This window comes from Pristiophorus japonicus, chromosome 11 (genome assembly GCF_044704955.1).
Source record: "Pristiophorus japonicus isolate sPriJap1 chromosome 11, sPriJap1.hap1, whole genome shotgun sequence".
Lineage (NCBI taxonomy): Eukaryota > Metazoa > Chordata > Chondrichthyes > Pristiophoridae > Pristiophorus > Pristiophorus japonicus.
The window spans coordinates 118,762,629-118,834,717 of record NC_091987.1 but is presented as its reverse complement, the minus strand read 5'-3'; positions in this window follow the sequence as shown (position 1 = coordinate 118,834,717).

The following is a 72,089-nucleotide window of genomic DNA, read 5'->3' as shown; positions in this document are numbered from 1 at the left end:
TTGTTTATCTCCCTCTCTATCCCATCTGAAAACCCTGTAACCAGGAATGTTGAGCTGCCATTCTTGCCCTTCTCTCAACCATGTCTCAGTACTAACTCTAATGTCACATTCCTAAGTGTCTATCTGTGCCCTCAGCTTATCTGCCTTATTCCCGAGATTCCTTGCATTGAAGAAATACCATTTAGCACATTTGTTGTCTATTTTCTAGCTTTGTTTCCTCTGCCTTCCAAACTCACTTACTAATTCTCTGCCTTCTATTTCAGCTTTTCATCTCTCTCTTCTGAATCTACTCTCAGGTTCCCATCCTCCTTGCCAAGCTAGTTTAAACCCTCCCTAACAGCACTAGCAACCACGACCCCATGGGGATATTGGTCCCTGCTCTGTTGAATTACAACCCATCCGGCTTGTACAGGTCTCACCTCCCCCAGAAGCGGTCCCAATGCCTCAGAAATCTAAAGCCCTCCCTCCTGCACCACCTCTCCAGCCACGCATTAATCTGCTCTGTCCTCCTATTTCACTGGCACGTTGCACTGAGAGTAATCCGGAGATTACTACCTTCGAGGTCCTGCTTTTTAAATCTCTCTCCTAGCACCCTAAACTCTGCCTGCAGGACCTCATCCCTCTTCCTACCTAGGTCATTGGTCCCGATATAGAACACGACCTCTGGCTGTTCACCCTCTCCCTCAGAATGTCCTGCAGCTGTTTAGTAACATCAATAGTGCCCCAAAATGGGTGTAGTGCAGAGGAAGAATACTTCACAACACTGTACATGGCTTTTCTGATGATTGCACCTGAAGAGGGAACAGCAATCACAGACCCGTGACACGTAAACTTACTGCAATAACACTGGGTGCCGTTCAGAGGCAAATTGCTCCCAGAAAGAAACCTGGCACAGTTCTCACCACTTAAAACATCGATGTTGAAAACGGGCAGTCGCTTATATCATCCATTTGCACTAATGTAAATTTCAGAGTTGCCAGTTAAAGCATTTTAAGTTCTCCGATTATTTTGGGCAGACTGACCAAAGCAAAGTGAGAGCCCTTTTATCTGCCTGGTGAATGTGTCTACAGACTATCAGCTTAAACTAAATGAATTAATCAATTGTTTGCTGTTTGTAATAAAATTAGTAATGTCAAGATATCCAGTCATCTGAGCTCACCTCTTCCCATTCAGGAATCAGCAGACCTGCTGCATTTTTTCATCATTTTTCCTTTTGTTGATGTTTCAGCTATCTTTAGCAGGTGCTGTAGTGTGAATTATAACTGCCCTCTCTGAGGAGCTGTGACATATACCCTCATTTGAATGGATTTTTAAAAGTAGCAATATGGTTGCTGTAGAGTTCTCAACTCTAGAACATATTCACACGAGGCATATACTACCGACAAGGTCACTCATGACCTGCACCTTTATTCCCCGGACCAAGGAGTGCTGAGCCTGCATGGAACCTCCCTTTAAGTACCTGGCTGACCATGTAAGGAGTGCCTCCCACAAGTTCACCCCCTGTGGTCAAAGTGTGTATTTCACAGTTGTATACAGTGTACAGTGTTGTTACATATTGGTTACAGTTATGTGAAGGTTACAAACATGACATCACCTCTCCCCTAATGTCTTTGGGTCAAAGATTGAGTCTTTCAGGCGGTCGACGCTCTCTCGTGGAGCGCCAAAGTTGTGACTCTGGTGGTTAAGCCGTGGCATGTGTCTCTGTCGCCTGAGTTGGTTCCAGCCTGTCCGGGCTGGCCGCAGGGACTGTGCATGCTGTTCAATGTCCTTGTTGCTCGTTCACTGGCAGTGGTGTGGTTGACATCCCATGGTCTATTTCAGGTTCCTCAGTGTCCATGCTGAACCTTTTCTTTACCTGGTCCAGATGTTTGCGGCATATCTGCTCATTGTTTAGTCTGACCACTATGACCCTATTTCCCTCTTTACCAATTATGGTACCCTCAAGCCACTTGGGTCCTCGTGCATGGTTAAGCACAAATACCAGGACATCCATTTCTATACACCTCCCCCTTGAGTTTCAATCATGGCACTCAGTTTGGGACTGCCGCTTGCCCTCAACAATGTCTGCCAGGTTTGGGTAAATGAGGAACAGCCGCGATTTGAGCATGCGTTTCATGAGGAGTTCCGCTGGCGGGACTCCCGTGAGCGAGTGCGGGCGAGACCTATAGGCCAGCAGGAGGTGCGATAGGCGGTACTGAAGAGAGGGTCCCTGGATACAGAGCATGCCTTGTTTTATGACTTGGACTGCACGTTCCGCCTGGCCATTGGAAGCTGGCTTGAACGGTGCCGTCCGGATGTGTTTAATGCCATTACCCGACATAATCTCCTGGAATTCATGGCTGGAGAAACACGGGCTATTGTCGCTGACCAGAATGTCCGGCAAGCCGTGGGTCGCGAAAACCGTGCGCAGACTCTCCACGGTGATGGATGTCGTGCACGAGTTTAATATGATGCATTCGATCCATTTCGAGTATGCATCGACTACGATCAAGAACATTTTCCCATGAACGGCCCTGCCTAGTCCACGTGGTGGGCCAGGGCCACGGGCTGAGCGGGGCCTCCCTGGGGGCATTGCCCAGCTGGGCACACGTCGTGCACCTGCGAACCCAGTGTTCCAGGTCTGAGTCAATCCCCGGCCACCATACATGTGACCAGGCAATGGCCTTCATTAGCACAATGCCAGGGTGCTCGCTGTGGAGTTCCCTGATGAACGCTTCCCTTCCTTTCTGGGCATGACCACCCGGCTGCCCCATAAAGGCAGTCGGCTTGGATGGAGAGCTCATCCATCCTTCTCTGAAACGGTCTGACCTCCTCAGGGCACGCCCCGTGTGCGGGCGCCCAATCCCCAGTCAAGACACATTTCTTTATCATGGATAGGAGGGGGTCCCTGTTGGTCCAGAGTTTGATCTGGCGGGGTGTGATGGGGGAGCTTGCGGTGTCAAAAACCTCAACGGCCATGACCATCTCAGCGCTTTGCTCCGCTGCCCCCTCGGTGGTGGCCAGCAGAAGCCTGCTGAGTGCGTCAGCGCAATTTTCAGTGCCTGGCCGGTGCCGTATAATGTAGTCATACGCAGCCAGCGTGAGAGCCCATCGCTGTATGCGAGCTGACGCGTTGGCATTGACAGCCTTGCTGTTGGACAACAGGGATGTTAACGGCTTTGTGATCTGTTTCTAACTCGAACGGTCTGCCGAAAAGATACTGGTGCATCTTTTTCAAACCGTAATCGCAAGCGAGTGCTTTCTTTTCGACCATGCCGTACCCACGCTCTGCCTGGGAGAGCGACCTGGAGGCATAAGCCACCGGTTATAGCCGGCCATCGTCAATTCCCTGCTGCAACACACACCCAACTCCGTATGATGACGCATCGCATGTTAAAACTAGTTTTTTTACAGGGGTCATACAAAGTCAACAGTTTGTTAGAACAAAGCAGGTTCCGCGCCCTGTTGAAAGCCCGTTTCTGACAGTCCCCCCAGAATCAGTCACAACCCTTACGCAGGAGCACATGTAACGGCTCCAACAATGTGCTTAAGTTAGGCAGGAAGTTCCCGAAATAGTTCAAATGTCCCAGGAACGATCGCAACTCCGATGTGTTGCCGGGCCGGGGCGCACGACGGATCGCCTCCGTTTTGGATTCGGTAGGCTGGATCCTGTCTGCGGCAACCCTCCTGCCCAAAAACTCGACCTCTGGGGCCAAAAACACACACTTGGCCTTTTTCAGCCGCAGGCCTACCTGGTCCAGTCGGCGTAGCACCTCCTCCAGGTTGTGGAGGTGTTCCTCGGTGTCTCGACCCGTTATTAGGATGTCATCTTGGAATACGATTGTGCCGGAAATGGATTTGAGCAAGCTTTCCATGTTCCTCTGGAAGATTGCGGCCGCTGAACGAATGCCAAACGGACACATGTTGTAGATGAATAGTCCCTTGTGTGTCGTGATGGTGGTCAGAAGCTTGGATTCTTCAGCCAGTTCCTTAGTCATGTAGGCCAAAGTGAGGTTCAACTTAGTGAACAGCTTGCCACCTGCCAACGTGGCAAAAAGGTCCTCCGCTCTTGGGAGCGGGTATTGGTTTTGCAGCGATACTCGGTTGATGGTGGCTTTGTAGTCGCCGCAGATCCTGACCGAGCCATCCGCTTTAAGGACAGGAACGATGGGACTTGCCCAGTCACTGAATTCAACGGGCGAAATTATGCCCTCTCTGAGCAGCCTGTCCCATTCACTCTCAATTTTCTCAAGCATCACATAAGGCACCGCTCTGGCTTTGTGGTGCACTGGTTTGGCATCCGGGGTGATGTGTATCACTACTTTGGTGCCCTTGAATGTTCCAACACCGGGTTGAAACAGTGACCCGAATTTTTGTAGGACCTGCGAGCATGAACTTCGCTCCACAGACGAAATGGCATGCACATCTCCCCGTTTCCAGTTCATCTCGGCTAGCCAGCTCCTTCCCAAAAGCGCGGGACCATTTCCCGGAACAATCCAGAGTGGCAGGCGGTTCTGTGATCCATTGTGTGTTACCACCAGGTTTGCACTGCCCAACACTGGGATGATTTCTTTGGTGTACGTGCGTAGCTGCATGTCAATGCATTTCAATTTGGGCCTGCTAGCTCTGTGTGGCCATAGTCTCTCAAATTGTTGGACGCTCATAAGGGACTGGCTGGCTCCCGTATCCAGCTCCATGTGTACCGGGATGCCACTCAATAAAACTTTCATCATCATGGGTGGTGTTTTAGTGTATGAGCTGCGGACGTCAGCCACATGAACCCTCTGAACCTCAGCATCCATGGCTTGGCCCCAGGCATCATCCTGCATTGCAGACCCCTCATCCGATCCCTCTATTTCATAGATTAGCCGCGCTGCAGCCTTTTTGCACATTCTAGCCAAATGTCCTCTGGCATTACAATTCCTGCAGGTGAACTGCTGGAACTTGCAGCTTTTAGCAGTATGTCTACCCCCGCATCTCCAGCATTGGCTGAGATTGTTGTTCACAAAGGGGCTGTTACCAGGCATTCCTCTCTGATTGTCCCCTTGGTTGTTTCTAAGCACTCTGGTGGTGGGTGTCAATTGTCCCATCACGGGACACATTGTTCCTCTTGATGGCGTGAACGGCCGATCCTCCTGCCATTGTCTCTGTTGCTGTCCCACCCTAGAGCCTGTTGCTGCCTGGGCAGTGTCGAATTTCCCTTGCCTGCCTGCCTGGGCGGTGTCAAATTGCCCTTGCCTGCCTGCGGAGTTCTGTATCATTTTTACAATATTAATTCCCTGGTTCATCGCAATGTTAAAACCAGGGCTGCTTGCGTAAATTATCTTGGTCTCCTCTTCCCCCGCCAAGAAGGTCTGAGCTATCACAGCTGCCCTTTCCAAAGTCAAGTCTTTGTCCTCAATAAGCTTCCTGAAAATACCGGCATGACTAATGCCCTCAATAAAAAAATCCCTTAACATCTCCCCCCTGCAGGCGTCTGTGAACTTACAGAAGCTGGCCAAGTACCTCAGGTCTGCAACAAAGTCCGAGATGTTTTGCCCTTCCCGATGCCAGTATGTGTGGAATCGGTGCCGGGCCATGTGTACGCTGCACGCTGGTTTCAGATGTTCGCTGATCAGCTGGCTGAGCTCTTCGAATGACTTGCCGGCCGGCTTGAGAGGTGCAAGCAGGTCTTTCATCAGCGCGTACGTTTTTGTCTCGCAGCTTGTCAGTAGATGCGCCCTCTGCTTGTCAGCCGCTTCCAATCCCAGCCAGTCCTTTGTGACAAAGGTCTGCTGGAGTCACTCCACAAAATCGTCCCAGTCCTCACCCACACAGTAACGTTCCTCTGTGCTACCGGTGGCCATCCTTGTGGTTCAGTGATTCTGTTTCTCGTCGCCAGCTGTAGAGTTCTCAACTCTAGAACATATTCACATGAGGCATATACTGCAGACAAGGTCACTCATGACCTGCACCTTTATTCCCAGGACCAAGGAGTGCTGAGCCTGCATGGAACCTCCCTTTAAGTACCTGGCTGACCAGGTAAGGAGTGTCTCCCACAAGTTCACCCCCTGTGGTCAAGGTGTGTATTTCACTGTTGTATACAGTGTTGTTACATATTGGTTACAGTTATGTGAAGGTTACAAACATGACAGTTGCAGTCCATTATTTTCAATGATATTTGAAGTCCTTTTGGACTGAACAGACAGGCAATCCTGTTCATGTCTTTCATTTTCTCAACTTCTTCATATAGCCAGTGCCTGCTAATAATGATGTGAGGTTTGTCATTTTTAACCGGATTGTGCTTGTCAGCACCGCCATTCTACTGTCCTCTCTCTGGCAACAGGGATTGAAATTATTTTACATTTTTAACACCACCCCATTATGCATGTTATACTGGCCACCGCATATAGCGAGTAAATCATGTTTGCACGCTATACACAGCTTGGACTGTTGTACAGATCTCCAGAACTGACAGTTAGGCACAATGGGGTTTATGTTGACCTTTGGGCGAATGATGGGTGGAATATGCTGGGCAGCCCCCCATACCGGCGGTGAAGTGCCCCCCAACCTGCCATCCCCCTGCCATGATTTTAAGGCCGGGCTGGAACTTCCGCTAGGGGTCGCGATCGTAGAATGTGGGGGTCCCGGGGTGGCAGAGGCCCAGATTAGTTTGAAACTTACCTTTGGCTTGGTCTCTTCCCTTCCGGTACCTGTGGAACTGGTCGATGCCTGCACTGCTTAAACAAATGGATTACATCAAATTCGGCATGTCAAGGGAACACTAGGATGAGCACACCTGTGGCTTTGCCAGGATAGCGGGCTTCCCCAGGGTTCAAGGAGCCATTGATTGTACGCATGTGGCATTGAGGGCCCTGCCCCACAATGGAGAGATCTTTCGGAATCGCAAGGGATTTCACTCCCTCAACGCACAGCTGGTCTGCGATCACAGGCAGATGATCCTCACTGTCGATGACCGATATCCAGGCAGCTGTCACGATGCCTTCATCCAGCGGGAGACCACTGTGGCTCGACTTTTCAAGCCACAGCATGAATGCCGTGGCTGGTTCTTGGGCGACAAAGGATATGGTGTGGCCCCCTGACTGATGACACCCCCCCGCAATCCCAGCACCTCTGCTGAGCAGCGCTACAACAGCAGCCATACCACAACCCGGGCCATTATCGAGCAATCTATTGGGATTCTGAAGCAATGTTTCCGCTGCCTTGACCACTTTGGAAGGGTATTTCGGTACTCACCTGTTGGAGTCCCCATGTTCACCATTGCCTGCTGCATGCTGCACCACCTGGTCATTATGAGGAGCCAGCCAGTACCACCGGGGATGGATGATCCACCTCAGGAGGAGGGTGACGATGAGGAGGCAGACAAGGAACCTCAACCAGTGGCACTGCTGCGGCTGGAAGGGCTGCTCGTCAGAGACTCCTTGCTCATCGATTCCAATAAATGAGTCTTGACATGCCGAATAGCCAGCCTATACACCTGGGCATCAACTCAACACATCGCTACCCATCCTGCTACCATCCGTCTTTAATAATCACCGCATCATCATGTGAACAATCTAAACTTGGTTTATTGCAAACGCAAGTCATGTGTGCTGATTAACAAGTACAAGACAACAACTTCACCCCCAACACATCAACATAACCACAAAACCCCTTCAAACATTCTCATAGACATCCAAGTGCAACTATTGACATCAGTTCATTTTGAAACAAGGTAGGCATCTCTGGTAAGTACCAAACAATTGTTGCATCATTCATCCAAGTGCAACAATTTACATGAGGTCACATTGCAACAAGCTATCCATCTCTCTTGACCATCAAGCAAGCGTTTGGTGGGTCTTCCAATTGCAACTAGTTTTAAAAGCGCATATCTTCACAAGGTGAGCATATGTGGCCACCTTCCCACAGATCTTTACTTTGTCTTAAAGAGGGCTTTACCACACCTTCCCTTCTCCCCCCCTCCCACGCCTACTGCTCCTCCTCAATGAGGTCTCAGGGCCTTCAGCAAGGCTGGTAGTCAGTTGCTGACTTGAAGCTGCAGCCATGCATGGTGGCTTAGCAGGACCTCCCCGACTAGATCGGGCCCCGGAAGACCCGGTTGCGGACTGCATTGCCTCAGCATGGGTGGAAGCACTCTGTTATAGATGGGGCACAGAGAGCAGCAGCTGTGAAGGCGGAATGGTGTCGTCCTGAGAAGCAACATCATTTACCAATTGGCTGTGCAGGCTGATACTCTCCCGGGGCAGAGTATCATCATCAGCACAAATCTGGGTGAGGTCAGATTCCTGCCCTGGTTCAGCAAGGTTTGGTCCCCGTTGAACTGACGGGACCCCAGACTGGATGGCAGTGGTCAGTGTGTCCATTGAATTTATTTGCCTTTGCATCAAGAGTGTCTGCAACTACAGTACACCAGAGAGCTGACTCAGGACACCTCGCACTCATGATATTTGAGTATGCAGGCCTACAATAGCATCGACCTGGTGCTCAATGGCCACTGCAACGTCAGCCATAGCCCGTGCCACCATGTCTGGGCCCCATGGTCACTGTTTGCATCCAGTTTTGGTTGGTATCTACCAAGGATGGGCTCGGTGGGCTGCTGAGAGGCATGAGCAACAGTTGAGGCAGACTCCTCCATCCTAACAGCTAGTGCATCGAGACTCTAGGGCACCCTTTCTATTGCACCCAGCAGATCGCTGTGCAACTGCAGGGATTGTCTTGTGACAACCTCTAGGTCGGGCTCATCGTCAGCGTGCTGCTGAGCATCATTCAGACGTGCACTCACCCTCCGGGGAGCTGGCCCCCTGGGCTTCCCCTCCCCCACGGGAATTGCTGGAGGTCACTGGGTCCTGGAGCATCACCCGCCACCACCTCCCCCACCACCCCTTGGTCCGCAGCGCTGCTGGCCCCGCTCTGAGATGGCGCAGCCTCTTGCGTGAGGTCGAAGGAGGTGTTGTCCTCCTGCTCCTCCTCATCCTCTGGGTCCTCGCCACCATCTGCACCCATGGAAAGTGCTCAAGAAGGCCCCGGTGGATCTGGCTGATCATCTGAAAGCACAAACACAGAACAGCGGTTACCTGCAGGGGAGAGGGCCAGAAGCGGGAAAGACATTTGTGAATGCCAGTCTCATGGAAATAGCTGCACGTTGATGGTGTGAGGGCCAAGTATCCTGCAGGTCACTGCAAAGGAACTCAACATACCGTCACTGTCCAGAGTGGGGTCACCCACCGCCATTGCATCCACTCGGATGCCCATCAGGACAGCTATCCGTTTCTCCAAAGGAGTGAGCACTTGGAGGTCTGGCTCCCCTCCACCAGGCCGCATTTGCTCCCGCTGGTTGTGTGCAGGCTTCAACTGTAACATTAAAGAGAAAGTCAGAGTTAGAGACCTTCTATCAGTGTGTCCCAAGTGCCTTACATACTTTAGTACATTTTACTCCATGACAGTCTTCATAGCTTGATGTAAGTACCATTCGCTGCATGGACTTGCTGTGGCAATGGTGGGATTAGGGGACATGGATTTAACAGTAATGAGGAGGCTACCGTCTTTGAGATGCATATGAAGACTGAGTAGTCAACAACATGAGGGGTGGGTCTGCAGAACCAAATAGTAAGGTTAACATTGCATGCAGGCCCTTGCAGTGGGTGAGGCTGAAAATAGGAACCTTGACTATGGCCTCACCCACTTAGAAGGTGGATTCCGAAACACTACATTGAGCAGAGAGCGCACATTGAAGTCAGAGCATAGCAGGTTGATGTTTGAAATTAAAGATACTCACCCTCACTACCCACGTCAGGTTGTTCTACTTTTTCCGGCATTGAATAGCTGTCCTTGGCACTGTGTCACTCGCAGACACTCGTTCTTCTATTTCCCTCCATAGCCTTCAGCATGTTTAGGGTTGGGGTCTCCTCCCAGCCTCTGTCCTCAGCATCTGCCGATGCCTCTACAGGACATCAAGGAGAGCATCCAGTGCGGCGTCCGTGAACCGTTGGGCACGCTGATGAGCTGCTGCTGGGTGTGCCATCCTCACTCTGAGTGAGTGCATAGGAAGCGAATATACCCACGAGGTGTTGAAGCGCCCAACCAATGCCACCATACAATCCAGGTGGTGCCACTATGTCTGTGGCGCAGCTCCAAATGCTGCCTAACCCCCGGATGTTGAGCCCATGCTTAACGGCCCACTTAGATCCTCCAGGTAAGTGTACAATGCCATGATTTCACGCTGCTATCAATTCTTTAGGCATCAACACTGAATTTTGTGTTGAGGACCGCGCCTGAAGTGAAGCGCTAAAAATTTATCTCATATGGAGACAACACCTCAATAATGGCGGTACCAAATTTCGACACTGCATTGTTTTAAGATGAACTGGGTGTAGTGCGGAATTGATTGAAGCAACTTAATCGACATTTTTCTTGATAAATTTACAAATGGCAGAACTAACAGTTGAACAATCTGAAATTATCTAAGGTACATACAGATATTAAAGTGCTGGAAATGGGTTTAGTACAACAGTAAGAGTACAGATTAATTGAGTAATGTGAATGATTGCAGTTCCTTTCTAAAACATATTAGAAGATGCTTATTGATCCTCCATGACAAATTGATGTAATTAGAATGTGCCTCTTAGTGCCTTACCAATAAGCCCATAGAACTATAGTAAACTGCTCTGCACAGGACTTTTACCATATTTCAGAAATTTCTCAGGAATTGACAATATTTTTCAAATTCAGAGAGTACAGTGGAGGTTCCTCTGATGGCTCAGTGGACCCGAATTTGAGTTTGGAGGCTTCCCATGGCGAAATGCCTCTCATCTGCAAATAAAATGCCTGCATACCTGGTGGTCCTGGTCGTACGGAGATTCCTTGTCCTGGGCCTCTCTGGGTACCTGTGGGTAGAGGCCCACGTAGCCCGAGGGGGGCCAGCGGATCGCAAGCGCCTCTGGGATCATGTGGGCCGGCCCAATGAATGAAAGAAGGAGATCCCCATTCATGCTTATGGGGATTCCGTATGTACGAAAATCACATAATCATGAATGGAATACCCCAAAAATACAGATACACATTAAATACATTTTAAAAAATTACATATTTAAAATGAATTAAAATAGCATTTAATTAAATATTTAAAAATAAATTTAATTTTTTGAAAAATAAATTACATGCTTTAAAGGGGTTAAAAATAAACTTACCATGTTGCACATGGTTTTTAATGTATGAATGACTGATACAATTTTATTTTTATGTTTTTGTAAACTCTTACACTGATAAAAGCAGGCCTTATGTTTTACCAGGCGTAAGAATGTCAAGGGCGTTGGATCTGTTAGCTGTGGCTCAGAGGGTAGCGCTCTAGCCTCTGAGTCAGAAGATTGTGGGTTCAAATCTCACTCCAGCACAAAAAAATCTAGGCTGACACTCCAGTGCAGTGCTGAGGGAACACTGCACTATCGGAGGTGCCGTCTTTCAGATGAGACGTTAAACTGAGGCTCCATCTGCTCTCTCAAGTGGACGAAAAAGATCCCATGGCAATATTGCGAAGAAGAGCAGGGGAGTTATCCCCAGTGTCCTGGCCAATATTTATCCCTCAATCAACATAACAAAAAAAAACAGATTATCTGATCATTAACACATTGCTGTTTGTGGGATTTTGCTGTGCGCAAATTGGCTGCTGTGTTTCCCACATTACAGCAGTGACTACACTCCAAAAAGCACTTCATTGACTGTAAAGTGCTTTGAGATGTCCGGTGGTCATGAAAAACACTATATAAATCCAAGTCTTTCTTTTTGCAAGTTCCGGGTTTTTGTGCATGCGTTTTGTGCACGAAAACCTGGAACTTGTGCGGTCCCTACGGGCACGTGTGCACCTCATTGGTACCCGTAGGGGCCGCAAATGATGGCCCAGCGCATCCTACAGTTCTGAGCCATTCCTACCAGGCAGGTTAAACTGGAGCGAAGCATATTTATGACTGCTATAACTATATTTTTGACAAAAAAGGCTGAATTGTAACGCGGGTGAGTGCATGGGTTTTGGTGCGGGCGAAATGACATCGCGCCGGGAAGGCGGCTCCAACCCATCAGCTTCCACATTTGACTCCAGCGTACTAGGCTGCCTGTGCGCAACCTCCTTTGGAGTGGAGAGTTGTCAAGTTCCATATGCTAATCGCACAATTAGAGCAATATTGACACGCTATTTTTACTTTAACGTTGGCTCCATGAGTTTCCTGGGCTTCCTGAACCTCGCCAGTGAAATCAAGGCGAGTAGACAGCAGTAATTGAGGGGGCTGAAGCAATCTCAGGCAAAGATGCCAATAAATACTTAGTATTAACAGCTGCTGGTGGGAAAGGGTTTGTTCACAGTACTTTTGCTGAGAGGTTACTTTCTACATTTTGGAGGTTTGCTCTATCACAACTGGATGGGTGCCGCTTATGCTGCCTTAGATTGGACCACAGATGAGGACCAAGATGATCAGCAAGAGCACCAGCAACAGCACCTGCAGCCTGCTGGTCACAGACCTGTAGCTGCACAACAGCGAGGGGACCAGCAGAGAGGTGCAGCTCATAGGAGGCACTACCCAAGAAACTGGGTGTACAGGCAGAGGCTGAGTTTCCTTGATATGTCTGAACACTAGTGTCTTGGGAGGCTCAGGTTGTCTCGTCAGGAGGTGTCAGACACCTGCAGCCACCTAGAAGAAGACCTGCTGCTCCCTGCTGGACCTGGTTACCACGCATTACCAGTGGTGGTCAAAATCACCACCGCCCTCAACATTTTTTGCCTCTTTCCAGAGCTCTGCCGCAAACATATGCAGGATCTCCTAGTTGTCCGGGATCAAATGCATAAGACAGGTGTCTGATTGGTTGTTTGCCAAGGCAACTGTGTCAACTTTGCCACTGATGATGTTAGTTAGAATGAGCAGCCACTCAGCTTTGAGGGTCTGGCTGGCTTCCCACAGACGCAAGGCACCATCAACTGCACACACATGACAATCCAAGCACCTCCAGAACAACCAGGGGTATTTGTAAACCACAAGGGCTTCCATTCCATTAATGTGAGCCTGGCATGCAACCACAAAAAGATCATTATGCAAGTGTGCACAAGATTTGCGGGCAGCTGCCATGATGCTTTTGTCCTGTGGCAGTCCTTCCGTCCTGATTCTTTGCACCCGGAAGCAGACTTAAGGTATGGCTGCTAGGCCACAAGGATTACCACTGCAAACTAGAGTCAGGACTAGACTAAGCTAGGCTCAGTAGGTTATAAACCTGACTACTAATGCCCAACAGTGTTACATTGAATGGCATATCACCACCAGTTGTGTGATTGAACAGACCATCGGCATACTGAAAATGTGCTTCAGCTGCCTGATCAGATCTGGAGGCACTCTTCAGTATGCAACATCCAGGGTCTCCAGAGTGGCCATGGTTTGCTGTGTTCTGCACAGCATTGTGCATCAGCGAGGTTTGGACTTGCAGGAGAAATAAGGCAAAGAGCTCAGATGCTCGTCGGAAGATTTGGAGGCGGGGGAGGAAGAAGAGGTGGAGGCGTGTGATGAGGGCAATGTACCCCCAGTTGCACACATTGCTGCCTGGGATGCCCGGGATGCCAGGGATGCCAGCGATGTCCTTATTACTGCAGGTTCACTTTGGTTGCACCAGTGCAGCCATGTCACCAGCAAAAAGAATGGCCACTCTTCCCCCTCATCCGCCCCCACAGCCACTGACACAAAGCAATCCGGCAACCAACCAACCACCCCCTCAATATCCCCCCTCATTGGTCCCCATCAATTCATGCCCTCACATTCATCATCAAACAAATTAGAAGGCTATTTACCACCACTCCTCCTAGAATGGACAAGACAGGACAGTGATGAAAAAGGATAACATTTATGTGATCTAAATAAATAACAAACACTTATGAAAACAAAATATCCGAAGACACCATGTGCATACCCTTGTGCCACTACAAAGCCTTAGGGCGGGATTTTCGGTTTTCGGCAAATTCGGTAGTTTTACGCCAAACTTACCGTTTTTGCTGCGGAACCGATTTTAGGCCGAACATTTGGCCTTTACACATGTGCCATCGGTAAAGGAGGCGTTGCACAAGGATTCGAGACGCAACCCGCGAGTTTCAGCAACTGTGAGAGAGGCCTTGGAAAGGTGGATAAACAAAAACAAAAAAATTCCAAAAAACATTCAAAAAACACTCAAAAAACATTTACACGACCATTATGTATCGAATCGCTGAAAAAAAATGTAAAAATGAAAACACTAACTTATCTTTTTTGCAGGTTTTCATACTTAGCGCTGCTGGCAAGGCTGCACTGACAGGTTTGACCCTATTGGTGTTCTGGGCACGGCGTATGGATCGGGAGAGTGCCGAAAGTACGACAGTAACACAATCCACGGCGTTGTACGTCGTTTCACGTCGGCGCACCTCTCCCCGGCGGTACTTGAAAGCGCTGCTGCAAAGAGGTACCTGAGGATCCCGCCGACCGGGTTTTCGCTGCGGAGGGTTAAATCGCGGCGAAAACCCAGTCGCAAACCTGGCATAAATCCAGCCCATTCTCTTCCTTTTTCTGCTACTCGTAAGTGGTACAGCCTATGTGGCTGCAGCAGAGGCAAGAGGCAGGCTGTACAAATCCCTGCTCTGACTGCTGAAATGTTCCTGATATTGACCACCTCTGGGTTTTGGAGCCCATGCGGGCCACACCAAAGACTACTCTACCTGCACCTGTGCATGGGTAGACTCAGCCATCGGGACACGAGGCAGCAGGTGGGATACTGACTGAGAGGTGGGCTGTGGGTGTGAAGTCAAAGCGCCTTGAGTGGAGTCCCCACTTTCATAACAACTTTCTCCATTATCCTTTTCATGGCCCAGCCGCACTTTGGTGCAGATCAGTGCGGCCCTGCAAGGTATCTGTCAACCTATTTAAAGTGGCAGATATGTTGGCATCCAGCATCTGCACGGTGGTGTTGAAGGCGTGTATGATTCATTTGATTGGAGCGTATGATAGTCCATGGCACTGGCCACTCTATGCATTGAAGAACACATCATCTCAGTGGGCTGTTATATCACCCCCCATCATGCTTGAGGTGGACTCCTCCGATCTCTTTGCAATCGTGGTGAGATAACTTTGAAGGGATGTCAGTGCATCATGCATTGTCTGCTACTGCTCAATGATTCTCCCCTTTATCAACAGCCCCCGGGATACAGACTCTGTGTCCCGCTGAGCTGAACGTGGGAGAGTGCTGCACCCTCCGACACGGATTCACCACTGCTATCCCTGTCTCCACCACCTGCTCTGGCTCCTTGTGAAGTGTGACTCACCATATGAAAACCCAACTATCTGCCTTACTGCTCCCACCAAAGTGTGAGTATCTGTGCTGGTGCATTATCTACATAGGTCCTGTGATGGAGGCAAGAGGCAGGCTGTTCAAATCCCTGCTCTGGCTGCTGAGAGGGGAGAAATCGTCGTCAGCAACCTTCACCGACTGCTGCTGCACACGTGAATGCCCCGTGGGAGATAAAAGACATGAATTACTGCTGGCAAGGTAAGAATTTTGTAAGTTATTATGAAGATGATCATATTTCACTCATTGTTGAAATCAAGTCAATATGACTGAGTGCCGTGAGACATGTGGGAGGCTTTCATTTAAATGTGTCGGCAGGTAGCTGGAAGCTCCCTGTCTCCCCATCTCCAGCAACCAGTGCGTCGAAACTCCACTGATCTCCGGTGCCTCCTCCTCTGCTCCTGTCAGCTGTGAGATGTTTGTAGGGCCCCCTCCAGTTCTCTTCCTTTCTCTGCTGTTCTGTGCTCTCTTCTCCTGCAAGGAGGAAAAGAAGAGATGAATGATTGAGGAAAAGAAGAGATGTATGATTGAGTGTATTGGGATGTGTTCATCCAATGTATGGAATGCATTTGGTGAGAGTGACTATGAGGGAGAGGTATGACGTTGCATAATGATGAGGGTGAGCGGCAGTGGTGGATGGATAGATAGGGATGTGAGAAGTGCATCGAAAGAGAAGGAGAAGTGCATCTGCAAGGTAAGAGGGTGTGAGGAGTGATGTACTGGAGCAGGCATGTGCATTGTAGGATGTAGGTTATGTGCCACTTTACTCACCTTTCCTGACCTGCTTAGATCATTGAAGCGCTTTATGCATTGCATCCGTGCCAAGCTCCTGCTGGTGACCCTCTCCGCTAACTCCAACCATGCCTTATTGGTCTCCGCTGCAGGCTTCTTCCTCCTGTTGGTAGGGAGCAGTAACTCCCTCCGACACCTCACAGCCCCCAGCAGTACATCCAGGGAGGCATCACTGAAACGAGGTGCAGCTTCAAGAGGGATTTGAAATCACGACTTTCTGACTCAGAGGCAGGATTGCTATGTTTGAGCCAAGGCTGACCTCTAGTATTTGGCATCATATAATTATTCCCTTTTTGACTCCATTATGCCACTTGCTTCTCTTTTGTTTCCAACTCCAAACTCTTTCAAATTGAATGTTTGGAGTGTTCCTTTAAGAACTGGAGCTGCGATCGCATCATGCGGGTCCACATCAAGCCCACTGCCACTGACTGGACGGCAAACCCGGGAGTAAAATTATAGTAAGGTGGCTGAGTTAAAAAGCCACTGGCAGACATGCTACACTTCTGGGTTCCCGCATGCTCTCGGACCCTGCACCCCCCGCTCCCAGCGCAATGTGGAATTACAATCGGGGCCAAATAGTTATTAAGGCATGGAATGGATGTTTGGGTATGGCAGTGGAGGTGAAATGCAAGAAACTATTTGAGAAGTAGTTGGATACTCTGATGGTAGAACTGTAGGCCCTTCCTGGATGGATAATCTAAGCTGGGCCTTCCTGATCCCTACTTTTGTTGTGATCTTCAGAGGGCAGCACAGGTGTGTATAACTACTTGGTCAGGAAGAATGGTAAAGATTCTTGGAGTCTTTGCGGGAGAAGCAGAAGGTAAACTCACCCTTTACGTCATTAGAATTACTGACTAAATAGGAATATAGGAACAGGAGTGGGCCATTCTGTAAAGTCCTGTCCCTGCGATACAGATTCACACAAGGCACATGCTGAAGTCAAAGTCACTCAGGACCTGCACCTTTATTTCACAGCTCTCGAATTACCTGAGACCTGCCTTTACATAACTGTGTGGAACAGGTATGCAGTGTCTCCTGCAAGTACACCCCTGGTGGTAAGGTATGCTTGTGGTTACAGGTCATATCTAGTTACAGTCATGTATAGCATGGTAAGATACAGTTATGTACAGTATTGTGATATACATGACATCACCCTCCCTCAAGGTCTTATTGTCTTTATAGATTCAGTCTCTCAGGTGGTCTACGTGGAGCATCTTAGTTGTGGTTCAGTTGTTTGCCTTGGTGCCTGTTTTTCTTTCGGTGTGATTGTTGGTAGCTCGCCTGGGCTGTCTGTTGAGATAGCCCTTTCCTCAGGTTGTTCCCTCTGTCTGTCCACCAGGTGTGGTGCAAGTTCCACATTGTAGTCTGCCTCTGGTTCTGCAGTGTTGTTGGTAATCTACTTTTTACTTGGTCTACATGCCTCCGGCAGATTTGGCCATTATCCATTTGTACCACCAGTAGCCTGTTTCCTTCCTTACCTGTTACTGTCCCTGCAAGCCATTTGGGACCCCTGCCATAGTTTAGCACAAACACTTTGTCCCCTGTCTCATTCCACCTCCCCCTCGCATTTCGGTCATGGTACTCAGTTAGCTTACGGCGCTTTGCCTCAACGATTTCATGCATGTCTGGGAGAATTAACGAGAGCCTTGTCTTTAAGGTCCATTTCATCAATAGTTGCGCAGGGGAACCCCAGTCAATGAATGCGGACGAGATCTGTATGCCAGCAGCAGTCGCGACAGGCGGCCCTGCAGCGTGGGACCTTGGATTTTAAGCATGCCTTGTTTAATGATTTGCACTGCTCGCTCCGCCTGGTCATTGGAGGCCGGCTTGAATGGTGCCGTATTAACGTGATTTATGCTGTGGTCAACTATAAAATCTTGGAATTCTGTGCCGGTGAAGCACAGACCATTATCACTGACCAATGTGTCAGGAATTCCGTGCGATGCAAACATGGTTCCAAGGCTCTCCACAGTGGTGGAAGTGGTGCTCGGGTTTAAAATGGTGCATTCGATCCACTTTGAAAATGCATCGACGACTACGAGGAACATTTTGCCCATGAATGGGCCCGCATAATCTACGTGCACCCGCGACCACGGTTTGGTGGGCCAGGGCCAGGGGCTCAGGGGGCCCCCCTGGGGGCATTACTAAGTTGGGCGCAAATGGTGCACCGTTGGACGCAGAGCTCCAAGTCCGATTCAATGCCAGGCCACCAGACGTGGGATCTGGCTATGGCCTTCATGAGAACGATCCCCGGGTGCTCGCGGAGTAGCTCCCAGACAAATGTCTCTCTGCCTCGCAGAGGCATAACTACTCGGCTGCCCCACAACAGTCAGCCTGTAGTGATGGTTCATGCATGCGCCTATGGAAAGGTTTAATCTCCTTGGGGCAGACATTGTGAGCCTTTGTCCAGTCACCAGTTAAAACACATCTTTTGACTAAGGATAACGTGGGGTCGCTGGTCGTCCAGGCTCTGAATTGGCGAGCCGACATGGGCGAACCTGTGGACTCAAAGGCATTGATTGCCATGACTATCTCATAGTCCTGTTCGTCAGACCCTTCCGTGGTCGCCTGGGGTAGCCTGCTAAGCGCGTCGGCACAGTTGTCTGTGCCTGGTCTGTGCCTTATTGTGTAGTCGTTAGACGCCAGCATGAGTGCCCACCGTTGAATGTGTGCCGAGGCGTTGGCGTTTATTGCCTTGCTCTTGGATAGTAGGGACGTGAGGGGCTTGTGGTCGGTTTCTAACGCGAACTTGGCCCCAAAAAGGTATTGGTGCATCTTTTTGACACCGTACACGCACGCGAGCGCCTCCTTTTCCACCATTCCGTACCCGCGCTCCGCCCGCGAAACTGACCTGGAGGCATAAGCTATGGGTTGTAATTTACCCGCACCATTGACATGCTGTAAAACGCACCTGACCCCATATGCTGACGCATCACATGTAAGAACTAGCTTTTTACCTGGATCAAAGAAAGCCAAAACACTGTTGGAACATAGAAGGTTACGGTGCGTTATTGAAGGCGTGTTCCTGGGCATCCCCACAAAACCAATTGCACCCCTTTCTGAGTAGCACGTGGAGAGGCTCCAGCAGCGTGCTTAAGTTCTGCATAAAGTTCCCAAAATAATTGAGTAGCCCGAGAAAGGCGCGCAGTTCCGAGACATTCTGGGGCCTGGGTGCCAGACGAATTGCTTCGGTTTTGGATTCTGTTCGGCGGATTCCATCAGCGGCAATCCTTCTGCCCAAAAATTCAACCTCGGGCGCGAGAAACAGACACTTGGATTTCTTAACTCTTAGGCCTACCTGATCCAACCGCTTTAGTATTTCATCCAAATTGCGGAGATGGGAGTCGGTGTCCCTGCCCGTGATAAGTATGTCGTCTTGAAACACAACCATCCCCGGGATGGACTTGAGCAGACTCTCCATGTTGCGCTGGAATATAGCAGCTGCCGACCTGATGCCGAATGGGCATCGATTGTACATGAAAAGGCCTCGATGTGTGTTGATGGTGGTGAGTAGTTTAGACTCTTCGGTCAGTTCTTGAGTCATGCATGCAGCTGTGAGGTCTAGTTTCGAGAAACGTTTTCCTCCAGCCAATGTGGCAAATAGGTCCTCCGCTCTGGGCAGCGGGTATTGGTCCTGTAGGGAGACTCTGTTTATGGTAGATTTGTAATCCCCACAGATTCGTATGGATCCATCAGGCTTCATGACTGGGGTGATGGGACTTGCCCAGTCGCTAAATTCCATGGGTGAGATAATGCCTTCCCATAGAAGCCTGTCCAGTTCATGTTCAATCTTTTCCCTCATCACATAGGGCACAGCTCTAGCCTTGTGATGGACCGGTCTAGCATCCTGTGTGATGTAGATTTTGACTTTAGCCCCTTTGAAGGTGCCCACATCTGGCTGAAAGAGATGTTCAAATCGACTTCGAACTGTTGAGCAGGAGGTCCACTCCTCTGACGACATGGCATGAACATCATCCCACTTCCAATTTAGTTTTGCCAGCCAGCTTCTCCCCAGCAGTGCTGGGAGATCTGCGGGGACAATCCACAGGGGAAGTCGGTTCACTGTCCCTTTGTGTGTGACTGAGAGCGTGCGCTCCCAAGGACTGGGACGATTTCTTTGGTATGGGTCCTTAGTTTGGTGTCGGCCCTTGTGAGTTTTGGTCTGTTGCTTTTGTGCGGCCACAGCTATTCAAATTGTTGAGCGCTCATGAGAGATTGACTTGCTCCTGTATCCAGTTCCATGTTGACGGGTATTCCGTTGAGTAGGACCCTCATCATTATTGGAGGCGTCTTGTTGTAAGAACAGTGTCCATTGATCGTGTTGACCCGCTGTACCTTGGTGTCCCGGGCACTGTCCCCACCATCTTCTGGTCCGTTTTCTGACCCTTCCAATTCGTATACCAGCCGAGCTGCTGTTTTTCTGCACATGCAGGCCAGATCTCTGTATAGTTGCAGTTTCTGCAAACAGCCTGCTGAAATCAACACCCCCTTGATGAGTGCCTTCCCCCACATCTCCAGCACAGACCACTTCCATTGTTTCCAAAGGATGAGCTGTGTCTGGCTGATCTCTCTTGAGCTTCTCTCAGTTTGTAGTTGATTGCTTGCATTGTGGGTTGATGAGGTGTGAACAGCCGTTCATGTGGCCCTTGATGGCTTCTAGCGCCACTGCCTGCTGTTGAGGGCCTGCTCTCCTGCCTTTGTCTGTGTGTGGGGGTAGCGGCTTGTTTCACGCTGTGAACCCCTCGTTCCGATTCGTTAGTTGTACCCGCAGTGTAGATCAACCTCGTTTCTTCTTCTCCTGCCAAAAATGTCTGTGCAACCAGTGCTGCTGCCTCTAGGATCAAGTTCTTGGTCTCTATGAGCTTTCAGAATATGCCTGCGTGGCCTATTCCTTCAATAAAAAAGTCTCTCAGTACTTCTCTCCTTAGTTCATCGGAGAACTCACATAAACTAACCAGCCTCCGAAGTTCCGCCACGAAGTCGGGTATGCTCTGGCCCACACAGAGTCTGTAGTTGTAGAACCTGTGTCTGGCCATGTGTAGGCTGCTCGCTGGCTTCAGGTGGTCTCTTACCAGTGTGCTCAACTCTTCAAACGACTTGCTTGCTGGTTTCTCGGGTGCCAGCAGGTCCTTCATTAAGGTGTATGTTTTCGCGCCACAGCTGGTCAAGAGATGGGCTCTTCTCTTGTCTGCCTTATCGTCGCCTAACCAGTCTTTGGTTACAAAGCTTTGCTGGAGCCTTTCTATAAAGTCCCCCCAATTATTTCCAGCATTGTATTTTTCATCTGAGCCGTTGGTCGCCATTGTGTGGATTCTGTGATCCCGTAACTCATCGCCACTGTAAAGTCCTGTCCCTGATTCACACGAGGCACATGCTGAAGTCAAGGTCACTCAGGATCTGCATCTTTATTTCACAGCTCTTGAATGCCACACTTGCCTGAGACCTGTCTTTATATACCTGTGTGGAACAGGTATGCGTGTCTCCTGCAAGTGCACCCATGGTGGTAAGGTATGCTTTTGGTTACTGGTCATATCTAGTTACAGTCATGTATAGCATGGTAAGATACAGTTATGTACAGTGGTGTGAGATACATGACACATTCAGCCCCTCGTGCCCACTCCACCATTTAATTAGATCATGGCTGATCTATACCTAAACTCTATTTAACTGCCTTTGTTTCATAACCCTTGAAAGCCTTACATAACCAAATTCTAGCGACCTCAGTTGTGAAAGCTTCAATTGCCCCAGCATCCACAGACTTTTGGGGCAGAGAATTCCAGATTTCTACTGTCCTTTGTGTGAAGAAGTGATTTCTGATTTTGCTCTTAAATAGACTAGCTCTACTTTTAAGATTATGTCCTTTCATTCTTGATCCCTGACCAGAGGAAATAGGAATGTGGAACCACTGATGAGACCATTGTGCTCAGCAGTACCTTTGATAACAACTGTTTTTTTCACCTGTGCAGAAGTTGACGTGCATGATTTATCTTGGGTTATTCACAATGTTCAGCTTCCTCATTGTGCTTCCAATAGGTTTCATTTACACGCTACTGCGTGCAAATCATTTACTGTCAACAGAAGTTGGTCAGCTAATTCATGGTTTAAATATTTGCTGTTATTAAAATAATTTGTAATTATATAGCACCTTTCACAAGTTCAAAGCAATTTACAGCCAATGACGCGCTTTTGAAGTATAGTCACTGCTGCAGCCAATTTACACACACCAAGGTCCCATAAACAGCGATGAGTTAAATGACCAATTAAATTGTTTTATTAATGCTGGCTGAGGGATAACTGTTGGCCAGAACACCGGGAGAACTGTCCTTTTTTGAGTTGTGCCATGGAATCTTTTACATCTACTCAAGAAGACAAACAGGACCTCGGTTTAAGAGGTTCACTCAGACAATTCAGCACTTCTTCAGTAATGCATTGGATGTCAGCTAAGATTATGTGTTCAACTCCCCAAGAGGGATTTGAACTCACGACTTTCTGACTCAGAGGCAGGATTGCTACCATTGAGCCAAGGCTGACCGCTAGTATTTGGCATCATATAATTATTCCTTTTTTGACTCATCTTAAAGATTCTGAAGCTTGCTTCCATTAAGTGAGCGCTAAGTCTTAAAGTGGGCAAAAATTGGCCAACATCGCACTCAGATTATTTTCCTCTAGTCTGTTCTGATGGAGTACTTACTTAAGTAGAAAAATGACAAGAGTCATAAATCATGTTGAAGACTGGCATAAACGATTGCATTTGTGTCTCAGCAGCCCATACAGCCAATCCTTGATGGATACCAACGGATGTTGGTTGCTTCAAGTGACCATGAGGTCCCAGTCATGGCGAGATGGCCAATGGCTGACGTGGCAGTAGCCATTGAGCACCAGGCCGACGCTATGGTGGCCTGCAGACTGTCATGTCTTCAATGCGTGGTGGCATCAATCAGCTCCGTGGTGAGCTGCATTCGCAGTCTGCCCTGATGCATGCAGGCACTGACCGCTGCATCATATCTAGGGCCCCATCAGTTGCACGGGGAACTAACCTTGGCAAAGCACGGCAGCAATCTGTGCTCAGCTAAATAGCTCTAGATGCTGAGGCTCTGCCCCGGGGGAGTAGCAGTGTGTCGGGCCTGTTGGAACGTGATGTCCTCTCTCAGGATGACAGCATTCCGCACTTGCCCCTGCCACTCTCTGCAACCTATCCACCACAGAGTGCTGCCGCCCATGCTGAGGTGATACAGTCCACAGCCGGCCTTTCCAGGACCTGAGGTGGTGCAGAACATCCTGCTATGCCATCAGCTGTGGCATTTGCACCAACACAACGACCTTCTACCAGCTTTGCTGCAGGCATTGAGACCTCATTAAGGGAGAGCAGTAGGCGTAGGAGCGGGAAGAAGGGAAGGGGTGAGAAAGCACTGAGAAAGAGCAGGTAAATAGGAGTGTGCTAGTGGCCAGAAATGGTCTAAAGTGAAGTAATTTAAATAGTTGGAGTTGGATGAGTCAATAAAGAATTGTGTGATGCTGCCCAGCGATGCTGTCCTTGTTCCATGATGAAGTGATGTGAATAGTTGCACGTGCTCTTGGGTGATAATGTTTCAAAGGGTGTTTTCAATTATTGTTTTCTGTGGATGATGGTGTCCTTCAGTGCTTCTTTACAGCACACTATGTGTTTTTTGTCAATAAAAATGTGTTTCATTTGTCACAATCTTGTGTTGCCATTTGTATGCATGGAGGCTTAGAGAGCGGGGCGCGATGTCTTCAGCAGATGGCCAGGTGAGGCGGGGCCCGCAATGCCAGATGCATACAATGGATGGCCCCCTGAACCATGGAGATGTCCGCTATCCTGGCAAAGTCACGGGGGCACTCATCCTGGTTGCTGAGTCCTTAACTCTTGAACATAATCACATGAGGCACGTACTGCAGACACAGTCACTCTGTGACCTTCACCTTTATTACCTGGACCAAGGAGTGCTGGCCCTGCGAGGGACCTCCCCTTATATACCTGAATCTCCAGGTAAGGAGTATCTCCCACAAGTACACCCCCTGTGGTCAAGGTGTGCATTTCTAGTAAGTATGTACAGTATGTCGTGGTTACATGAGGGTTACAATTGTATAAGGGTTACAGTAGTATGCTGGTTACATACATGACATCACCTCCCCCCTCACGTCTTTTTGACTCAAAGGTTAAGTCTATCAGGTGGTCGACGCTCTCTCGTGGAGCGCCGCAGTTGAGGCTCTGGTGGCTGAGCCTTGGCATGCGTTTCTGTCACCTGAGTTGATTCCGGCCTGTCCGGGCTGGCCGCAGGGACTGTCCTTGTTGCTCGTCCACTGACAATGGTGTGGTTGACATCTGATGCTCTTCTTCATGTTCATCGGTGTCTATGCTGAACCTTTTATTTACTTGGTCCAAGTGTTTGCGGCATATCTGCCCATTATTGAGTCTGACCACTATGACCTTGTTTCCCTCTTTACCAATTACGGTGCCCTCCAGCCACTTGGGTGCCAATGCATGGTTAAGAACAAATACCGGATCATCCATTTCTATACACCTCTCCCTTGAGTTATGACCGTGGCACTCAATTTGGGAGTGGCGCTTGCCCTCAAAAATGTCTGCCAAGGTTGGGTGGATGAGGGACAGCCGTGTTTTGAGCGTACGTTTCATGAGGAGTTCCGTGAGCGAGTGCGGCCGGGACCTATAGGCCAGCAGGAGGCGCGATAGGCAGTACTGCAGAGAGGGTCCTTGGATGCGGAGCATGCTTTGCTTCATGACTTGGACCGCACGTTCCACCTGGCCATTGGAAGCCGGCTTGAACGGCGCCGTCCGGACATGTTTGATGCCATTACCCGACATAAACTCCTGGAATTCATGGCTGGTGAAATACGGGCCATTGTCGTTGACCAGAATGTCCGGTAAGTCGTGGGTCGCGAAAACCGTGCACAGGCTCCCTACGGTGATGGATGTCGTGCACGAGTTTAATATGATGCACTCGATCCATTTCGAGTATGCATCGACAATTATCAAGAACATTTTTCCCATGAACGGGCCCGCATAGTCCACATGAATGCGTGACCAAGGCTTGTTGGGTCAGGGCCACGGGCTGAGCGGGGACTCCCTGGGGGCGTTGCCCAGCTGGGCACACGTCGTGCACCTGCAAACCCAGTGTTCCAGGTCTGAGTGAATCTCTAGCCACCATACATGTGACCGGGCAATGGCCTTCATTAACACGATGCCAGGGTGCTCGCTGTGGAGTTCCCTGATGAATGCTTCCCTCCCCTTCTGGGGCATGACCACTCGGCTGCCCCATAGCAGGCAGTCGGCTTGGATGGAGAGCTCATCCGTCCGTCTCTGAAACGGTCTGACTCCTTGGGGCACGCCCCGTGTGTGGGCACCCAATCCCCCGTCAGGACACATTTCTTTATCATGGATAGGAGGGGGTCCCTGTTGGTCCAGAGTTTGATCTGGTGGGCTGTGATGGGGGAGCCTGCGGTGTCAAAAGCCTCAACAACCATGATCATCTCAGCGCTTTGCTCCGCCACCCCCTTGGTGGTGGCAAGGGGTAGCCTGCTGAGCGCGTCAGCGCAGTTTTCGGTGCCTGGTCAGTGCCGTATGGTGTAGTCATACGCAGCCAGTGTGAGAGCCCATCGCTGTATGCGAGCTGACACATTTGCATTGACCACCTTGCTGTCGGACAACAGAGAAGTTAACGGTCCGTTTCTAACTCAAACGGTCTGCTGAAAAGATACTGGTGCATTTTTTTCACACCATAAACGCAAGCGAGTGCTTCCTTTTCGACCATGCCGTACCCACGCTCTGCCTGGGAGAGCGACCTGGAGGCATAAGCCACCGGTTGGAGTTGTCCATCTCCATTACCCTGCTGCAGCACACACTCAACCCCGTATGATGATGCATCGCATGTTAAAACTATTTTTTTACAGGGGTCATACAACGTTAACATTTTGTTAGAACAAAGCAGGTTCCACGCCCTGTTGAAAGCCCGTTCTTGACAGTCCCCCCAAAACCATTCGCAACCCTTACGCAGGAGCACGTGTAACGGCTCCAACAAGTTCAGCAGGAAGTTCCCAAAATAGTTCAAAAGTCCCAGGAACTATCGCAACTCTGATGTGTTGCCGGACCGGGGCGCACGACGGATCACCTCCGTTTTGGACTCGGTAGGCCGGATCCCATCTGCGGCAACCCTCCTGCCCAAAAACCCGACCTCTGGGGCCAGAAACACACACTTGGCCTTCTTCAGCCGCAGGCCTACCCGGTCCAGTCGGCGTAGCACCTCCTCCAGGTTGTGGAGGTGTTCCTCGTTGTCTCGGCCCGTTATTAGGATGTCGTCCTGGAATACAATTGTGCCGGGAATGGATTTCAGCAAGCGTTCCATGTTTCTCTGAAAGATGGCGGCCACCGAACGGATGCCAAAAGGACACCTGTTGTAGATGAATAAACCCTTGTGCGTTGTGATGGTGGTCAGAAGCTTGGATTCTTCAGCCAGTTCCTGAGTCATCTAGGCCGAAGTGAGGTCCAATTTAGTGAACAGCTTGCCACCTGCCAACGTGGCAAAAAGGTCCTCCGCCCTCGGGAGCGGGTATTCGTCCTGCAGGGACACCCGGTTGATGGTGGCTTTGTAGTCACCGCAGATCCTAACCGAGCCGTCCGCTTTAAGGACAGAAACAATGGGACTTGCCCAGTCACTGAATTCAACGGCTGAAAATATGCCCTCTCTAAGCAGCCTGTCCCAGTTCACTCTCTATTTTCTCACGCATCATGTACAGCACCGCTCTGGCTTTGTGGTGCGCTGGTCTAGCATCCGGGGTGATGCATATAACTACTTTTGTGCTTTTGAATGTTCCGACACCAGGTTGAAACAGTGACCCGAATTTTTGTAGTACCTGTGAGCATGAGCTTCGCTCCACAGATGAAATGGCGTGCACATCCCCCCATTTCCAGTTCATCTCAGCTAGCTAGCTCCTTCCCAAAAGCGCGGGGCCATTTCCCGGAATAATCCAGAGTGGCAGCCGGTTCTGTGACCCATTGTGTGTTACCACCACGTTTGCACTGCCTTGCACTGGAAAGATCTCTTGGGTGTATGTCGGTAGCTGCGTATTCATTTGTTCCAGTTTGGGCCTGCTAGCTCTGTGTGGCCATAGTTTCTCAAATTGTTGTGCACTCATAAGGGACTGGCTAACTCCCGTGTCCAGCCCCATGCACACCTTGATGCCATTCAATAAAACTTTTATCATCATGGGTGGCATTTTGGTGTATGAGCTATGGACGTCAGCCACATGAACCTGCTGAACCTCAGCATCCATGGCTTTACCCCAGGCATTGTCCTATACTTCAAGCCCCTTGCCTGATTCCTCTGTTTCATAGATTAGCCTTGCTACCCGGTGTTTGCAAACCCTAGCCAAATGTCCTCTGGCATTACAATTCCTACAGACGAACTGCTGAAATTTTCAGCTTTTCGCATAATGTCGCCCCCGCATCTCCAGCATTGGCTGAGATCGTTGTTCACAAAAGGACTGTTAGCAGGTTTTCCTCTCTGATTGTTCCCTTGGTTGTTTCTAAACACTCTGATGGTGGGTGTGAATTGCCGCTCCCCTCTCCATTGTCCCTGTCGGGAGCCCACCTTAGAGTCGATTTCAGCTTGGGCAGTTACAAAATGCCTTTGTCTGACTGCTGCAGTTTCAAAATGCCTTTCCCTGACTGCGAGATCTTGAGCCGCGTTTATCACATTAATTCCTTGGTCCGTCGCCATGTTGGACCCAGGACTACTCGCGTAAATTAGCTTGGTCTCTTCTTCCCCTGCTATGAAAGTTTGAACTATCAATGCTGCCCCTTCTAAAGTTAAGTCCTTGGTCTCTATGAGCTTCCTGAAGATCCCGGCATGGCTAATGCCCTCAATGAAAAAATCCCTTAACATCTCCCCCCTGCAGGCATCTGAGAACTTAGAGGCTGGCCAAGCGCCGCAAGTCTGCCACGAAGTCCGAGATGTTTTGCCCTTCCCGACGTCGTAAAACCGGTGCTGGGCCATGTGTATGTTGCTCGCCGGTTTTAAGTGTTCGCTGATCAGCTGGCTGAGCTCTTCAAAAGACTTGTCGGCCAGTTTATGGGGTGCGAGCAGGTCCTTCATCAGCGCATACGTTTTTGTCCCGCAACTTGTTAGCCCTCCGCTTGTCAGCTGCATCCTCTCCCAGCCAGTCCTTCATGACAAAGGTCTGCTGGAGTCTCTCCACAAAATCGTCCCAGTCTTCACCCACACAGTAACGTTCCTCTGAGCTACCGGTGGCCATCCTCTGTGTTCAGTGATTCCCGTTTCCCGTCGCCAGGTGTTGAGTCCTTAACTCTTAAACATAATCGCACGAGGCACATACTGCAGACACAGTCACTCTGTGACCTTCACCTTTATTACCTGGACCAAGGAGTGCTGGCCCTGCGAGGGACCTCCCCTTATATACCTGAATCTCCAGGTAAGGAGTGTCTCCCACAAGTGCACCCCCTGTGGTCAAGGTGTGCATTTCTAGTAAGTATGTACAGTATGTAGTGGTTACATGAGGGTTACAATTGTATAAGGGTTACAGTAGTATGCTGGTTACATACATGACACTCGTCTTCCCTGAACTTGATCTAGTCCATTCGCTTGCTGTCGGTAACCTGGTGAATGCAGCAATGTACTGCAAACTGTAAGATGTTGCATATATCGCCGACAGGAGACTGGAAAGAGCCGATACCATAGAAGTTCAGTGCTTCTGTCACTTTCACTGTCACTGACAACAAGATCCTGGTGCCGATGTCATCAGCCAGGTATGTCTGCAGAAGGTTAAAAGACTCCGTGAACACCTCCTTGAGAAACCTCAGTCTTCTTATGCAATGCTCCTCGGATATCTCAAGATAAGAATAATGCACATGTAAAGACTGTATCTGTACGGCCTCCTGCCCCGCTGTCTGGGGTGTCTCTTCTGGGGAGGATCCACATTTGCCCTAAGCTGTCTCCGCAACCGGCGCCTTTCAAGTCGTCGCCGCAGGACAACGTGTTGTGTGATCACTGCCCCCATAACTTTGCAGCGGTCGCAGCGAAAGGCAACTTCACATTTTTCCGATATGGAACCCAGCAATGTGTCCAAGATACTAATACTCAATCTTACCAGTCAACAGCAGTACGACACCAATTCCCTACTCTCTGTGCAAGCATCATACACAACACTGGCCGAGACTTCTGAGGCCTGGCTGCAATTCCTTTGAAATGATGCCCGGATTAGTTTTCTGCCTTGTGCAGTCCAACCTTTTCAGGCGTCATGGATGCCAGCTGTTAAGTGAGGCGGCAAAAGTGAATGTGGCGAGAAGGGCGCCAAGGAGACGTTGCACGCGTACTGACATCATGATTTCCATGGCATTAGCCGGTGGTATGTTACGTTTTAATGCCCTTAAAAAATGGTGACCGAATTTCGCGTCAGGCGTGAACAGCACCCAGCGCCACTCCCAATTGCCTAACTCCCAGTTAACACCTAACACCTGCATTATCAGTATGCGTTAGCAACTGAATTTTGATCCCTTAGAATCATAGAGTTATTATGGCACAGAAGGTGGCCATTCGGCCCATCAAGTTGATGCCAGCACCCTGTAGAGCAATCCAGTCAGTCCCATTTCCCCCGCTCTATCCCTGTAGCCCTGCAAGTTTATTTCCAAGTGTCTATCCAATTTCCTTTTGAAATCATTGATTGTTTCTGCTTCCACCATCCTTGTCGCCAACAAGTCCCAGGTCATTACCACTTGCTGCGTAAAAAATTTCTTCCTCACATCCCCCTGTATCTCTTGCCCCAAACTTTAAATGTGTGTCCCCTAGTCCTTGTACCAGCAGCTAATGGGCACAGCCTTTCTCTGTCTACCTTAACCAAACCCGTCGTATTCTTGTACACCTCTATCAAATCTGCCCTCAACTTCTTTTGTTCCAAGGAGAACAACCCCAGCTTCTCCAACCTAACTTTGTAGCTAAATTCCCATGGGCTAGAACCCCCACTTTTTTTGCCTGCTTAACGCCCACTTAACGCCCATTTTACCGCTGAAATGACTTATAACGCCCATATAATCATCCATTTTGGCACAAAATGGAAACTGGCGGGCATTTTTCGGAAACTTATCGCCGAGTGTTACTTTCCCCATGTGCTTAACGCCGAGAAAAAATATTATTGCCCGCCCACTTTTTTTGGATGGAATCAGCAGAATGGGCGAATTCAATGCCCATAATATCGGCCAGCGTTACTTTCCGCACGGAATTAACGCCGAGATTCAATATGAATGCTCACCCACTGTTTTTTGTTGTAAAGAGCATATTTACCCAAACTAGCGGCCATGGAGATCGCCCATCGTCAATTTCACCACCTCGCACATATATCGCCCACAATATCGCTCGCTCAAAAAACGGCCACAAAAAATGGAACTAACTGGGATGAATCACAGCGTTATGGATGCCATGTTGTAGATCACATGTTGCGTACTTTAAAAGGCTGCTGTGCTTCAACCTCTGGGGAGTTCGGATGTACTCTGCAGGTCGTTGGAGTTGATGTGAACATCTCTAAAAACATCTTGACCATACTGTGACTGATTGGAATTGAAGGGGCATGTCCGTTGGGACATTCCTTGTTTGTGAGCAATCGGTGGAAAACAGAGAGCTACTGCAATGGGTCCTGTCCTTTCTCACCCTCGCTTGGTGACCAAATACATGCAGCAGATTTGACATCGCCAAAGAAATGTTCCACTGCATTATGTGCCCAATGTAAGAAGTGACAGACAGATGGGGAGGACCAGACGTTACACCCACCGCAAGTACAAGGAGAAGCATTCTTACCTCGACTTGCCCAACACCACTTACCTTCGGAGACTGTGCTTCCACCAAGAGGTTATCACTGAGGTATGCCAGCTGATAAGGGCAGATCTGCAGCCTGCCAGCACCATCAGAACTGCACTGTCCGTCGAGGTCAAAGTCACCACGACACTGTCGTTCTACACCTCGGGTTCTTTTCAGACCACAGCTGGAGACATTTGCAGACTTTGTCAGCATGCCACATCGCTGCATTAGACAGGTCACTGAAGCCCTGTATGCATGCAGGAGGGACTTGATCGCTTCCCTATGACCAGGGAGGCATAGAGTGAGAGGGCTCTAGGATTCTCCAGAATTGCAAACTTCCCCAAGGTGTAGGGAGCAATAGACTGTACGCACATCGCGATGTGGGCACCTTTTCAGGATGCTGAGGGTTTCAGGAACCACAAGGGATTCCACTCTCTGAATATCCAGCTGGTTGTCGACCACCAGCAAATTATACTGGCTGTGAATGCTCAACTTCCAGGCAGCATCCATGATGCGCACATCTTGCGTGAGAGCACTGTATCTGACTTGTTTAACAATGAGCCACAAGGTCAATGCTGGATGCTTGGGGACAAAGGATATGGCCTCGCCACCTGGCTGATGACCCACACCGAGGCCGAGAGGCGATACAACGAGAGCCACAGAGCAACTCGCAATATTGTGGAGAAAACCATTGGAGTGCTGAAGCAGCACTTCAGATGCCTGGACCACTCAGGAGGCGAGCTCCAATACCACCCTGAGCAGGTAGCTCAATTCGTGGTGGTCTGCTCCATGCTATACAACTTGGCTATCAGGAGGGGACAAGAATTGCCTGATGAATCTGACAATCCACCTCACCAGAGAGAGAACAAGGAGTATGAGGAGGCGGACGCTGACATTGGGCCAGACAATCAGGCTGATGCTGAAGCCATGCCTCCGCCCCCCTGTAGACCGCATGAAAGTACCCATGGTGGCATGATAGCTGCAAGAGCCTTACGTCAGGAGATCATCAATGATGGCTTTGCCTGAAAGAACGTTGGTGTTATTTACAAGGCTGACACACTGCTGGGTGGGCAGGTCATACATCAATGGTGGGCATCACCTTGGTGACAGTTAAACTTTAAGTTGATTGAAATTAAATGTGATTATACCCTTTGATGTTAAGGACTCACCAGCCTATAATGTGCAGCTATCTGAGCCAATGTGCTACAAGGTTTTGTTGAATAAAAAATATTTAAATCGAACATTAGTCTGAAATCATCAACATTTCTGTACAAACCAACCCTTCCCTCCGCCCCCCCAACCACCCCCCCCTTCTCCTCCCCATCTGTACCCCTTCCCCTTCCCCTCTTGATTCCAAGCTGTCTGGCCGAGGGGATCGAGCGTTGCCATGCCGTTGCTAAGGACTTTACGGGAGAAGGTCAGAAAAATTCAATGCTACCGCCCATTTGATTTTGCTCGCGGTAACGCCCATTTTCAAAAATGTAAACTAGTTGTTTTGAGAATGGGTGAGAAGCCAGCGATCTGAAAACCCTTTTTTAATGCCCACGCCGGAAATAACACCCATTTTTGGGTGATAATCACAAAAGTGGAGGTTCTAGCCCCTGATCCCTGGAACCATTCTGATAAATCTCCTCTGCACCCTCTCAAAGACCTTCACATCCTTCCTATAGTGCGGTGACTAGAATTGGATACAATGCTCTAGTTGTGGCCTAACCAGAGCTTTATAATGGTTCAGAATAACTTCCCTGGTTTTTGTACTCAATACCTCTATTTATGACGCCCAAGCTCCCATATGCATTGTGAACTATTCTCTCAATATGTCCTGCCACCTTCAAAGATCTGTGCACATGAACCCCCAGGTGTCTCTGTCCTTGCACACTCTTTAGAACTGTGCCATTAAATCTATATTGCCTCGCCCTATCCCTTCTGCCAAAATGCATCACCTCACACTTCTCTGTATTAAATTCCATCTGCCACTTGTCTGCCCATTCTGCAAGCCTAGCTATGTCCTGTTGCAGTCGATTGGTATCATCCCACTGTTTGCCAAACTTCCAAGTTCGGTATTATAGGCAAATTTTGAAATTTTACTCTGTATTTCAAAATCCAAGTCATTTATATATATCAAAAAAACAGTGGTCCTATCACTGACCCTTGGGGAACACCAATGACTACCATCCTCCAGTCTGAAAAGCAACCATTTGCCATAACTCACTGTTTTTTGTCCTTAAGCCAAATTCTTATCCAAGCTGGCACTGACCCTCCCATTCCATGAGCCTCAATTTTATTAGCCAGCTTTTTATGTGGTACTTTGTCAAACACTTTCTTAAAATCCATATGGACAACATTCACTGCATTCACTTCATCAACCATCTCTGTTACTTCATCAAAAAATTCAATTAGATTAGTAAACACGATCTGCCTTTTACAAATCCATGCTGGCTCTCCTTAATTAACTTAAACCTCTCCAAGTGCCTGTTAATTTTTTCCTTGATTATTGTTTCTAAAACCATTCCTCTATCTCCACCCCCACTTCCTTTAGCAACCTGGGATGCAAACTATTCAGCCCAGGTGACTTATCCACTCTAAGCATATCCGGCCTTTCCAGTACATCCTGCCGATCAATTTTCACCCCATCCATTACCTCTACCATCTTCGCTTCTGCCGATATTTTGTCAGCATCCTCTTCCTTAGTAAACCCCCAGTACTCATTAAGTATTCTAGCCTTGCCCTGCACCTCTAAACATATATCACTTTCTTTGTCCCTAATAGACCCCACCCCGCTTTTTACTACCCATTTACAATTTACATACCGGTAGAACATATTTTGGGTTCCCTTTTATGTTAACCGCCATTCTATTCTCATATTCTCTCTTTGTCAGGCTTATTTTCCTCCACTTTCCCTCTCAACTTACTGTATTTGGCCTGGTTCTCACTTGAAGCATTCATCTGATATGCATCATACACCCTTTTTTTTTGTTTCATTATATTCTCTATCTCCCTCATCGTCTGAGAAGCCCCGGCTTTGGTTCCCTTACCTTTCCCTCTTGTTGGAATGTGCTTAGCCTGTACCTGAAACATTTCCTCCTTAAAATCACCCATTGTTCTGTTACAGTTTTTCCTGTCGATCTTTGGTTCCATTTTATCCTGCATAGATCTCCTCTCATCCCATTGAAGTTAGCCCTCTTCCAATTTAGAAGTTCCACTTTACATTGTTCCTTGCTCTTCTCTATTTCTAATCTAAACCTTATGATATGATGATCACTCTTACCCAAGTGTTGTCCTACAGACACTTGGTCCAATTGACCCACCTCGTTCCCCAGCACTAGATCCAGCAATGGCTCCTTCCTAGTTGGGCCAAGAACATACTGGTCAAGGAAGTTCTCCTGAACACATTTCAGAAATTCCTAACCCCCCCCCTTTTCCTTTACTCCAATCCATATTAAGGTAATTAAAGTCCTCCAATATCACCACTCTATGGTTCTTGCACATCTCTGTGATTTCCTTGCAGGTTATCTATCTCTCCCATACTATTTAGAGGCTTATAGAATACCCCAAATAGCGTGATCATACCATTTTTGCTTCCAACTCTAACCAAATGGATTCTGTTCTTGCCCCCTTAAGGACATCCTCTCTTTCCAACACTACCATGTCTTCCCTAATCAGTACTACCACCCCATCTCCATTTTTTCCTTCCCTATCTTTTCTGAACACCTTGCATCTGTGAATATTAAGCGCACAGTCCTCACCATTTTTAAGTCACGTTTCCGTTATTGCCACAACATCAGATTCCCAGATGGCTAATTGTGCTTGTGGCTCATCAACTTTATTCACCACACTTTGTGCATTTACATACATGCATTCTAAACCTGTCTTTTTATTCCTCATAGTCCTTCTTAATCTGCTCCCATCTAATATGGTACTACTTCCTTCTCTAGTACTATAAACACTCTCACTCCCTTATGCACCATATCCCTCCTTTCTACTTCTTTATACTGGTGCCCACCCACCTGCCAATTTAGGTTAAACCCTCCCCAGCCACACTAGTGAACTCGGAGTCACACATTCTCCAGCTACCACCATTGCAAACAACACGACCATTGAGATAGTTGACAATTTCAACTATCTTTGGAATTCAATACACAGCTCAGATGCCTGTGCAGGAGAGATATGGCAGTGAGTAGAGTTCACCAGATGTCTTATGCGATCTCTTGACAAGAACGTGTGGAAGCCAGGAATCCAACTATCACCCCTTGTGGTAGTGAATCCCACATTCTAATCACGCTCTGGGGTCAACAACCAGGGGGCATAGATTTAAAGTAATTAGCAGGTGGTTTAGAAGAGTTTTGAGGGGCGATATTTTCACCCAGAGGGTGGTGGAGGTCTGGAACTCACTGCCTGAAAGGGTGGTAGAGGCAGAAATGCTCACCACATTAAAAAAGTATTTGGATGTGTACTTGAAGTGCCAAAACCTACAGGGTTACAAACCAAGAGCTGGAAAATGGTATTAGGCTGGGTAGCTGTTTGCTTTTTGTTCCATGCTGTAAATTTCTATAATTCTATGATTCATTCTTGAACTTGCTCTGTCATTTATTGAAGGGGCTTTTCTATCCAGATACATTCTTTTCCTGGATTTCCATTTTAGCAAAATGACTCTTATTGCACTGAGATCAGAATATTTCTACACTTACTGACACCATCCCAAATGTCCAAGAATTTATGGGCTAAAATTCCGGCCTCACTGGGTCCATACGAAGTGCGGACAGACCCGGCGAGGCCTCACAAAAGTCGGTTTTCGGGGCGCGATGCGCATCCGCCAAAAACCTGCTTTTCCGATCTATTAAGATTTCTCTGTACAGAATCTCCGCATCCCCGGGAGCAGGTGAGATTGGGCTATTTGCTCAACTCATGCCCAGCGAATGTCCTTCAAACTCTTACGCCTGGTGAAAGCAGGCGCATAGTTTACTTTTACCGGCAGAAAAGTTTTAAAACATATAAAAAGTAAATTTTAAAATACATTTTTACGTTAAAAACCCGATCCATTAAGGTAAGTTTATTTTAAACTGTATTAAAACACATTTTTTTTAAATCCCAATTTTTTTTTTCTAAAACATTTAATTAACTTTCATTTCAATTAATTTTAAATATGCGAGGTGTTTTATTTATTTATTATGTTGTGATTCTTGCTTTAGGGGGTTATTCTCATTGATAATAATGGGAACTTGGAGAAACGGAATTCCTATTATTATCAATGAGAATACTGCAGAGTGATTGGTGGTCCAGGCCCATGTGACTCCAACAGTTCCGTATATATGGGGAAGTCCTCTCCCTGTACGCTACGCATCGAATGAAGGCCTCCGACCGGAATCAAAGGTGTCTCCGGGACCACCAGATATTTTTGTTAAAAATTTTTGGGTCGGTGATGTTTGTCCGACTGGAATTTTAGCCCCTATATGTTTTGCTAGAAGTGAAACTATAGAAAGTCAAAATCAGGCTAATGAAAGCGTGACTTATTCCCAAATATCTTCCACGAGGGAAACACCAGTGAGCCAAATTGAGTCCATTTTTCTGGCAGATGGCATTGAGTTTGGTGTAATTTTAGCAAACATGCTTTTGGATAATTTCAGTTGTGCGATTTGGATATGCTTATTAATAAAAATTATAATGGATTTAATGGCTGGATGATATTTCCAATTTTCTCCTCGGAGTTTCTAGTTTTGGAATATGGAAGACAACATAAAACTGTCTGGTGTGTCGATGAATTGACATTGACAACAGTAAGTCAGTCATTTCCAAGATCATTAAAGAACAAAATATACAGTGCAAGTCATAGGATCTGCAAGCAGAAATGTAAAGAACATTGTGGTAATGAAATACGTCACCTCGAGTAGCTACTTAGCCATTGCAGAGTGTAATATCACATACACACTAAAATATGTTGGTTATATTTTTGTTAAAAGTGGATCAATACAAAGGTATTATGATGGCCCAGTTACATTATGCTCCAACAAGTTATGCTGGATTGTGGCAGTGATTATTTTACCCCCAAGCAACAAGTATCTGATCTTGCCGATGCCATTAAGAAGTTATGGAGACAAGCTCTTCTCCTCCTCACCCCAAGGAAAACAACTTATATTTATATAGCGACTTTAATGTGGCAAAACATCCTGTTACGCTCATAATAAAGTTTGAAACTAAGTACTGTATGCAATGAGTAAGTGTGACCTTAGCTCCTTTAATTAAACTCTGGTACAGCATGGGAGGCCTGCTTATATACAGTGCTCCCAAGGGATGCTGGGATCCCTTGGGACTCCAACAGTTAGGCCCCCTCTGGTGGCGGTGTGATATAGGTTGCCAAGGATTACATACATAACATCACTTCCTCCCAAAGTCAATAGTACACTTATTTACAGGGTGAGACGATCTGGGGCTTTTCGCTCCCTTGTCGATTGTCTCGGTATAAATGCAGGTGTGGGTGAGTTGGTTGGTTCTTCACTGGACTGCTGGGCAGTTGGCCTTGCCGGGCTGCTGGGGATGGTGAGTTCAGCTTCGTGGTCAACTGCGATGTCGGTTGCCACTTGTGTGTGTGTTGGAGGGTCGAAATTGGTGGTGTCCTCTTCGGGTTGCTCGTAGCTGTTTGCGAACCACAATTTGGTTTGGTCCAAATGCTTTCTGCACGCTAGTCCATTGGCCAATTTGACCTGAAACACCATACTCCCTTCTTTGGCTATGACCGTGCCAGCAAGCCATTTGGGACCATGTCCATAACTGAGTACAAACACAGGATCATTGATCTCAATATCGCATGACAAGTTTGCGCAATCATGGTACACACTTTGTTGATGCCACTTGCCCTTGACATGATCATGGAGATCAGGGTGGACAAGAGAGAGCCTTGTTTTGAGCGCCCTTTTCATGAGCAGCTCGGCTGGGGGATCCGCGGTGAGTGAGTGGGGTCTGGTGCGGTAGCTGGGCAGCATTCGGCACAGTCAGGTCTGCAGGGAGCCTTCCCACACACGTTTCAAGCTTTGCTTGATGGTCTGAACTGCTCGTTCTGCCTGGCAGTTGGATGCGGGCTTGAAAAGGACAGATGTGACATGCTTGATGCCATTGTGGGTCATGAACTCCTTGAATTCAGCACTGGTGAAACACAGCCCATTGTCGCTGACAAGGACATCAGGCAGGCCGTGTGTGGCAAACATGGCTCGTAAGCTTTCGATGGATGTGCTTACAGACATTATTACACATTCAATTCATTTTGAATAAGCATCCACAACAACCAAGAACATTTTGCCTAGAAATGGGCCCGCAAAGTCAACGTGTGTAGTGCATGTAGGCACCTTTAGTAATGACTCCACGAGGCAGGGTATGATACTTAAACTATACAGACCTGTAGTCCTTTATTTGTAGCTCCTGAGTGAAGCTGTGAGTTCCCTTTTATACTGGGTTACCTGCCGTGTGCAGGCAACCCCTAGGTCTCTAGCAGCAGCACCCTCTGGTGTACAGGCAAGGGTACATTCATTGTTGCATAACAGTGTTAAAGACATCACACAGTAAACAGGTATGCATACACAACACTTACCCCCCTAAGCATTTTTCATATCCTTATTATCATGCCCAGGGGAGGTGATCAGCGGTGGGCTATGGGAGGTTGTGGTGAGCGTTGTGTGGTTGCCAGGTGTGACCCCTGTGCTTGAGGTTGGCCTCATACATTTCCCCCCTCTCACACACAGAACATGTGTGTGTTACTGTTGTGGGATCCCTCGGAGGGGTAGCCACGGCAGCAGTGGGTGGTGTGTATATACTATAATGTCGGTAGTTGTGGGCAGGGCCACAAGACTGGTTGGGCTCCTTGTCCACTCTTGTTGTGGGGTGGTGGGTATGGCCACAAGACTGGATGGGCTCCTTGTCCACCAATTGGGATGAGGGTCAGGTCATCCCAGGGTTTGCCAGGGAAGTTGGAGGGTATTGGCCTCATGCTCCTGGTGTTGGCCCTGGTGGCCAGGGGTTGCAGGGCTGGTCTGGTGCAGGTTGCTAATGGTGGTGACTGGGCTGCCCATTGACCACTGTCCCTGTAGTGGGTGTGCTCCCACTGCCTGTGTGTGTCCTGCAAGGGGCATCACATTCGTTCCAAAGGTCCAAGCTACATGGTCAGGTAGCCTGCTGGACCTGGGGGTCTCCCACAGGGGGATTCCATTGGCATCAGCATGGTCCCTGTAGGACCCAATGTCCTTTGGCAGTGTCCTACCGGTATACATGACACTTTGGCTCTGATCACACATAGTCGAGCCTGCATTATACACTCTAGAATATGCATCACTTTTGGGTGTCCAGGTTTCAACAGACATGGTTACATTAGGCATTTCACAATCTCTATCATTATTGTTAAACGTAACAAACTTGTTCTTAACCTTACTGACACCTGCATTCATCTCATTAGTCACATTAGTTTAACCAGCATCACAATTCATTGTTACATTGCATACATTTTTATACTTGCACCCTTTATTCGCATCTTTAGCTTTAAAGTTCGTGTACTCAAATAGTTGAAACTTCCCCTTTAAATTTCTTTGGTTACCGGTCTCCTTTAAGGGAGCCTTCAAATCCGATTGGCCGCTCGGTGTCACGTGATGCTCCTCCATGTTCACTCGTGGCATGGCGGAGGCCATTTTGATTACAGATTCTGCTGCTTGTGGTGCTGCAGCCATTTTCTGGTCTTGCTGCAGATAGGCTGTGGTGCTCTTTTCTTCCACAGGTTCGATCCTGGATGTTGGGAATCCATTCCTTTCATCGATGTTCACCTCTTGGAGTGCTGCCCCCACCCGGAAAGTGGAGTTTGGATCCTCGGTCTCGGAGATTTCATCGGGGTGCTGTGGGCAGTTGAGCTGGACAGTGGAATCTCCGGATTCTGCATGGATCCATGTTCGAGGTCGATTGCTGGAGTCCGGAGGCCTGGGAGCAGCTTCGCTTGGACAGGCTGCCATTGTGGTCGATTGGCGGGATTCATCCAAATTTCTTCAAAGGTCGCTTGGCTCATCACAGACTGGCTCGCCCCTGTGTCGCTCTCCATAGAAACTGGGACCCCGTCGACGTCTACTTTCATCGCCCACGGAGAACTTTCGGTGGAGCAGGTATAAGTTCCATACTCTTCTTCCAGGGGTTGAGCAACTTCACCTTCCTCTATGTCGGAGCCCCGGTGATCAGCCAACTCATCAGAGACGCGGTGAGTAAAGCTTTTTCTGCACATCCTTTGAAGGTGACTTTTCTCTTTGCATGCATAGTCTTTGTAGTGGCACTGGTGGGCCCTGTAGTATCCTCCACAGTGGCAGCACGGGGCTAGCCGGTTTGCCCCATGTGGCGGACTCAGGGTTGCGGGACTCGGGGCAGCATTTCTGCCCTTAGAAGTATCAATGCGGTGCACTGCTCTCGTCGGTTTAGAGTCCTGGGTCAGTATTCGCCTGGAGTCGCTGGCTGAAACCATGTAGGCCTGGCTCATTTGAATAACTTTCTGCAGGGTGACCGTGATGTCAGCCGAGAGCAATTTGTGTAGGAGGCCTTCGTGGCCGATTCCGATGACAAATATGTCCCTTAGTGCTTCATTAAGGTGGTCGCCAAAATCACACGGTGCAGCTAGTCTTCTTAAGTGTGCAGCATACTTGGCAATTTCTTGGCCATCAGGTAAGTGTAGACGGTGCCTGGCTGTGAGGATGCTTTCTTTCGGTTTTAGTTGTTCCTGTATGATTGTTACAAGTTACTCATAGCTCTTGGTGGTTGTCTTCACCAGGACTAGTAAGTCCCTGACGAGACCGTAGATGGTGGGCCCACAACTGCGAAGCAGGATGGCCCTGCGTTTGTTCGGTAGTGTAGCCGGTGTGACCCTTTCCAGGTCGTTGGCTATAAAGAAGTGTTCCAATCTTTCCACAAAAGCGTCCCAATCTTCTCCCTCTGTAAATTTGCTGAAAGTTGCTGAGGTTAGACATGTTGAATGCATAGTTCGTGACCTCGTATTCCTGTCGCCAGTTGTAGTGTATGTAGGCACCTTTAGTAATGACTCCACGAGGCAGGGTATGATACTTAAACTGTGCAGACCTGTAGTCCTTTATTTGCAGCTCTGGAGTGAAGACAACAAGCTGTGAGTTCCCTTTTATACTGGGTTACCTGCAGTGTGCAGGTAACCCTTAGGTCTCCAGCAGCAGCACCCTCTGGTGTACAGGCAAGGGTACATTCAGTGTTGCATAACAGTGTTACAGACATCACACAGTAGACAGGCATGCATACACAATAACGTGGATTCTAGACCACGGTTTGGAGGGCACGACCACAAACTTAGCGGTGCCTCTCTGGGTGCATTGCTCAGTTGAGAGCAAGTGTTGCACTGGTACCCGCATGACTCTAAATCTGAGTCGATGCCGGGCCAGCACATATGGGATCTGGCTGTGGCTTTCATCATTACTATGCCTGAGTGGATACTGTGTAGGTCGCGTATGAGCGTTTCCCTGCATTTCTTGGGCAAAACCACGCGATTACCCCACTAAAGACAGTCAGCCTGTAGGGACGTTTCGTCTTTGTGCCTCTGTAACGGCTTGATCTCTTCCTGCATCTTCGCTGGGACGCTGGACCAGCTCCCATGGAGGACAGAGTTATTTACCAGGGACAGTAAAGGATCCTGGCTGGTCCAGGTCCTGATCTGGCGGGCCGTAACGGGTGACTTTTCGTTTTCGAATGCATCCATCACCAAGAGCAAGTCTGCAGGCTGTGCCATTTCCAACCTGGTGGTGGGCAATGGTAGCCAACTGAGAGCATCAGCACAGTTCTCTGTGCCTGGTCTGTGGCGGATTGCATAGTTGTATGCCAACAGCGTGAGCACCCATCTTTGGATGCGGGCAGAGGCATTGGTGGTAATCCCTTTGCTCTCTGAGAATAGCGATATGAATGGCTTATGGTCAGTTTCTAGCTCAAACTTGAGACCAAACAGATACTGGTGCAATTTTTTCACCCCGTAAACGCATGCCAGAGCTTCTTTTTCAATCATGCTGTAGGCCCTTTCAGCCTTGGACAGACTCCTGCGACCGGTTGCAATGTTCCCGATTCGTTAGCCTGTTGTAACACAGACCCGACCCCATATGATGACGCATCGCAAGCTAGCACTAATCGTTTACGTGGGTTATACAGAACAAGCAGTTTGTTTGTGTTATATATGTAAACCTGTATATACTTTGTGTAGCCACCAGAGGGCTCATCCTCTGGAGTCCCAAAGGATCCCACAATCCCTTGGGAGCACAGGGACTTAAGGAGGCCTCACAGGCTGGAGAGGCACTCTGGAGACCTGCAATAAAAGATTAAGGTCACACTTTACTTTGAGCTCACAGTATCCAGTCAGACTCTTTATTCATACATAAGAACTGGCGATGAGATACAGATGACAAACCCAATGATGCAGAGAACAGTGGGCATCCTGGAAAAATTCTCGGAGGAAGATGATTGGGAAACCTTCGTGGAGCGACTCGACCAATACTTCATGGTCAATGAGCTGGAAGGAGAAGCGAACGCTGCCAAACGAAGGACGATTCTCCTCACCGTCTGCGGGGCACCAACGCATGGCCTCATGAAAAATCTGCTTGTTCCAGCGAAACCCACAGAGAAATCCTACGATGATTTGTGCACACTGGTCCGGGAGCATCTGAACCCGAAGAAAGCATTCTGATGGCGAGGTACCGGTTCCTCACCTACAAAAGGACTGAAGGCCGAGTTATGTCAAGGCTAAGACGCTTTGCAGGACATTGCGAAATTGGAGGACATTTGGAGCACATGCTCAGAGACTTTTTCATACTTGGCATTGGCCATGAAGTGAACTTTTGATGTAGAGACTCCAACCTTGAGTAAAGCCATAGCGATAGCCCAGGCGTTCATTGCCACCAGTGACAATACTAAGCAAATCTCTCAGTCCATGAATGCTGCTACAAGTACTGTGAACAAAGTGATGTTGTTTTCAAATTGCAACATACAGGGCAGACCCCACATGCCTGCAGCTGCACGTCTGCAGATGTCTCAGAGTCCACCATCAAGGGTGATGAATGCAAGACCATTAATACTTTGTTGGCGCTGCGGGGATGATCATTGCTTCCATTCATGCCGCTTTAAAGGGTACGTTTGCAAGGGCTGTGGAACAATAGGGCACCTCCAACGTATGTGCAGGCGAGCTGCAAACCCTGTTAATCCTGCAAACCACCATGTTGCAGAGGAGGACAGATCCACGACGGATCACGATGAACCAGAGCCTCAGACCGAGGAGGCAGAAATATATGGGGTGCACACATTTACCACAAAGTGTCCCCCGATAATGCTGAAGGTTGAATTAAATGGACTCCTGGTGTCAATGGAGCTGGACACGGGTGCGAGCCTATCCATTATGAGCAAAAAGACTTTCGGTAAATTGTGGTGCAGCAAGGCCTCAAGGCCAGTCTTGACTCCCATTCGCACGAAACTGAGAACTTACACAAGGGAACTGATTCCCGTAATCGGCAGTGCTACTGTAAAGGTCTCCTACGATAGAGCGGTGCACAAGCTACCACCCTGAGTGGTACCGGGCGATGGTCCCACACTGCTCGGCAGGAGCTGGCTGGGAAAGATATGCTGGAACTGGGACGACGTCCAAGCGCTCTCATCCGCTGACAACACTTCGTGTGCCCAGGTCTTAAGCAAGTTCCCTTCGCTGTTCAAACCAGGAATCGGGAAGTTCCAAGGAGCAAAAGTGCAGATCCACCTAATTCTGGGTGCGCGACCCATCCATCACAAGGCGAGAGCAGTACCGTACATGATGAGAGAAAGGGTAGAGATCGAGCTAGACCGGCTCCAATGAGAGGGCATCATTTCACCAATCGAATTCAATGAGTGGGCCAGTCCAATTGTTCCAGTCCTCAAGGAAGACAGCACCGTCAGGATCTGTGGTGATTAAAAAGTAACTATCAATCGTTTCTCCCTGCAGGATCAATACCCACAACCAAATGCTGATGACCTTTTTGCTACGCTGGTGGGAGGAAAGACGTTTATGAAGCTGGACATGACCTCAGCCTACATGACGCAGGAGCTGGAGGAATCATCGAAGGGCCTCACCTGCATCAACACGCACAAAGGTCTCTTCATTTACAACAGATGCCTGTTTGGAATTCGATCAGCCACAGCGATATTCCAGAGAAACATGGAAAGCTTACTGAAGTCAGTCCCGTGCACGGTGGTCTTCCAGGACAACATCTTGGTTACAGGTCGGGACACAGTCGACCGTCTGCAGATCCTGGAGAAGGTTCTTAGTCGACTCAATCACGTAGGGCTCAGGTTAAAATGCTTGAAGTGAGTTTTCCTGGTGCCTGAAGTGGAGTTCCTGGGGAGAAGAGTCACGGTGGACGGCAACAGGCGCACTGATTCGAAGACAGAGGCAATCGAGAACACACCGAGGCCACAGAACATGACGGAACTGCGGTTGTTTCGAGGATTCCTCAACTACTTTGGTAACTTCCTACCGGGTCTCAGCACACTGTTAGAACCACTGCACGCCTTACTGCGTAAAGGAGATGAATGGGTATGGGGCAAAAGCCAAGAAAATGCCTTTGTATAAGCTAGAAAATTGTTATGCTCAAACAAATTGCTTGTGTTGTATGATCCATGTAAGCGTTTGGTACTAGCATGTGATGCGTCATCGTATGTCGTCGAGTGTGTTTTGCAACAAGTTAATGAATCTGGGACATTGCAACTGGTTGCTTATGCATCCAGAAGTCTGTCTAAGGCTGAGAGAGCCTACAGCATGATTGAAAAAAAAGCGTTAGCGTGTGTGTATGGGGTAAAGAAAATGCATCAATATCTGTTTGGCTCAAATTTGAATTGGAAACTGACCATAAGCCACGCATATCCCTTTTTTCCGAAAGTAAGGGGATAAATATGAATGCATCGGCCAGCATCCAAAGATGTTGTCCGTTCACGTTGTCCGCATACAACTACGTCATCCGCCACAGGCCAGGCACAGAAAACTTTGCCAATGCTCTCAGTAGGCTGCCATTGCTCACCACTGGGGTGGAAATGGCACAGCCCGCAGATTTAGTCATGATTATGGAAGCATTCGAGAGTGAGCAATCACCCGTCACAGCCCGACAGATCAGAACCTGGACGAGCCAGGACCCCTTACTGTCCTTCATAAAAAATTGTGTGGTTCACGGGAACTGGTCCAGTGTCCCAGTGGAAATGCAGGAAAAGATAAGAACATAAGAATTAGGAACAGGAGTAGGCCATCTAGCCCCTCAAGCCTGCTCTGCCATTCAACAAGATCATGGCTGATCTGGCTGTGGACTCAGCTCCACTTACCCACCCGCTCCCCGTAAACCTTAATTCCTTTATTGGTTAAAAATCTATCTATCTGTGATTTGAATACATTCAATGAGCTAGCCTCAACTGCTTCCTTGGGCAGAGAATTCCACAGATTCACAACCCTCTGGGAGAAGAAATTCCTTCTCAACTCGGTTTTAAATTGGCTCCCTCGTATTTTGAGGCTGTGCCCCCTAGTTCTAGTCTCCCCGACCAGTGGAAACAACCTCTCTGCCTCTATCTTGTCTATCCCTTTCATTATTTTAAATGTTTCTATAAGATCACCCCTCATCCTTCTGAACTCCAACGAGTAAAGACCCAGTCTGCTCAATCTATCATCATAAGGTAACCCTCTCATCTCCGGAATCAGTCTAGTGAATCGTCTCTGTCCCCCCTCCAAAGCTAGTATATCCTTCCTTAAGTAAGGTGACCAAAACTGCATGCAGTACTCCAGGTGCGGCCTCACTAATACCCTATACAGTTGCAGCAGGACCTCCCGTACCGTAAAGCCGTACCAGCGGCGCAAAGGTGAAATGTCTGTACAGGCAGACTGCCTTCTATGGGGTAATCGAATAGTGGTCCCGAAGAAGGGCAGGGACACTTTCATCAGTGACCTCCACAGTACTCACCCAGGCATCGTAATGATGAAAGTGATAGGCAGATCCCACATTTGGTGGCCCGGTATCGATGCGGACTTAGAGTCCTGTGTGCACAAATGTAACACATGCTCGCAGTTAAGCAATGTACCAGGGAGGTGTCACTAAGTTTATGGTCTTGGCCCTCCAAACCATGGTCCAGTGTCCATGTCGACTATGCAGGCCCGTTTTGGGGTATAATGTTCCTTGTGGCTGTAGATGCGTACTCCAAATGGATTGAATGTGAGATAATGTCGGCAAGCACATCCACTGCCACCACTGAAAGCCTGTGGGCCATGTTTGCCACGCACGGACTGCCTGATGTCCTTGTGAGCGACAACGGGCCATGTTTCACCAGTGCCGAGTTCAAAGAGTTCATGGGATCAAGCATGTTACATCTGGCCTGTTCAAACCAGCATCCAATGGTCAGACAGAGAGAGCAGTGCAAACTATCAAGCAGGGCTTGAAGAGGGTAACTGAAGGCTCACTGCAGACTTGCCTATCCCGAGTCCTGCTTAGCTACTGCACGAGACCCCACTTGCTCAGTGGGATTCCACCTGCTAAACTGCTCATGAAAAGGGCACTTAAGACAAGGCTCTCGTTAGTTCACTCTGATCTACATGAACAAGTAGAGAGCAGGCGGCTTCAACAAAGTACATATCATGATAGCACAAATGTGTCACGCGAGATTGAAATCAATGATCCTGTATTTGTGTTGAACTATGGACAAGGTCCCAAGTGGCTTCCCGGCACTATTTTGGCCAAAGAGGGGAGCAGGGTGTTTCGGGTCAAACTTTCAAATGGACTCATTCACTGGAAACACTTGGACCAAATCAAACGCAGATTCACGGACTATCCTGAGCAACCCACTTTGGACCCTACCTTCTTTGACCCCCCAACATACACACCAGTGGCAACCGACACCGCGGTTGGCCACAAAGCAGAACCCATCACCCGCAGCAGCCCAGCAGGACTCACCACACCAGGCAGCCCAGCAAGGCCAGCTGCACAGCAGCCCAGCGAGGGCCCAACAAACGATTCAGCAAAACCAGCATTTGCACCGAGAAGATCAACCATGAGGCGTCGTAGACGGACGAAAGCGCTCAAATGTCGTCCCAGTTCCAGCGGATTTTTCCCAGCCAGCTTCTGCCGAACAGTGTGAGGCCATCTCCTGGTACAATCCATAGTGGTAGTTCATGTACTGCTGTATCATAGGAGACTTTTACTTCTGCACTGCCAATTACAGGGATCAGCTCTTTGGTGTGAATGGGGCTAAGCTTGGGCCTGTGTGCCTTGTTCCTCCACAGCCTGTGGAAGGTCTTTTTGCTTATTATAGACTGACTCGCACCCGTGTCCGGTTCCATGGATACTGGAATTCCATTCAGTTCAACTTTTAACATGGTCGGTGGACACTTCGTGGTGAAGGTGTGTACCCCGTACACTTCTGCCTCCTTGGTTCGAGTCTCTAGTTCAGCCTGATCCACCATGGACTTCCTCTGCAACGTGGTGGTTTGCAGGGTTTGCAGCTTGTCTGCACATTTGCTGGCGGTGTCCCATAGTTCTGCAGCCTTTGCACACATAGTTTTTGTAACAGCATTGATGGGCCCGATGATCACCTCCACAGCGCCAACAAGGTGTTAACTGCCTCGCATTAACGATTGATGATGGACTCTGGATCATCTGAGGTCGTGCAGCTGCTGGTGTGTACATTCTGCTATATGTGTTCCTGCTTGAAAATGACATTACTTTGTGCACAGTACTTGCCGAAACCTCTTTATGCTGCGAAATTTGTTTGGTGTTATCGCTGGTGGACATAAATACCTGGGCTATCGTTATGGCTTTCCTCAGATTTGGTGTTTCAACAGTCAATAGTTTGCGAAGGATAACCTCATGGCCAATGCCAAGCACAAAAATGTCTCTCAGCATTTGTTCAAGGAATCCATCAAATTCGCAATGTCCTGCAAGGTGCCTTAGTTCGGCGACGTAGCTCGGCACTTCCTGGCCTTCCGACTGTTGACACGTGTAGAACCGATACTTCGTCATCAAAACGCTTTCCTTCGGATTTAGGTGCTCCCGGGACAGCGAACACAGTTCTTCATAGGATTTGGTTGTTGATTTCACCGGAGCTAAAAGATTCTTCATGAGGCCATAGGTTGTTGCCCTACAGACGGTGAGAAGGATTGCCCTTCATTTGGCAGCATTCTCGTCCCCTTCCAGCTCATTGGCCATGAAGTTTTGGTTGAGTCACTCCACGAAGGCCTCCCAATCGTCCCCTTCTGAGAATTTCTCCAAGATACCAACAGTTCTTTGCATTTTCGCGTGGTTGTTCGTTACCTTGTCGCCAGTTGTTACACTCATAATAAAGGATTAAACTGAGTACTGTATGTAATGAGTAAGTGTGACCTTAGCTCCTTTAATTAAACTCCAGAATGTTGATACAATGTGGGAGGCCTGCTTATATACAGTGCTCCCAAGGGATGCTGGGATCCCTTGGGACTCCAACAGGTAGGCCCTCTGGTGGTGGTGTGATACAGGTTCCCTAGGGTTACATACATAACACATCCAAAGGTGCTTAAAACTGGAGGGAATTCATCTTAAGTTGCTTTCAAGCGTGGCATAGCTGAAGTCCCAGGAGCAAATGATTTGGCCTGTCCTCCTGATCACTGACATCACGAGGAAACCCAAAGGAGGGACACAGATATTTATAATATCAGAATAGTCAGAGTATCTGCTCTAGTGCTATTTGTACATGACGTATTCAAGATTGAAAATGATGTTAGGCATGAACTCGTCTTGCGAGGGAAAAAAAATAAAGATAATTCTTATCTTAACATCACCACAATCAATGTGATTGTTTAAGTAGTGGAAAGTTAATTTGAGAAAGTTTTACTATTGTCATTGGAATCTGTTGATCTAACATGACAGTGGTTTGAACACATTTCTTTTAGCTTGGCATTGGTTCAGTTTTATTGGTAGTTTTTCTTATTTTTTTTGAATTGATGACTTTAATGGATTAAATCAGTTTAATATACACTGAGTGTAGAATATTCTTGAATTGGAAATTAAATTATTTCATGAAAATATTGCAGCAATGGCGTTCTATAGGTAATAGATTAGAACACGAATACTGTACAGTACAGGAGAAGCACGTAAAGGTAATGCAATAAAAATACATTTAGTGCGGCGAATCTTCCAATTTCTATAAATGCAATCTGTTGCAATTTTATTTGTATTTTTATATTGTCTGTTATTATTTGCCTCGCTAAAATGGTTGGCTTACTATTTCAGAGGTAACAGGGATCTGGTAAAATATTCATATGAATCTTATTTTCCACAGGAAATTTTGGTTTGCCAATTACTTCATACTTAGTTAACATCCTGCCCTGTATCTCAATGCTTTATTCTTTTTCTCTCTGCTTTGAGATCCACTGTGGTACATGTCACTCCCCAGCTGAGTCAATAAGAAAGTAAATCCTTTGACATGTGTCAATGTTGCTGTATAATATAAATGACAATGATCTGAGTTGACTTGTACTTTTGAATTTTCTTACTTTCGAGGCTGCACTTCCCACTGCATCTTCATATGGATTGGCTAGGAGGGAGTTTGTAGCGTGGGGAGCTGTGAACACAGGCATTCTGTCGTGCAACATATTGGCCCGGATTTTGTTGCCAACAGACTAGTGGTAATTAAAAATGCATTTAATCACGATGCCCTCTACAGGAAATCTGGGACCTGTGTGAACAGGCAAGTGCCCGAGACCAGCAGCGAGCTCGGGACACGTGGTCAGAATACACGTGGTCACTAGAAAAGAATCAGCGACCATAGCGTGAGCAGCTGCCGAGAGAGCGGAAGAGCGCTGGCGAGTAGCGCTGGAGCTCGAGTCGGGGGGCCCAGTGACAGTTTTTTAAGAACATATTCGCAAGCTACTCAAGATTAATGCGCTCACCTACACTGCGATCTCTGAAAACTAGGGAGAGAGGACCTGAGGGAGTGAGGGGGTCAATAGGAACATGTATGTGTGTGTACTAGGCCCATGCAGCAGAGCCTAGTCTCCAATCGTCTTCGATCCACATGTTATTGGACCAAGACCTTGCTCTGTCAAGTTCGTGTGGTGGCTGGTGTGCAACGGCCACCCCACGTTAAAAGAATTCACGCACAGGCATCTTCCACCCTTTAAAATGAAGTTCGAGACCTGGAACATCAGGACCCTCATGGACAATCCCAACAGCGACAGATCGGAATGTAGTACTGATGTCGTTGCCCAGGAACTCAAACCCTTCGACATTGACATCGCCACCCTGAGCGAGACACTGCGGGCAGGAGAAAGTCAGCTCAAGGAACAAGGTGGTGGATGCACCTTCTTCTGGAAAGACAAACCAGAAGAAGAACACCATCTCCATGGGGTTGGCTTTGCCATCAGAAATGAGCTAGTTTGGTGTCTTAGAGATTCCACCTACGGGATAAATGACCCTCCGGCTCATTCTAGCTCAGAACCAGTATGCATCAGTCATCAGTGCGTACGCCCCAATCCTGGAAGCCACGGTCAAGGCCAAAGAGGAATTCTACTCCAGCCTTGAATCCCTGTCCCGAGTCCCAACAGGCGACAAGTTGATTATCCTTGGTGCCAGGGTTGAAAAGGACACAGACCTCTGAAAGGGGGTGATTGGCAGGGAAGGGGTAGGAAAAACCAACTCCAATGGTCATAACCAACATCTTGTTTCATCAGAAAGACAAATACAAGACCTCCTGGCAAACACCCTTATTCCAGGCACATGCATCTGCTAGACTATGTTATCGACCGAGCGAGGGACCACAAGGATGTCCGCATCACTCGCGCCATGACAGGAGCTGATGACTGCTGGACTGACCACCACCAAATCCGCTCTGTTATCTCCATTAACGTAGCCTCAAAATGATGGGGGCAACAGAAATGTTGCCGCAAAAAAATCAACGCTGAAGCACCCAAAGACCCTGCAAAGAAAACCCTATTCAGCCAATGCCTCATAGCCAACCTGGCGATCTCCAATGAACCGGAGCTGCAAAGTGTCCATAGTGCCTGGTCTGCCCTCAAGTCCACCATAATTAGCACCTGTGAAGAGACTCTTGGTTACTCTACCAGAAAACATCAATACTGGTTCGATGGGAACAACCAGGAGATCCAGGAGCTAATGAACCGCAAACGCAAGGCATTTTTGAACTGGAAACAACACCACAACTCGAGTGAAAGAAAGCAAATCTACAGACAACTGAAGACCGAGGTCCAACAAAAAACTTGGGACCTAAAGAACAGATGGTGGGTGGAAAAAGCACAGGAGATCCTGCAACTAACCGACAATCATGATGTGCATGGATTTTTTAGCGCAGTCAAGGCTAGCTATGGCCGAAGCATTCAAGGTCCTACCCCACTGAGAGCCAAGAACAGAAAGGTGCTCATCGAGGACAGAGAGGCAGTCAGTGCCCGCTGGAAGGAGCACTTTGAGGATGTCCCCAATCAAAACTCTGTCTTTGACGTGAGTGTCCTTGACTCCATTCTACAGCATGCTATCCTTCACCACCTCGGCACAATCCCAGCTCGGCATGAGGTTGAAAAGGCTATCTGACACCTGAAAAACAACAAGGCCGCAGGAACAGATGGAATCTCTGCCGAAGCACTAAAACATGGTGGAGAAGTACTCTTGGTGTGAATCCATGACCTCATCTCTCTTATCTTGAAGGAGGAAAGCATGCCAGGAGATCTCAGAGATGCCGTAATCGTGACTATCTTCAAGAAAACTGACAAGTCCGACAGCGATAACTACAGAGGTGTTTCCCTGCTGTCTGCCACATCATCGCAAGAATCTTCCTCAATCGTCTCCTCCCAGAGTCGCAATGCAGATTCCGCCCACTAAGGGCACAACGGACATGATTTTCACCGTGCGACAAATCCAAGAAAAATGTAGGGAGCAGCATCAACCTCTGTATATGGCTTTCTTTGACCTCACAAAGCCCTTCGAATCTGTCAATTGTGAGGGATTATGGTTTGTCCTTCTCAAATTTGGCTGTCCTCAAAAATTTGTCACCATCCTCCGCCTGCTTCACGATGACGTGCAAGCCGTGATCCTCACCAAAATATTCACCACAGACCCAATACAAGTGCAGGCTGGGTTCAAGCAAGGCTGTGTCATCGCACCAACGCTCTTCTCAATCTTCCTCACTGCAATGTTTCATCTCACCTTTAACAAGCTCCCCGCTGGAGTGGAGTTAATCTACAGGACAAGTGGGAAATTGTTCAATCTCCAACGCCTCCAGTTGAAATCCAAGGTCATTCCAACCTCTGTCATTGAATTACGGTATGCAGATGACGTTTGCGTTTGTGCACACTCGGAGTCCGAACTCCAATCCATCGTTGACACCTTTACTGAAGCGTACGAGAGTCTGGGCCTTACATTAAACATCAGTAAGACAAAAGTTCTCTACCAATCTGCCCCCACCACACAGTACTGCTCCCTGATTATCAAGATCCATGATAGGTAGTAATCTCCGGGTTACTACCGTGCCACGTGCTAATGAGTACAAGAATAGAAGGATAGAGAGGATGAACATGTGGCTGGAAAGTTGGTGTCGGAGGGAGGGCTTTAAATTCTTGAGGCATTGGGACTGCTTCTGGGGGAGATGGGACGTGTACAAACTGAATGGGTTGCACCTCAACAGCGCCGGGCTCAATATCCTTGTGGGGAGTTTTGCTGGTGTTGTTGGGGAGAGTTTAAATTGGCTTGGTAGGGGGATGGGAACCTGAGAACAAATTCAAAAGGGAAGGAAGTAAAGCAGAAATTAGATAGCACGAATCTAGAAAGCGAATCTGTAAGACAGAGAAAACAAGGCTTAGTAAGTAGTAAGCAAGGAGGTCTTCCTGTGCTAAATGGTATATACTTTAATGTAAGGAGTATAGTGAATAAGGCGGATGAGCTAAGAGCACAGGTAGATATTTGGGAGTATGACATTATAGCCATTACAGAAACATGGCTAAAAGAGGGGCAGGTTTGGCAGATCAATATTCCTGGCTACAGGATTTTTAGACAAGATAGAGAGGGGTGTAAAAAGGTATTGGGGGGGGGGGGGCGGTGTTGCAGTACTGATTAAAGAAACTTATTACATCGGTGAGGAGGGATGATATATTAAAGGGATCATCAAATGAGGCCTTATGGTTCGAATTGAAAAATAAAAAAGGGGCGATCACACTGTTGGGCGTGTATTGTAGATCCCCAAACAGTGGGAGGGAGATGGGAGGGGGGGGGGACGCAACTATGTATGTAAATTGCTGTGAAGTCCAAAAACCATAGAGTAGTAATAGTAGGGGATTTTAACTATCCAAATATTCATTGGGACAAATATAGTGTGAAGGTATAGAGGGTGTGGAATTCTTGAAATGCATTCAAGAGAACTTTTTTAGTCAGTAGGTAACAAGCCCAACACGAGAGAGGGCTGTCTTGGATTTAGTTTTGGGGAATGAAGCTGGGCAGGTTGAAGGGGTATTAATGGGAGAGCACTTGGGTGCCAGGGACCATAATTCAGTCAGATTCAAGTTGGTTATGGATAAAGACAAGGATAGGCCTGGAATAAAAGTCCCGAATTGGTGAAAAGCTAATTTTGTTAAGTTAAGATTTGGCCACAGTGGACTGGAAACAGCTACTTGTGGGTAAATCAGTGTCGAAACAGTGGGAGGCATTCAAGGAGGAGATCCAGAAGGCTCAGGCCAAACATGTGCCCTTAAAGAAAAAGGTTGGGAATAATAATTCTGGAGCCCCCTGGCTTAGGTCATATATCAACGGCTAAATACTATAGAATCTTTAGAGGCATATAAAAAGTTAAGAGGTAAAATTATAAAGGATATTAATATTATGTCTTGGATAAAGAGTCAGACTAGATACTGCAAGCTCAAAGTGTGACCGTAGTCCTTTATTGCAGATCTCAGAGTGCCTCTCCAGCCTGTGAGGCCTCCTTATATACAGGTACTCCCAAGGGATTGAGGGATCCCTTGGGACTCCAGGGGATAAGCCCTCTGGTGGTTAGACATGGTAATTACAGGCTTACATACATAACAACACTACCCACCCCCCCCCCACCCCCAAAGTCAATAGTGTAACTATTTACAATGTGAGTCGATCTGGGGCCTTCCTTTCCCTGGTTGATCGTCTCGGTGCAAATGCTGGTGTTGGTGAGTTGTTTGTTGGGCCTTCGCTGGGCTGCTGCGCAGTTGGCCTTGCTGGACTGCTGGGGGTGTGAGCCTTGCTGGGCTGCTGCGGGTGATGGGTTCTGCTTCGTGGTCAACCGCTGGGTCAGTTGCCACTTGTGTGTGTGTTGAAAGGTTGAAAAAGGTAGAGTCTATTGTGGGTTGTTCTGGATAGTCTGTAAATCTGAATTTGGTTTGGTCCAAGTGTTTTCTGCAGGTGAGTCCATTTGCAAGTTTGACCACAAACACCCTACTCCCCTCTTTGGCTAAAACAGTGCCAGCAATCCACTTGGGATCTTGTCCATAGTTCGACATAAATACAGGATCATTTACTTCAATTTTGCATAACACATTTGCGCGATCATGATATCTGTTGAAGCCGCTTGCTCTCTACCTGTTCATGTAGATCAGGGTGGACTAACGAGAGCCTTGTCTTAAGTGCCCTTTTCATGAGCAGTTCAGCGGTGGGACCCCGGTGAGCGAGTGGGGTCTTGTGTGATAACTAAGCAGGACTCGGGATAAGCGAGTCTGCAGTGAGCATTCAGTTACCCTTTTCAAGCTCTGCTTGATTGTTTGAACTGCTCGTTCTGTCTGACCGTTGGACGCTGGCTTTAACAGGGCAGACGTGACATGTTTGACCCCATTGCGAGTCATGCATTCCTTGAATTCGGCACTGGTAAAGCACGGCCCATTGTCACTTACAAGGACATCAAGCAGTCCGCGCGTGGCAAACATGGCCCGTAGGCTTTCAATGGTGGCAACGGACATGGTTGCTGACATTATCACACATTCAATCCATTTGCAGTACGCATCTACAACCACTAAAAACATTTTCCAAAGAATGGGCCTGCATAGTCGACATGAACCCTAGACCATGTTTTGGAGGGCCAAGACCATAAACTTAGTGGCGCCTCCCTGGGCGTATTGCTCAACTGGGAACATGCATTACATTTATGCACACAAGACTCTAAGTCTGCATCGATACTGGGCCACCACACGTGGGATCTGACTATCGCTTTCATCATTACAATGCCTGGGTGGGTACTGTGGAGGTCACTAATGAAAGTGTCCCTGCCCTTTTTTGGCACCACTACCCGATTACCCCATGGGAGGCAGTCTGCCTGTATAGACATTTCGTCTTTGCGTCACTTGTACGGCTTTATTTCTTCCTGCATTTCTAACGGGACACTAGACTAACTCCCGTGGAGCGCACAGTTTTTTACTAAGGATAGGAAGGGTTCCTGGTTCTTCCAGGTTCTAATCTGTCGGGCGGTAACAGGTGATTGCTCACTCTCGAATGCTTTCATTACCATAACTAAATCTACAAGCTGAGCCATCTCCACCCCAGTAGTGGGCAATGGTAGCCTACTGAGAGCATCGGCAAAGTTTTCTGTGCCTGGCCTGTGGTGGATGGCATAGCTATATGCGGACAACGTGAGCGCCCATCTCTGGATGCGGGCCGATGCATTCGTATTTATCCCCTTATTTTCAGAAAAGCGGGATAGAAGCGGCTTATGCTCGGTTTCCAATTCAAATTTGAGCCCAAACAGATATTGATGCATTTTCTTTACCCCGTAAATACACGCTAACGCTTCTTTTTCGATCATACTGTAGGCCTTCTCAGTCTTAGACAGACTTCTGGATGCATAAGCAACCAGTTGCAATTTCCCAAATTCATTAGCTTGTTCAATACACACCCGACCCCGTACGACGATGACACATGCTAGTACCAAACGTTTACATAGATCGTACAACACAAGCAATTTGTTTGAACATAACAGCTTCCTAGCTTTCTCAAAGGCATTTTCTTGGCTTTTACCCCATACCCATTCATCTCCCTTACGCAGTAAAGAGTGCAGAGGTTCTAACAATGTGCTAAGACCCGGTAAGAAGTTACCAAAATCGTTCAGGAGTCCTAGAAACGACCACAGCTCCGTCACGTTCTGTGGTCTTGGTGCATTCTTGATTGCCACCATCTTCGAATCGGTGGGCCTGATGCCGTCTGCCGCAATTCTTCTCCCCAGGAACACCACTTCAGGCATCAGGAAAACACACTTCGAGCGTTTTAGCCTGAGTCCCACATGATTAAGTCAACTAAGAATATCCTCCAGGTTCTGCAAGTGCTCGATGGTGTCCTGACCTGTAACCAAGATGTCATCCTGGAAGACCACAGTGCCCAGGACCGACTTCAGCAAGCTTTCCATGTTCCTCTGGAATATTGCGCGGCCTATCAAATCCCAAACGGGCATCTGTTGTAAATGAAAAGACCTTTGTGCGTGTTGATGCAGGTGAGACCTTTCGAAGATTCCTCCACCTCCTGCGTCATGTAGGCTTAGGTCAAGTCCAGCTTCGTGAAAGTTTTCCTTCCCGCCAGCGTCGCAAATTGGTCATCTGCCTTTGGTAGCGGGTATTGATCCTGCAGCGAGAAACGATTGATAGTTACTTTGTAATCACCACAGATTCTGATGGTGCTATCTCCCTTGAGGACTGGAACAATCGGACTGGCCAACTCGTTGAATTCGATCGGTGAAATGATGCGCTCTCGTTGCAGCCTGTCCAGCTCAATCTCCACCCTCTCTCTCACCATGTAAGGTACCGCTCTCGCCTTATGATGGATGGGTCGCGCCCCCGGAATCAAATGGATCTGCACTTCTGCTCCTCGGAACTTCCCAATGCCTGGTTTGAACAGCGAGGGGAACTTGTTTAGGACCTGGGCACATGAGGTGTCATCGACGGACGAAAGCGCTCGGACGTTGTCCGAGTTCCAGCGTATCTTTCCTAGCCAGCTCCTGCCGAACAGCGTGGGGTCATCGCCCGGTACCACTCAGAGTGGTAAATCGTGCACCGCTCCATTGTTGGACACCTTTACCGTAGCACTGCCAATTACGGGAATCAGTTCCTTTATGTACGTTCTCAGTTTACTACGAATGGGAGTCAGGACTGGCCTTGAAGCTTTGTTGCACCACAACTTATTGAAACTCTTTTTACTCATTATGGACTGGAGTCCATTTATTCAACCTTCAGCATTATCGGGGGACACTTTGTGGTAAATGTGTGCACCCCATGTACCTCTGCCTCCTCGGTCTGAGGCTCTGGTTCATCATGATCTACCATGGATCTGTCCTCCTCTACAACATGGTCGCTTGCAGGATTCACAGGATTTGCAGCTCGCCTGCACATACGTTGAAGATGTCCCATTGTTCCTCAGCCCTTGCAAACGTATCCTTTGAAGCGGCATGAATGGAATTGATGATCACCCCTGCAGCGCCAACAGTGTGTTAATTGCCTTGTATTCACCACCCTTGATGGCAGAATCTGTGTCATCTGCGGGCGTGCAGCTACAGGCATGAAAGTCCTGCCATGTACATTTTGATTAGAAAACAACGTTACTTTGTTCACAGTACTTGCAACAACACTATTGTGCTGGGAAATTTGTTTGGTATTGTCACTGGTGGAGATAAACGCCTGGGCTATCGCTATGGCTTTACTCAAGGTTGAGGTCTCTACAGTCAAAAGTTTGCGAAGTATTATTTCATGGCCAATGCCAAGTACAAAGAAGACCCATTGGCTCAGATACACACTGGTCCTGGGGTTGGATTGGGGAGAAAGGTCAGAGCATCTAGTCGTGCCCTGGTAACTGCCCCTAAAGGAAGTGAAGTGTGGGAAATTGCACTCCGCTTCCATTGAGGGGTGGTAAAGCCAATTCTGCGGCGGGAGCGGGACTTTCACACTGGGGGATAAAATTCCCTGCCCCAGAAAGTTACCGCCCCCAAGATGGGAGCCTGTGCGGGGAGGCAGAGGGAAGATGAGGGGAGACGGGGGCGGGGGATGGAGGGGAGAGTGGTGGAGGTGGGGGGGGCGGAGAAACCCAGGGCGGGGGACAGGAGGGGCCACATTGCAGTGGAGGTCTGGGGGGGGCGAAGTGTGTTGGAGGGGCGGGTCTGGGGGCTCTGTGCCTCACTGCGGGGAGTGTTCAGAGTGGGCTGGACGGGTTGATTGCGCAGATGGCGGTTGTTGGATGTGGTGTGGTTGGCATCGCGGGGGCGTGGCTCTGGGTTGGCTGGGACTGGGGGCTCGACATCCGGGGGTATTCGGCATTTGGGAAGGATTCTGATGGGACGGGGCGGTTTGGGTGCGGGGTGGGTGTTCCCGGTGTTGGCTGGGTCCGGAGCTGGGGGGGGGGGTCACGCTTGGGGATGGGGGTGGGCTGTTTGGGGCTGGGATTGGGAGAGACTTCTTCACTCGGGGAGTTGTTGGCCTGTGGGGTTCCCTGCCGCGGAGAGTGTTGATGCCAGTTCGTTGGATGTGTTCGGGAGGGAGTTGGATGTGGTCCTTGCGGCTGAGGGGGTTCGGGGGGGGTGGGGGGAGGTGCTTGGGTGGGTGATCAGCCATGATCTTGTTGAATGGCGGTGCAGGCTCGAAGGGCCAAATGGCCTACTCCTGCACCTATTTTCTATGTTTCTATGTTTCTATGTGCTCCAAGTGTCCTTCAAATTCGCAATGTCTTGCAAGGCGCCTTAGCTCGGCGACCTAGCTCGCCACTTCCTGGCCTTTATCCACTTGTATGTGTAGAACCGATACCTCACCATCAGAACGCTTTCCTTTGAGTTTAGATGCTCTTGGACCAGTGTGCACAACTCATCGTACGACTTGTCTGTGGGTTTTGCTGGAGCGAGCAGGTTTTTCATGAGTCCATACGTTGATGCCCCGCAAACGGTGAGGAGGATGGTCCTTCGTTTGGCAGCGTTCGCTTCTCTTTCCAGCTCATTAGCCAGGAAGTTCCAGGTTCATAGAGAGAGTCGGGAGGTGCGTCACTGAGGCCTATAAAAAGGCCCAACGCGTCGGAGAGGCTCGGGAGTTCCAGGTGCGTGGAGAGGCTCGGGAGTTCCAGGTGCGTGGAGAGGCTCGGGAGTTCCAGGTGCGTGGAGAGGCTCGGGAGTTCCAGGTGTGTGGAGAGGCTCGGGAGTTCCAGGTGCGTGGAGAGGCTCGGGAGTTCCAGGTGCGTGGAGAGGCTTGGGAGGTGCGTCACTGAGGCGTGGTTTGTGCAGCTACAGGGAGAAGGCAAAAAAGAAGTGGAAAGAAATCGAAAGGTGACGTCACAGCCAAGTGGGTAAATGATTGGCTGGTGATTGGTGAGTAGCTTTTCTTTTTCTTTCTTTATCAGTAAGTAACATTTAGCATTGTTGTTGCCAACTTAAGTGTATCTAAGGCTTAAGTCATGGCAGGAGAGCTCGGACACATGTTATGCTCCTCCTGTACTATGTGGGAAGTCAAGGACGCTTCCGGTGTCCCTGATGACTAGATGTGCGGAAAGTGTATCCACCTCCAGCTCCTGACGGACCGCATTGCGGCGCTGGAGCTGCGGGTGGACTCACTCTGGAGCATCTACGATGCTGAGAATGACGTGAATAGCACGTTTAGCGAGTTGGTAACACCACAGGTAAAGGGTACTCAGCCAGATAGTAAATGGGTGACCAGCAGGAAGAGCAGTGTAAGGAAGGTAGTGCAGGGGTCCCCTGCGGTCATCCCCCTGCAAAACAGATACACCGCTTTGGGTACTGTTGAGGGGGCTGACTCATCAGGGGAGGGCAGCAGCAGCCAAGTTCATGGCACCGTGGGTGGCTCTGCTGCACAGGAGGGCAGGAAAAAGAGTGGGAGAGCTATAGTGATAGGGGATTCGATTGTAAGGGGAATAGATAGGCATTTCTGCGGCCGCAACCGAGACTCCAGGATGGTATGTTGCCTCCCTGGTGCAAGGGTCAAGGATGTCTCGAAGCGGGTGCAGAACATTCTGAAAAGGGAGGGTGAACAGCCAGTTGTCATGGTACACATAGGTACCAACGATATAGGTAAAAAGCGGGATGAGGTCTTACGAGACGAATTTAGGGAGCTAGGAGCAAAATTAAAAAGTAGGACCTCAAAATAGTCATCTCAGGATTGTGACCAGTGCCACGTGCTAATCAGAGTAGTAATCGCAGGATAGCTCAGATGAATACGTGGCTTGAGGAGTGGTGCAGAAGGGAGGGATTCAAATTCCTGGGGCATTGGAACCGGTTCTGGGGGAGGTGGGACCAATACAAACCGGACGGTCTACACCTGGGCAGGACTGGAACCAATGTCCGAGGGGGAGTGTTTGCTCATGCTGTTGGGGAGGGGTTAATCTAATATGGCAGGGAGATGGGAATCTATGCAGGGAGGCAGAGGGAAATAAAAGGGAGACAGAGCCAAAAGATAGAAAGGAGAATAGTAAAAGTGAAGGGCAGAGAAATCCACAGCAAAAAACAAAAAGGGCCACATTACAGCAAAATTCTGAAGGGGCAAAGGGTGTTAAAAAGACAAGCCTGAAGGCTCTGTGCCTCAAAGCAAGGAGTATTCATAATAAGGTGGACGAATTAACTGCGCAGATAGCAGTTAATGGATACGATGTAATTGGCATCACAGAGACATGGCTCCAGGGTGACCAAGGCTGGGAACTCAACATCCAGGGGTATTCAACATTTAGGAAGGATAGACAGAGAGGAAAAGGAGGTGGGGTGACGTTGCTGGTCAAAGAAGAAATTAATGCAATAGTAAGGAAGGACATTAGCTTGGATGATGTGGAATCGGTATGGATGGAGCTGCGGAATACCAAAGGGCAGAAAATGCTGGTGGGAGTTGTGTACAGGCCACCAAACAGTAGTAGGTTGGGGCAAGCATAAAACAAGAAATAAGGGATGTGTGCAATAAAGGTACAGCAGTTATCATGGGCGACTTTAATCTACATATAGATTGGATTAACCAAACTGGTAGCAATGCGGTAGAGGAGGATTTCCTGGAGTGTATTAGGGATGCTTTCTTGACCAATATGTCGAGGAACCAACTCGAGAGCTGGCAATCCTAGACTGGGTGATGTGTAATGAGAAGGGACTAATTAGCAATCTTGTTGTGCGAGGCCCCTTTGGGAAGAGTGACCATAATATGGTAGAATTCTTTATTAAGATTGAGAGTGACACAGTTAATTCAGAAACTAGGGTCCTAAACTTAAGGAAAGCTAACTTCGATGGCATGAGACGTGAATTGGCTAGAATAGACTGGCAAATAGACTTAAAAGGTTGACGGTTGATTGGCAATGGAAAACATTTATAGATCACATGGATGAACTTCAACAGTTGTACATCCCTGTCTGGAGTAAAAATAAAACAGGGAAGGTGGCTCAATCGTGGCTAACAAGGGAAATTAAGAATAGTGTTAGATCCAAGTAAGAGGCATATAAATTTGCCAGAAAAAGTAGCAAACCTGAGGACTGGGAGAAATTTAGCATTCAGCAGAGGAGGACAAAGGGTTTAATTAGGAGGGGGAAAATAAAGTATGAGAGGAAGCTTGCCGGGAACATAAAAACTGACTGCAAAAGCTTCTGTAGATATGTGAAGAGAAAAAGATTGGTGAAAACAAATGTAGGTCCCTTGCAGTCGGACTCAGGTGAATTAATAATGGGGAACAAAGAAATGGCAGACCAGCTGAGCAAATACTTTGGTTCTGTCTTCACGAAGGAAGACACAAATAACCTTCTGGATGGACTAGGGGACCGAGGGTCTAGTGAGAAGGAGGATCTGAAGGATATCCTTATTAGGCAGGAAATTGTGTTGGGGAAATTGATGGGATTGAAGGCCGATAAATCTCCAGGGCCTGATTGTCTGCATCCCAGAGTATTAAAGAGGTGGCCCTAGAAATAGTGGATGCATTGGTAATCATTTTCCAAAAGTCTCTCGACGCTGGATCAGTTCCTATGGACTGGAGGGTAGCTAATGTAACACCACATTTTAAAAAAGGAGGGAGAGAGAAAATGGATAATTATAGACCGGTTAGCCTGACATCAGTAGTGGGGCAAATGTTAGAATCTATTATTAAGGATGAAATAGCAGCGCATTTGGAAAGCGGTGACAGGATCGGTCCAAGTCAGCATGGATGTATGAAAGGGAAATCATGCTTGACTAATCTTCTGTAATTTTTTGTGGATGTAACTAGTAGAGTGGACAAGGGAGAACCAGTGGATGTGGTGTATTTGGACTTTCAAAAGGCCTTTGACAAGGTACCACATAAGAGATTGATGTACAAGATCAAGGCACATGGTATTGGGGGTAATGTACTGGCGTGGATAGAGAATTGGTTGGCAGGCAGGAAGCAGACAGTCGAGATAAACGGGTCCTTTTTGGAATGGGAGGCAGTAACTAGTGGAGTACTGCAGGGCTCAGTGTTGGGACCCCAGCTCTTCACAATATACATTAATGATTTGGATGAAGGAATTGAGGGTAATATCTCCAAGTTTGCAGATGACACTAAGCTGGGTGGCGGTGTGAGCTGTGAGGAAGATGCTAAGAGGCTGCAGGGTGATTTGGACAGGTTAGGAGAGTGGGCAAATGCATGGCAGATGCAGTATAATGTGGATAAATGTGAGGTTATCACTTTGGTGGCAAAAACACGAAGGCAGATATTATCTGAATGGCGGCAGATTAGGAAAAGGGGAGGTGCAACGAGACCTGGATGTCATGGTTCATCAGACATTGAAAGTTGGCATGCAGGTACAACAGGCGGTGAAGAAGGAAAATGGCATGTTGGCCTTCATAGCGAGTGGATTTGATTATAGGAGCAGGGAGGTATTATTGCAATTGTACGGGGCCTTGGTGAGGCCTCAATTGGAATATTGTGTTCAGTTTTGGTCTCCTAATCTGAGGAAGGACGTTCTTGCTATTGAGGGAGTGCAGCGAAGGTTCACCAGACTGATTCCAGGGATGGCTGGACTGACATATGAGGAGAGACTGGATCAACTGGGCCTTTATACACTGGAGTTTAGAAGGATAAGAGAGGATCTCATAGAAACGGATAAGATTCTGACGGGACGGGACAGGTCAGATGCGGGAAGAATGTTCCCGATGTTGGGGAAGTCCAGAACCAGGGGACACAGTCTTAGGATAAGGGATAGGCCATTTAGGACTGAGATGAGGAGAAACTTCTTCACTCAGAGAGTTGTTAACCTATAGAATTCCCTGCCGCAGAGAGTCGTTGATGCCAGTTCATTGGATATATTCAAGAGGGAGTTAGATGTGGCCCTTATGGCTAAAGGGATCAAGGGGTATGGAGAGAAAGTGGGAAAGGGGTACTGAGGTGAATGATCAGCCATGATTATATTGAACGGTGGTGCAGGCTCGAAGGGCCGAATGGCCTACTCCTGCACCTATTTTCTATGTTTCTATGTTTCTATGTTTCTATGTTTCTAAGTATTGGTCAAATCGCTTCACGAAGGCTTCCCAATCATCTCCCTCCGAAAATTTCTCCAGGATGCCCACAGTTCACTGCATTGTTGAGTTGGGGTTAATTATCTGTATCTCATCACCAGTTGTTATGTCTTGGATAAAGAGTCATAGAAACATAGAAACATAGAAAATAGGTGCAGGAGTAGGCCATTCGGCCCTTCTAGCCTGCACCGCCATTCAATGAGTTCATGGCTGAACATGCAACTTCAGTACCCCATTCCTGCTTTCTCACCATACCCCTTGATTCCCCTAGTAGTAAGGACTTCATCTAACTCCTTTTTGAATATATTTAATGAATTGGCCTCAACAACTTTCTGTGGTAGAGAATTCCACAGGTTCACCACTCTCTGGGTGAAGAAATTCCTCCTCATCTCGGTCCTAAATGGCTTCCCCCTTATCCTTAGACTGTGTCCCCTGGTTCTGGACTTCCCCAACATTGGGAACATTCTTCCTGCATCTAACCTGTCTAACCCCGTCAGAATTTTAAACGTTTCTATGAGGTCGCCTCTCATTCTTCTGAACTCCAGTGACTACAAGCCCAGTTGATCCAGTCTTTCTTGATAGGTCAGTCCCGCCATCCCGGGAATCAGTCTGGTGAACCTTCGCTGCACTCCCTCAATAGCAAGAATGTCCTTCCTCAGGTTAGGAGACCAAAACTGTACACAATACTCCAGGTGTGGCCTCACCAAGGCCCTGTACAATTGTAGCAACACCTCCCTGCCCTTGTACTCAAATCCCCTCGCTATGAAGGCCAACATGCCATTTGCTTTCTTAACCGCCTGCTGTACCTGCATGCCAACCTTCAATGACTGATGTACCATGACACCCAGGTCTCTTTGCACCTGCCCTTTTCCTAATCTGTCACCTTTCAGATAATAGTCTGTCTCTCTGTTTTTACCACCAAAGTGGATAACCTCACATTTATCCACATTATACTTCATCTGCCATGCATTTGCCCACTCACCTAACCTATCCAAGTCGCTCTGCAGCCTCATAGAATCCCCCTTGCAGCTCACACTGCCACCCAACTTAGTGTCATTCGCAAATTTGGAGATACTACATTTAATCCCCTCGTCTAAATCATTAATGTATAGTGTAAACAGCTGGGGCCCTAGCACAGAACCTTGCGGTACCCCACTAGTCACTGCCTGCCATTCTGAAAAGTCCCCATTTACTCCTACTCTTTGCTTCCTGTCTGACAACCAGTTCTCAATCCATGTCAGCACACTACCCCCAATCCCATGTGCTTTAACTTTGCACATTAATCTCTTGTGTGGGACTTTGTCGAAAGCCTTCTGAAAGTCCAAATATACCACATCAACTGGTTCTCCCTTGTCCACTCTACTGGAAACATCCTCAAAAAATTCCAGAAGATTTGTCAAGCATGATTTCCCTTTCACAAATCCATGCTGACTTGGACCTATCATATTACCTCTTTCCAAATGCACTGCGATGACATCCTTAATAATTGATTCCATCATTTTACTCACTACCGATGTCAGGCTGACCGGTCTGTAATTCCCTGTTTTCTCTCTCCCTCCTTTTTTAAAAAATGGGGTTACATTGGTTACCCTCCACTCCATAGGAACTGATCCAGAGTCAATGGAATGTTGGGAAATGACTGTCAATGTATCCACTATTTCCAAGGCCACCTCCTTAAGTACTCTGGGATGCAGTCCATCAGGCCCTGGGGATTTATCGGTCTTCAATCCCATCAATTTCCCCAACACAATTTCCCGACTAATAAGGATTTCCCTCAGTTCCTCCTCCTTACTCGACCCTCCGACCCCTTTTATATCCGGAAGGTTGTTTGTGTCCTCCTCAGTGAATACCGAACCAAAGTACTTGTTCAATTGGTCCGCCATTTCTTTGTTCCCCGTTATGACTTCCCCTGATTCTGACTGCAGGGGACCTACGTTTGTCTTTACTAACCTTTTTCTCTTTACATATCTATAGAAACTTTTGCAATCCGTCTTAATGTTCCCTGCAGACTAGATACTGCAAGCTCAAAGTAAGTGTGACTTTAGTCCTTTATTGCAGATCTCAGAGGGTCTCTCCAACCTGTGAGACCTCGTTATATACAGGTGCTCACAAGGGATTGTGGGATCCCTTGGGACTTCAGGGGATAAGCCCTCTGGTGGTAAGACATGGTAGTTACGGGTTTATATACATAACCATTAGGAATGTTAGAGAGAGCACGAGAAATTCTTGGCTAATAAAATTAAGGAAAACCGTAAGTTGTTCTATAAATATATTAAGAGTAAGAGGGTAATTAAAGAAAGGGTAGGGCCTATTAGAGACCATGTGGGTAATCTTTGTGTGGAGGCGGAAGATGTTGGTAAGGTTCTTAACGAATACTGTTTTCACAAAGGATGGGGGCAATGTTGATACAGCTATCGAGGAGAAGTGTGATATTCTGGATGAAATAAATATAGTGAGAGAAGAAGTATTAAGGGGGCAGACAAAAGGCAGGTAACTATAGGCCGGTTAGTTTAACATCTGTAGTGGGGAAAATGCTTGAAGCTATCATTAAGGAAGAAATAGCGGAACATCTAGATAGGAATAGTGCAATCAAGCAGACGCAACATGGATTCATGAAGGGGAAATCATGTTTAACTAATTTACTGGAATATAACGAGCATGGTGGATAGAGGTGTACCGATGGATGTGGTATATTTAGATTTCCAAAAGGCATTCGATAAGGTGCCACACAAAAGGTTACTGCAGAAGATAAAGGTATGTGGAGTCAGAGGAAATATATTAGCATGGATAGAGAATTGGCTGGCTAACAGAAAGCAGAGAGTCGGGATAAATGGGTCCTTTTCGGGTTGGAAATCGGTGGTTAGTGGAGTGCCACAGGGATCGGTGCTGGGACCACAACTGTTTACAATATACATAGATGACCTGAAAGAGGGGACAGAGTGTAGTGTAACAAAATTTGGAGATGACACAAAGATTAGTGGGAAAGCGGGTTGATTAGAGGACACAGAGAGGCTGCAAAGAGATTTAGATAGGTTAAACGAATGGTCTAAGGTTTGGCAGATGGAATACAATGTCAGAAAATGTAAGGTCATCCACCTTGGAAAAAAAAACAGTAAAAGGGAATATTATTTGAATGGGGAGAAATTACAACATGCTGCGGTGCAGAGGGACCTGGGGGTCCTTGTGCATGAATCCCAAAAAGTTAGTTTGCAGGTACAGCAGGTAATCAGGAAGGCGAATGGAATGTTGGCCTTCATTGCAAGAGGGATGGAGTACAAAAGCAGGGAGTTCCTGCTGAAACTGTATAGGGTATTGGTGAGGCCGCACCTGGAGTACTGCGTGCAGTTTTGGTCACCTTACTTAAGGAAGGATATACTAGCTTTGGAGGGGGTACAGAGACGATTCACTCAGCTGATTCCGGAGATGAGGGGGTTACCTTATGATGATAGATTGAGTAGACTGGGTCTTTACTCGTTGGAGTGATGAGGAGTGATCTTATAGAAACATTTAAAATAATGAAAGGGATAGACAAGATAGAGGCAGAGAGGTTGTTTCCACTGGTCGGGGAGACTAGAACTAGGGGGCACAGCCTCAAAATACGGGGGAGCCAATTTAAAACCGAGTTGCGAAGGAATTTCTTCTCCCAGAGGGTTGTGAATCTGTAGAATTCTCTGCCCAAGGAAGCAGTTGACACTAGCTCATTGAATGTATTCAAATCACAGATAGACTTTTAATCAATAAGGGAATTAAGGGTTACGGGGAGCGGATGAGTAAGTGGAGCTGAGTCCATGGCGAGATCAGCCATGATCTTGTTGAATGGCGGAGCAGGCTCGAGGGGTTAGATGGCTTACTCCTGTTCCTAATTCTTATGTTCTTATGTTCTTATGTTTAGCAGCTTTGAAAGTAGATAAGTCCCCAGGCCCAGATGAAATGCATCCCAGGCTGTTGAGCGAAGTAAAAGAGGAAATAGCGGAGGCCTTGACCATCATTTTCCAGTCCCCTTTGGATTTGGGCATGGTGCCGAGGATTGGAGGACTGCTAATGTAGTATTCTTGTTTAAGAAGGGAGAAAGGGATAGGCCGAGTAATTCCAGGCCTGTAAGCCTAACCTCAGTGATGGGAAAATGATTGGAAAAATTCCTGAAAATCAGGATAAATGTACACTTGGAAAGGCAAGGATTAATTAGGGACAGTCAGCAAGGATTTGTTAAGGGAAGATCGTGTTTGACTCAGCTGATTGAATTTTTTGTGGAGGTAACCAGGAAGGTTGATGAGGGTAGTGGTCATGAAGGTTAAAGCCCATGGAATCCAGGGCAAAATGGCAAGTTGGATCCAAAATTGGCTTGGAGGTAGGAAGCAAAGGGTAATGGTTGATGGATGTTTTTGTGACTGGAAGGATGTTTCCAGTAGGGTTCCACAGGGCTCAGTATTGGGTCCCTTGCTTTTTGTGGTATATATCAATGATTTAAATTTGAATATAGGGAGTATGATTAAGAAGTTTGCAGACAACACTAAAATTGGCTGTGTGGTTGATAATGAAGAGTAAAGTCATGGGCTGCAGGAGGATATCAATCTACTGGTCAGGTGGGCAGAGCATTAGGCAAATGGAATTTAATTTAGAGAAGTGTGAGGTGATGCACTTTGGGAGGGCTAATAAGGAATGGGTATACACATTAAGTGGTAGGCCACTTAATAGTATAGATAAACAAAGGGACCTTGGAGTGCTTGTCCACCAATAAGGTATTGGTGAGGCCACACCTGGAATACTGCGTGCAGTTTTGGTTTCCATATTTACGAAAGGATATATTTGCTTTGGAGGCAGTTCAGAGAAGATTCACTAGGTTGATTCCAGGGATGAGGGAGTTGACTTACGGAAAGGTTGAGTAGGTTGGGCCTCTACTCATTGGAATTCAGAAGAATGAGAGGTGATCTTATTGAAATGTATAAGGTTATGAGGGGGCTTGACAAGGTGGATGCAGAGAGGATGTTTCCACTGATGGGAGAGACTAGAACTAGAGGGCATGATCTTAGAATAAGGGGCCACCCATTTAAAACAGAGATGAGAATAAATTTCTTCTCTCAGAGGGTTCTACATCTGTGGAATTCGCTGCCTCAGAGAGCTGTGGAAGCTGGGACATTGAATAAATTTAAGACAGAAATAGACAGTTTCTTGAATGATAAGGGGATAAGGGGTTATGGGGAACGGGCAGAGAAGTGGAGCTGAGTCCATGATCAGATCAGCCATGATCTTATTGAATGGTGGAGCAGACTCGAGGAGCCGTATGGCCTACTCCTGTTCCTATTTCTTATGTTCTTATGTTCTTATGATCCCTGAAAGTAGCAGGCCAGGTGGATAAGAAGACATACGGAATGCTTGCCTTTATTGGCCGAGGCATAGAATATAAGAGCAGGGAGGTTACGCTTAAGTTGTAAAATACTTTGGTTAGGCCACAGCTGGAGTACTGCATGAAGTTCTTGTCATCATATTATAGGAAGGATGTGATTACACTAGAGAAGAGATCACATGGCTCCGGTTAGGGTGGAGTGTAGAATGTTTCAGTATAAGGGGTGTCGCTGTTGTGTGAGGTGGACTGGTTGGGCTGGGTACTCTTTGCCGTTCCGTCATCGTTCATAGGTTTGTTTATATGTAACCTTCAGGGCTGCTGACCAAGGGCCATGCGGCTCTTTGTTGGCAGGCATGGACACGATGGGCCGAAATGGTCTCATTCTGAGCTGTAAATTTCTATGTTTCTATGTTTCTAAGATGAGACCGTGGACAATGTGGACCACTTCCCATACCTTGGGAGCCTACTATCAGCAAGGACACACGTCGATGACGAAGTCCAACACCGCCTTCAGTGTACCAATGCAGCCTTCGGTCACCTGAAGAAAAGAGTGTTGGAAAACCAGGATCTCAAACCCGGCACCAAGCTCATGGTCTACAGAGCAGTAGTGATACCCGCCCCTACGCTTCAGAGACATGGACTATGTACAGTAGGCACCTCAAAACACTGGAGAAGTACCACCAAAGCTGCCTCTCCAAAATCCTGCAAATTAATTGCCAGGATAGGCACACCAACATCAGCATTCTCTCTCATGCCAACATCCCCAGCATTGAAGCATTGATCACACTCGATCAGCTCCAATGGATGGGCCACATTGTCTGCATGCCCGATACTAGACTCCCAAAACAAGCACTGTACTCTGAGCTACATCACGGCAGGCGAGCCCCAGGAGGACTGAGAAAATGCTTCAAAGGACACCCTCAAACCCTCCTTGAAAAAATGTAACATCCCCACCGCCTGGCCCAAGACCGCTCAAAGTGTAGGAGAAGCATTGAGAAGGTGCCGAACACTTCGAGTCTCTTTGCCGAGAGCACGCGGAAGCCAAGTACAAACAGCGGAAGGAGCGTATGACAAATCAAGCATCCCACCAACCTGTCGTTCCAACCACCATCTTCCCCATTTGTTTCAGAGACTGTAGATCCTGCCTGCATTGGTCTCATCAGTCACGCTAGAACTCATTTTAGTATGGAAGCAAGACTCCAGGGGACTGCCTAAGAGAGAGATAGATAGAGGTTTTGTACTGAATTCATTATTGGATATGTTATTGGCTTATTATTATTATGAAGAAATGTTTCTTTTCTCCCACATGTATGTAGCCTGTTATAATTACTTTATTTACAAATTGGATCATAATGTTTTTAGTGGTCTATCCATTTTGAAAAACAGACCATGATTAGGAAGCTGATTACTGAGTGCTCTGATTAAATTTTTTTTTTAAATTACTGTTATTAATTTTTTATTTCCTGTGCAATGCTATGATGCAATTATAAAGTACATTACAAAAACAGAAAGTTCCTTTTATTTTGCCTAGCAAATGATTAGTACAATTACATTTTAATTTGCAATAATTTAGCTTTAGCAAATTAACACTGCAGAGGCGACTGATAGCTGCGGAGAAATGTACAGTTTTTATGACTTTGCTACTTAAATATGTCCTTGCCAGATGCGGGCTCCAAGTATGAAGGTACCTTTTTGCATCTTATTTAATTGTTTGCAGCAGCAGACATTGTAACAGAGGTCAAACCAACGCCCTGAAGACTTGTTGCTGATACTGGAACTTTGGTGCTGTGTTTCCACGAGTATGCTTTGAAACACAAACTTGGGTACTGGCCAACATCGAATTAAAATGAACTCAGCCCTTGCCTTTGGTGTCTTCACGTGTTTCTGACAGGAGCTTCCTGTTGAATAATTCTCATGGAAATGTCAGTAATGCACAGATGGCCTTTCCAGGAGATGTTAATCAGCTCTCTACATACCTTGAACCCTAAAGCTTTAACCCACATTTTGACAGTTCTCATCTACAGGTGACTGTCACTTGCATGCGTGGCAGTGAACAATACAGTTCTTTTATGCTTTAGTATGTAATGTGTTTCTGACCTCTCATTTCTTGATCCTTTGCCAATAGTATTCAAGGCCTATCAAAAGCTTGCATTTGTATCTTGAAAGTTTTAATACTCTGTAGAAATAGCTGAAAATTGCTGCCATCAAATTCAATCTCGATGAGGTGCTACAAAGTGGAAACCAGAATACATTTGTTGTGTTGATGATGATTTTTGTGCTAAACCTCACGCTGAGCTGATTAATGACAGAGTCATTAGTGCTCTGGAATTCTAAAGAGATCTTTGTGCCAGAGATGGTTAATTTATTTTATTCAATGAAACAGTTATGCAGATCTTTGCCTTTTATATTTAAGAATCTGCCAGATGTTAATCATAAAAGGAATATCTGCTGACAAGTATTCCAAATTGGTCTAAAGTGAGCTTGGTCTTCTGATAGTTGGGATTGATGTTTGGGTATGTGAGATTAAAGTGATTTGAGTAGACTTATGTCCTTCGATTAGCACACTTTTGGGTGCCTACTTTTAGATTAAGACTGATAGCTGACTGGATCTGTCTTTCGGATGAGACGGCCTCTCAAGTGGACGGAAAAGATCACATGGCACTATTTCGAAGAAGAGCAGGGGAGTTCTCCCTGGTATCCTGGCCAGTATGTATCCATCACTAAAAAACAGATTATGTGCTCATTATCACATTGTTGTTTGTGGGACCTTGCTGTGTGCAAATTGTCTGCCAAGTTTCCTACATTACAACAGTGACTACTTTTTAAAAGTACTGCATTGGCTGTAAAGCTGTTTGAGACATGCTGAGGATGTGAAAGGTGCTATATAAATGCAAGTCCTTTCCTTTACTTTATACATTTGTCATGCTTTCATCCTTCATATCTGGATTTTTCTCCATGCTTGAACAGTTTCACGCTCTCTTTAATTATTCTTTTACTTTTTATATGTTCATAAAAGCCCTTTTTATTTATTTTTATATTATCTGTAGTCCTTTTTAAATATGCCCTTTTAGTCCTTCTAATATCACTTCCCTACTATTATTTTTATATTCCTCATGATTTCCATTAGTATTGTTATCCCTAATTTTATCATCCGTCGTATATCATATAAGAATCGGTGCTGGATGCATTGTTAATCCCCACTTACATAAACGATTTGGACTCAGGAATCATACAATACCAAATTGTGGGGTGTGGTTAATACCAAGGAGGACTGAGACAAATTACAGGAAGGCATAAAAAACTTGCTGAATGGGTGAGTAATTGTC